General features: G+C 51.3%; 1 protein-coding gene across 3 annotated transcripts; it reads right to left on the bottom strand.

Annotated features, from left to right (window-relative positions):
* Window positions 1–22,688: 22,688 nt before the first annotated feature.
* Cmklr1 (chemerin chemokine-like receptor 1) lies at window positions 22,689–60,820 on the bottom strand. 3 transcript variants are annotated; one of them, XM_038346082.1, is made up of 4 exons: window positions 60,612–60,820; window positions 51,413–51,561; window positions 29,319–29,406; window positions 22,689–28,006 (listed from the first exon to the last, which is right to left on the bottom strand). In XM_038346082.1, exon 4 carries the CDS (start codon window positions 27,942–27,944, stop codon window positions 26,844–26,846), a length of 1,101 nt encoding a protein of 366 aa, XP_038202010.1. In that variant the 5' UTR covers window positions 27,945–28,006; window positions 29,319–29,406; window positions 51,413–51,561; window positions 60,612–60,820; the 3' UTR covers window positions 22,689–26,843. The 3 variants fall into 3 exon arrangements, with proteins under 3 accessions (XP_038202010.1, XP_038202009.1, XP_038202011.1); XM_038346081.1 differs by lacking the exon at window positions 51,413–51,561; XM_038346083.1 differs by lacking the exons at window positions 51,413–51,561; window positions 60,612–60,820 and adding an exon at window positions 35,009–35,054.
* Window positions 60,821–71,127: the final 10,307 nt, after the last annotated feature.

Below are 71,127 nucleotides of genomic sequence, written 5' to 3'. Positions count from 1 at the left end.
CAAACATGTCCACTTCTTTCCAAAAAGCATGGCACGCAGGGTGAGGTGCACACAGCAGCGCATCTATCTATTCCTCTTTGCCAGTTTAGCGCTTCCTTCAGATGTGAGCCTGTTATCTGCCAGCATTCAGGGGAGATGCCTGAGGAGGAGGGAATAGTGAGGTGTTTCCCCACCCCCACCTTGGCTTTCATCTCAGAAGTGGTCACAATGCTCCAGCAGACCAGCAGCACGGTGTCTGATTGAAACGAGCAGACCCTGAGGCAGGCAGGCAGGCTGCTCATTGATGCAAATGACTTGGGGCATTAGGAGGCATTAGGCTTCTAGACTGCATGGAATGAAGAATCGGCAGAGCCGCAGAGCAGAATCTGACTGGTGACCTTCGTGAGTCCCCAAGTGAAAGGCTGGAGGGAGAAGTCTCTGGTGAGGTCTGAGGTGGGCACTCATCCCAGGCTTCCTGAACACGACATGACCGCTGATCTCAGATCTTCTGAACCTGATTTTCCCACAGATCGGGCCGAATGTTCTGAGCTTCCTGCTATAAGGACCACAGTAATGAGAGCTGGTGGTGGGGGCGGTATGGAAGTCCTCCAAGCTTGCCTATGTCGCGTATGAAAGAACACTCACACATCATCCCAAGGGCATGGCACTGACAACTATGGCCGTCTCCCCACCTGGCACCCAGCACACAGTAGGTTCCCAGGGACCCCTGAAGGAGTGGTGTTTCAGTAAAACTCCTGAGAGAAGCCACAGTTGGCAACCAGGACAGGCCTGAGATAGATAGCCCTTGGCTGACTGGGATCCATCCCACAGCAGGCCTGAGATAGCCCTTGCTGCCTGGGATCTGTCTCCCATAAACTCTGAGATCTCTTTTGCTCGCACCACCCAACTCCCAAAGCTAACAGTGTAGTGTAGCCCTCATCCTGGTCCCCAAGAGCCAGCTGTGCACAAATAGTGATGTCACATAGGAACTGGTCAGTGCTACAGAACAGATGTGGGGGGGAGGCACCTCCCACTCCTCCCAGGAAGTGGCTGATGGCTAACTGTCTATGGGGCTCTATTCAGGCTTCTTCTCCCAGGCAACCTGACCACACAGACCGTAATCAGCTTCTCCTCAGCCACCCTGAACTTGCCTTTGGATGTGACAGTATGTAGTCATGTTAGGACCCCAAGACATGTGTTTGTGTGTGTTGTGCACGAGACTAAAGCTGTGTTGTCAAAGTCCGGTTGATTCACCAGAATGGCAGCTCTGTGGGGAGCTGGGAATGTTGCAGGTCCAGCGCCTGATCAGTTCACTTTGGGCTAGATCCAGCTCCCTGATTAGCCGTTCCTTAACTGCCTGTGTTGGCCCTAACATGCTATGACTAACAGGTAAATCCTGAGATGTTTTAACTCAGCAGACCCCCCCACCCAGCTCCCACCAACCTGGAAGCTGAGTGTCATCAGAACATAACTGAGGCCGTCAGCCAAGGTTCATCCAGCAGTGAGTTTACTAAGTGTCTTCATCTGTGGCTGAGTTTTTTCTGTTCCTATAAAAACTTCATGAAACGGCTTCCTAGTTGGGACATGGAATTTGGGAAGGACCTAAACCTGTGTTCCCAGCCACAGTCACTCTGTCTGCAGATTAAACTCACTCTGCTTTTCAGGCGAGAGCTGTGTTTTTGTGTTGATGATGTGTATATGTGTGTATGTGTGTCTGCCTATGTGTGTGCACACGGAGGTATGTTCATGTGTGCTCATACATTACATAGGACTGTCTGTATGTTTGTGTGTGGATGTACATGCACGTGTCACACACCTCCCCAAGCTGTGAACTCTCCAGTCTTCCCCCTTCATTTACAGATAGCTCCTGATGCAGACAGTGACAAGCACTCACCTGACGGAGAATGATGTGCCCATCCTGTCACATCCAGCACCCACAGAGCTAGATCCATCTTCTGGACATTGGCCAGAGAAGGGGAACAATGAGAAATAATGGTTCCCATGGTAATGGTAACTGCTAGTTACTAAGCACCGATGTGTAACCCCGCCGGCAGGGTCAGCTATTCAGGGTCCTCTGAAGGGACGCTAACCTGCAAGACATGGGCTGAAGAAGAGGAAGGAGACCAAGCAAGATTCTATTGTCAAGGTCTCCTTTTATTGGGGTGAAAGTTACAGCTTATATGCCCTTGAATGGGGTGGAGGTAGGGGTAGGCAGGAACTCTGCCGGGGTAACTGAAGGTCATCAGCCAGCACCTGGTATAAGCCGAAGCATGTGATTCATTAACATTGGAGTAAGGGGCAGATTCCATTAACAGATGTGATCCATTAGCATTGGAGTAAGGGTTGGGTTCCATTAAGGGATAGCTCTCAAGATAGTGGGATGAGGGGTGGTTCTCTGTAAACATCCTTAGGGCAATGACCTCTGCCATCCCTGCAAGGACGATGGTCCCTGACAAATCTATCCTTAGGAAAATGGTGCGCTGACAGATGCTAGCATCTCAAAATCACTCCCAGGTCCCTGTAAGGAAGGAACTCTTATCCTCCCCATTTTACTTCAGGATATGAAGGCTAAGAGAGGGAAGGGAATTTGGCTAAGGTTGCACAGCTTAAGGTGGAAGAGGACTTTGAACCCAGGAAGTCTGGTGTGGTGGTTAGAATGAGAACAGCCCCCATAGGTTCATCTATTTGAATGCTTAGTCATGGGGGCGTGACACCATTTTAAAAGATTAGAAGGATTAGGAGGTGTGGTCTTGTTGGAAGAAGTATGTTACTGGGGGTGGGCATTGAGGTTTCAAAATCCCAAGCCAGTCCCAGTGTCCCTTTATGTTGTGGATGTGGCTCTTTGCCTGCCACCATGCCTGCCACGATGGTCATGGACTGAAACTGAAACTGTAAGCAAACTCCTGTTTAACTGGATGTTTCTCTCCCATCCGCCAGTTCCCAAATAACCACTCTGGGGCTTAATATTAATTACAAACTGTCTGGCCTATTAGCTAAGGCTTATTATTAACTAGCTCTTACAACTTAAATCAACCCATTTCTATTAGTCTATATTTTACCATGAGGCTCGTGGCTTGTTACCCTATATCTTGCTTTTCTGGTGGCTGCTGGCATCTCCCTCCTTCTTCTTCCCTGTATTCAATTTGACTTTCCCACCTAGCTATATTCTGCCCTGCCATAGACCAAAGCAGCTTCTTTATTAACCATGGTCATAAAAATATATTCACAGCATAAAGAGGGGCATCCCACATCACTCCTGGCTAAATGTTTTCTTTTGTACAAGTTGCCTTGGTTGTGGTGTCTCTTCAAGGCAACAGAATACTAAGACATCTGACCCGAGAACCTACTGTGTAATCACGTGCTGGATGGTAGGCATGGGGTAGACATGAGGTCAGGAGGAAGAAGGAAACCATGGGTCCAACAAGACACTGGGGAGGGGTGCTGAGGCTGACTTTCTACCAAGGAGGAGAGAAGGAGAAGTGGGGCACACAGCTGGGCTTTCCGACGTTACCTAGAACTCAGATTGGGAAATAAGAAGCCTCTCAAAGCTGCGGTTTCCGGATTCACACAATGAAACCCCAACTTCCCACACAGGCGTTTAGCAATGTCTGGAGGCGTTGTTGGCTTCTTCCACAGCGGCAGTTTTGCTGGCACGTTAGTGGGCAGGGGCAGGGACTTCACTCCTCACCACAGTGTACAGAACGTACGGGTGAGGTTAAATGGACACAAGACACTCCAAGTGCAGTGGCTCGTGTGGCCATGCAGATGCCCCCCAGTTCTTAGCTGCACAGATCGCCTACAGGTTTCCATGACAACTGCCAGGCAAGGAAGGATTTTTTGATTCATAGGTTTTCTGCAACATTTTCTCCTGCTGGAACTACCCACACCCCTCCCCATAGTCCATAGAAAAGAATGTGCCAGAGAGAGAAGAAGGTGTGGTCCTCTTCCTGATGATAAATGAGGGTACAGGACTAATTTAGGGTGGAGTGTAAAAAAGGAAGAGTGTAAAACCACAAACACCCAACTAGCACATGTGGAAGAGACTGAGAAGGGAAGTGTTGGGCCAAAGCCATGAATTGTCTTTTCAAGAAAACATTGTTTGTGGTCCTCCAATCCACTAAGGGGCTGAGGATGTAGCTCAGGTGGTGGAGTGTCTGAGTCCATCCTCAGCACCACATAATCCAGGTGTGGTGGTGCACATCTGTAATCCCAGGATCCAGGAGATGGAGGTGGGAGGATCAGGAGTTCAAGGTCATCCTGAGCTGTAGTGGTCTTAAGGTTAGCCTGAGCTACATGACACCCTGTCTCAGTAAACCAAAAATGAATAAATTCATCCCTTGGGGCCTGAATTAGGAAATTAGACTCTCTGAGTTAAAGCAGTAGGACCCTGTTTTCAGTGTTGACCGTGGCCTCTATTATAGAGCTCCCCACCCAGGAGATGTTTGAGCAGATGAAGGGCCTGGCATCTAGTGGGTTTGTATAAAACTCCACCTTAGCCGGGCGGTGGTGGTGCACGCCTTTAATCCCAGCACTCGGGAGGCAGAGGCAGGTGGATCTCTGAGTTCGAGGCCAGCCTGGTCTACAAGAGCTAGCTCCAGGACAGGCTCTAGCAACTTCAGGGAAACCCTGTCTCGAAAAACCAAAAAAAAAAAAAAAAAAAAAAAAAAAAAAAAAACCTCCACCTTACAAATTTAAAATTTGTAGCTTTATTTCCTATCTGTCCTAGCTAGTTTTATGTCAACTTGACACAAGCTAGAATTATCTGAAAGGAGGAAGCCTCTGTTAAGAAAATGCCTCCAAAAGATCCAGGGCATTTTCTTAATTAGTGATTTATGGGGAGGGCCCAGCCCTTTGTGGACGGTGGTCCTTGATTCTATTAGAAAGCAGACTGAGCAAGTCACAGGGAAGAAGCCAGTAAGCAGTACCCTTTCATGACTTCTGCTTCTGCCTCCAGTTCTTGCCCTGCTTGAGTTCCTATCCTGACTTCCTTTGATGATAAACTGTGATGTGGAACTGTATGCTGGATTAACCCTTTCTTTCCCTAGTTGCTTTTGGTCATGCTGTTTATCACAGCAATAGAAACCTTAGATGATTGGCTTTGAGATTAAAAACCCGACTCACGTCCAGCTTGGTTGGTCTGCTTTGTGCTTTGTGGTTGAGGATGTGAGCTCTTGGCTTCCTGCTCTGGTTGCCGTGTCTGCCCCCTGCGGCCATGCTTCCATGCAATGATGGCCTCTTATCCTCTGGAACCATAAGCCCAAATATGCTCATCTGTAGGTTTCATGGTGTTTATGACAGCGGCAGAAAAGTGACTGATACAGGGCTGGACACATTTGTAGAGTGCACTGGGCAAATGAAGCTCCCTGGTGAGGAGTGGGCAGGATGGAGACAATGAATGCACACAGATGGACCAGAAAATGGTGGAGAAGAGGGTGAACCAGCAAATGAAGAAAGCCTGAGATGGATGGATGAGAGTGTGAATGAGTCACGGATGGATGAATGAATGGGTGGGAGGATGATTGGACGGATGAAGGACTGGACGGCTTCTTCCCCTCTGAATGTGCTGTCTTCTCCTGCCCCTTTTCACAGGCTATGGAGGCAGGTGTTTTGCACATGGTAGCATGCAAGCCTGGATTTCCCACATTTGCTGGATTTTCCATTGTTGGCTTCTGAGGGTTGCAGCTGTTGAATGATTTTTTTTCAAACTGTCATTGCAAGTATCCTGTTCTTTGTCATGGTCACACTGAATGAAGTCCCTGCCCCTAGTCAGTGTGGCATATACTGTCCATTGGGCATCACCATCTTAACCAGAGCAGCTGTGACTACCCATTAGCAATGCAAGGGTTGAGGGGTCATTATACCGTCATCAGACTCCAGCTCCCTACTCAGATTCTTAAATCAGGATTCATCTCAAAGATGAATGGTCAGGTCTGAGTCGGTGAAGAGTGTGTCTTAGTTAGGGTTTCTATCGCGGAGGCCCAAAAATGTGAGCCTACTTGCTCAAAGTTGTTGACAACTGTGGCTACACACCCTGAACTAGGATGTGGTTACTTAGTGTTTAGGACATTCAGATGGCCCACGGAGGTAGATCCACTCTACCCTGACCAAAGGTCAGAGAGTTGGAACTTACTTCTGTTCCTTCAAGGTTACTCTCTGTTGCTACCTCAAAGGTCCCACCTTGATTTAGATCAGAGTTCTTTCTCAAGGCTATTGTCAACAAGTGTGGCTAATACCTAGACCTGGTATTTCAGGAATCGAGAAGTAGATCTGTTTCTACCTCAAACAAAATTCTCAGGACCCAACTAAGTTCCTACTCCTTTAGGGAGATAACAGTGGATTCCACACAGGGAGTGGTTTGCCTACCACATGTTTTGGTCTAGGGTGTGAGCATGACTTATCTTGTTCTAGCAACAGAATGTTTAACTAAGAATGTAGCCCACAATCTTCAACTGGTCTGTTCATTTCCTTGTATCGTGTTAATGCAGTTTTTTATCTTACTCCTACTTTTGGGGGTTAGGGTATGTAAGCAAATGGAAATTACACGCGGGTGATTTCAGTGTTCACTGGAACTTCCTCGCAGTACTATCCTGTTTCTGTTTTATTACTTTTACTTGCATCTTCATTCTCTTTACTTATTTTCTAGTCCCCATGCCCCAACCCTGGTAAGTAGTATCCTCGTCAAAGCTGGTCTCCTACATTCTATTGCTGTGACACAAGGCCATGACCAAAGCAAGTTGGGGAGGGAGGGCTTATTTGGCTTGCACTTCTACACCATAGTCCATCACTGAAGAACATCAGGACAGGAGCTCGACCAGGGCAGGAACCTGGAAGCAGGAACTGATGCACAAGCCAAGGATGGGTGCTTGAAATGGTAAATAAATAAATAAATAAATAAATAAATAAATAAATAAATAAAACACTGCAGGTTCCCGAGGGGCAAGGGCCGCAGCAGGCAATGTGCCACTAGGGGCAGTGGGTCCCAGGCAGGGAGCTGTGAGAACCCTCACCCCATGAGGAGCCACTGCAGGTGAGAGACAGAGACTGATAGGCATGCCATGCAGAGAAAGTGGATATTCATTTAGTGGGTTATGGAGGAGAAAGGGGGAAAGGGAGAAGGGAGGCAGAGAGAGAGAGAGAAGAGTAACGGAGGAGGGGAGAGGTGTAGCGGCGGTCGGAGGAATTTAGAAATAACCAAAAATAGTCCTTTTAGAATAAATCAGTTTTAATAAAAGGAGAATAAGGGAACTTACAAAGCCAAGGCTCCAGCGAAGCAGAGGGTGATGCGGGGGGGGGGGGGGGGGGGGGGGGGGGAGGGAACAGGGGCGACTATCCTCCACCCGGTTCTTTTTAAAGGTACCTTTCTCCCCTGGGGCAGCCACGCCCCTGAACGCAGGGATTGGGCCAGCTGCCCCAACAGAGAGGAGAAGCTACCTTTTTGTGAGAGAGAAGGAAAAGAAGAAAGTACTCACAGGCTGGAGGCAGAAGGAAGATCCACTTAAGGAATGGGGGAGTGGGCGGGGCTTGTCTCTTAAAGGGACAGGACAGACCATTACAGTGCTGCTCCCCAGCTTGCTCTTCATGGCTTGCTCAGCCTACTTTCTTATAGAACACAGGACCACCAGCCCAGGAATGGCCCCATCCACCATAGGCTGGGCCCTCCCCCATCAATCACTAATTAAGAAAATACCCTGAACTGATGGTAAGCATTTTCTTATTAAGATTCCTTCCCAGGTTTTTCTATTATATTTTTGTCTAGTTGACAAAAAGAAGAAAAAAAAACCCACCATACCTGCCCCCCCCACCTTGTGCCACCCACCACCACCTCGTGACTACTTCCTCTGGCAGGACTGCATCACCTAAATCTCCCAAATGGCACCACCTCCTGGAACTAAGGCTTCAAATGCCCGAGATTATGGGGGGCATTTCTCATTCAAACCACCAGACACTACCTGCTCAAGCCCTGTAGAAAATGAATCCCTATTTTTCCATCTCTTCTTCCTTCACCCTCAATTCATTTCTCCCACTCTCATCAGGATTGCTGTGGTTCAGAAATGTCACAAGGCCCTGACGTCTCCTGAGCTCAGTACTCTCTGCAAATCCATGGCGCTGAACTAGGTGAGCCCCTAAGGATCCGGTGGATTCATGGACAAAGAAGGGGTTGTGCGTAGACCCGGAGTCACAAAACCAGAAAATGGCTGAAGCACTAAGGAGAGGGAAGAGGCTGGTCACACCTGCTTCCCCTGCACCCTCAGCCCCACCTCACCCCTTCTCCTCACCCCCCTTCTCCGCAAGTCTCTGAGTGACCGGAGGCTGGAGAAGCCCGACTCTTGGAAACCCACACCCACTGCCTGGCCTTCCTAGGCCTGCCTGGAGCAATAACCAGCCCATCCCTTGTCTCTGTGGGCTATGGAAAGTGTCTAATTAATAAACACGCCTTTAATGCAAGTTGATGTTAAAGAGCGACATTTAAATGCTAATTATTGTTATCAGGGGCTGTTTTCTGCCTAATTAAATGCATGGATTCTGTAATTATTAGCTAATTCCCAAAGAGAAGCCAGGCCCTCAGGTGTTAGAACTTTCTCTCAGCCATTAACCCAATTCTCAAGTCCTAAGATGCTAAGTCTGATGGTCTCGGGGCTTGAAAGGGGGTGAAATACAGTCCTTGGGGAAGAAAGTGGACTCCAAAGTTGCTTTGTTGTCAGTTCCTGTGGCTCAGCCTTAGGAATGTGACCCCCACCCCATGCCTAGAAGGTGAGAGGCACTAAGGGACCTGACCATGGCCGTGGCCGTGGTGGGACTGCCGGCCTCCACCCTGGGTTATGTTTTCTGCCAGCTGTTTTAAAAGGTGTTTTACACACAACTTGTCTTAGTTGGCTTCATGTTGCTCCAGTAAGCCCCTGAGCTGGTTAATTTATACATTTAAAGGGTTTCTTTAGCTCTGGGTTCTAGAGGTTCCAGCCAGGATAGGGCAGCCCCTGAGCGTTGGACTTCTGGCCAAGCAGGAGAGCTTGCCCGGAGAAACCCGTTTTTGTCTTTTCTAGACTTTCACATCGACAGAACCGTTCGCAGAGCCTGGCTCCTCCACCATGAGCGCTAGCTTTCCGTTCCCTTATCACGGGTGACAAGTGGTGCCCCCGCCCACGTGTAAGGGATGTTTTATTTCTGTTTCTGCGGGAGGTAGCTGGCAGTCAAGGTTAATATTTCACGTGTCTTCCCACCTGCAAAACTTTAATGCGTATCTTTTCATATTTCCTCCGGGGTCAAACTCTTCTTCAAGCAAAGTCCCTCCTCCCTGCACCCCCAGAACTTCGTGGCCGAGAGCAGCTGGCCACTCCCCCTTTCCTTCACTTTCTTTGTGCTTATTCTTTTAAAACTAGCCAGTAATGGGGTTGGAGAGATGACTGAGTGGTTCAGAGCACTTGCTGTTCTTGCAGAGAACCCAGGCTCAGTTCCCAGCCCCCATGTGGTGGCTCACAGCCATCTGTAATTCTGGATTCAGGGGATCTGCTCCCCTCTTCTGACCTCATCACTGCAGGCACATGGTGCACACACATACAGGCAAAGCACAGAGCAACATAAAATAAATCTTAAAAAAAAAAAAAAAACCTAGCCAATCACAAAACACTGTGAGGTGGGATTCCAGGAAATGGGGGAAAGACCCTGTTACCACCTGCATTAGAATAAAACCTCAGGAACCGCACACGACTGTGTAGATCTCTAATCCCAGCACTCAGGAGGCTGAGGCAGGTGGATCTTTGTGAGCTGAGCTGGCCCTGGCCGCATAGTGAGACTGCCTCAAAAACAGAGAGAGAGAGAGAGAGAGAGAGAGAGAGAGAGAGAGAGAGAGAGAGAGAGAGAGAGAGAGAGAGAGAGAGAGAGAGAGAGGCATAGCATACATTTTACAGGAGAGCAAACTCACCACCCCAACTCCATCCCAAAGGTGTCCTGTGCTTTGGTCCAGTGTGAAATCACCCAGAGGTTTCCTTGTTGGATGCTTAGCCCCACCACCCACCCCAGGAATGACACTTTTGGAGGCTCTGGAAACCCTCTGGAGGTGGTACCTGTTGAAGGTCCCTAGGGACTATGGAGCATCTTTTCCCTGCTCCTCTCTCTCTCCCTCCCTCCCCCTCTCTTTTCCCCTCCCTCCCTCCCTCCCCCTCTCTTTTCCCCTCCCTCCCTCCCTCCCTCTCTCTTCTCCCCTCCCCCCCATTTTCTGCTCACCATGAGAAGTACAGCCTTCTCTACCACACGCTCCCATCTCCCTGTTGCTCTGCCCAGGCACATGTGGTCAAACAACAAAAGCTGAACCCTTGGAAACTGAAAAACAGAACAAAGCTCCCCACTTCATGCTGTTTCGGTCACACTGGCCATGTGACAACCACCTGCTGCAGATCCTGCTGGGGGTTTGTGAACAGGGCACAGAAAAGAGGGCAGATGCCTGGCCTCAAGTCAGCCCCAGGTCAACAACATGGCTTGGTAGGTAAAGGTGCTCGCCGCCAAGCCTGACAACCCGAGTTCAGTTCTCAGCCACAGGCAGGAGGAGAGAGCTAACTCCTGCAAACTGTCCTCTCACTCACACACTGTGACACGGCCCAAGCCCGCCACGAGCTCATCCCACCCACCAGCTCACCAGCTTCTACCTCCCCAAGGTGTGGCTTTGTGTCAGCCCTGTCAGCGCCCCCTAGGAGGTGACAGCGGACTCCATCTCAGGCCCTGCTCCAGACCCTGACCAGAGTCTGGGGTCTGTGTCACCATCACACCTCACCCAAGCGTTCACTCTGAAAACAAGAGAGCCTTGACTTGAGAGAGACAGAGAGATGAAGAGCAGAGTCACAGTGCATTGTTGTTGCTGTCCTTTTTGTTCTGCTGTTGATCTCTTCTATGCTAATCTACAAATGCTATCGTAGGTGTGTCTGCGTACGGAAGGGGAAGCACCATGGATATAGGGTTCGCCACTATCTGTAGTTCTAGGCAGGGGGGTTCGGGGACAAGAGGGGTCACTGCCAGCTATGGGAGCACACCCTGTAATCCCGGTGTCTGAAAAGTGGGGGAAGGAGCCTTTGCTACATAGTGAATTCAAGGCCTTCCTGGGCTCTCAAACAATCGCCACTGTCCTCCTGTGTTGAAAAACATGAGGGGGGCTGGAGAGATGGCTCAGAGGTTAAGAGCGCTGATTGTTCTTCCAGAGGTCCTGAGTTCAATTCCTAGCAACCACATGGTGGCTCACAACCATCTATAATGAGATCTGGTGCCCTCTTCTGGCCTGTAGGCATACACACAGACAGAATACTATATACAAAATAAATAAATAAGTGTTAAAAGAAAAAACGTGAGGGGATTGGGGCTCAGTGGTGAAGCGCTGGTGTAGCCCTGAGTTTGATCCTGGCACTGGGAAGGGAAGAAAGAGGGAGGGAAGGAGGGAGGGAGGGAGGGAGGGAGGGAGGGAGGACCTCTTCAGATTATACTTAAGGAGGAGCAGCTGTGGCCCCTCTTATTCAAACTCCAAGGCCCATCCCGTTGAAGAACCAACCTGCCTCCATCTCAGGTTTAAAAGCCATCTTGTAGTAAAGACAAGCTACAAGATGTTTGTGATTGTATCTGTTTCCTGAGGATTGGGCTATCCCCACTTAGAGAACCTTAACTACAAATGGTTCTGTGCTGCCTGTACCAGGAATGGCCCCCGTGTCTTTTTCTCATCAAGTTGCTTAGACCCATCTTGCAAGCCTACCTTTGTTTGAAAAGGTTACATGAGCCCCTATGACTACCTTGTCATGACTACCTTCTGTGATGACCTTGTTTTGACCGCCTGTTATGTTCTGCTCCTGTAAGCCCGCCCATTTCCCCCATTTGGAAACTCCCTACCCCTGAGCTATAAAAGCCTTGTCTTCTTCACACCCAATGCTGACCTCTCCAACCCCGTCTTGGGGGAGGCAGCCCATGTACACGAATAAAAAATCTTGCACTAAAGCCGGGCAGTGGTGGTGTACGACTTTAATCCCAGCACTTGGGAGGCAGAGGCAGGCAGATCTCTGTGAGTTCAAGGCCAGTCTGGTCTACAAGAGCTAGTTCCAGGACAGGCTCTAAAATTTCAGCAAAACCTTGTCTTGGAAAAAAAATAAAACAAAAAATGTTTGCTCTAATTAATTGCTTGCTTTAAATGAATTTGGCCATGATGATCTGGACTTTTCCTTCCATCTTTGGGATTAACACCATCAACTCCAAAATTCCATCCCTGGTCCTTTATACTGGAGGCTGGACTAGGTGACACCTCCCCCGCCATGAAAGAGAGTGTAGGTCACACCTGCTGGGGTCAGCCACTTCAGTTCACTGGGTCTCCCTCCAGCTAGCATTTCACATCCAACTCTCTCCATCTGCCCTCCCTCCATCTGCCCTCCCTCTACCTGCCCTCCCTCCATCTGCCTTCCCTCCATATGCCCTCCCTCCATTGTCCTAAGGCCACCGCTGTGGCAAACCTGTGAAGTGGAGGGTGATTTGCCAACAGGCATTCCCACACAGACCCTACTGGGCAGAAGCCACTGTCACCTCCTTCCGCCACAAAGGGCACTGAAGTACAGCGGCTGGAGTAGATTTTATGAGAGCTGGAAGGAGGTGGGGCCGGGACACAGACCTTCAGTCTGAGTCCAAAGCCAATGGTTGAGCCATTTATCAAGTGGCAGAGAATGAAGCAACTGGGGAAGGGAATGTTTGAGGGAAACTGCTAGTTCACATCCTTCCAAGACTCCAAGGGAACACAGCCTATAATGTGCTCAGCAGGAAGCTGATGCTGGGTGCAGGAGGATGAGATCAAGGTGCACACGGAAAGGCCGGAGTCTCCAGCAGCCCTTCCTTCTTCGGACCCTTTGTGCTTTAAAGTCCACATGTCAACCCACCCCTTAATCCCATTAAAATGGGCTTGTTTGTGCATATCAGTTCTTTATTTTGGTTTGTTATTTTATATTTGCTTTATATTTGGTTTGGTGGAATGGAACAGATTGAGGGGAGGGAGGTTAGGACTAGAGGACTATGCCCGGGACCCCACAAGGGCTGACCAAGGGGCCTTAGTGTAGTGCGATTTTGTTTTGTTTTGTTTTGTTTTGTGATAGGGTCTCTCGTATCCCAGGCTGGGCTAGCCCAAGACTCTCTCATCTCCCAAGCTCTAGGATTGAAGGCATGCATGGCCACCCCTGTTTGTGTGTGCGAGGCATGGAACCCGGGGCTGAGCATGCCAGCAAGCACTCTGACCTCTCAGACACCCCAGCCCCACATTGTTGGCTCCACCAGGCTGCACTAAGGCTCTGTGAGGGGAAGCAGTTGCCTGAAACCTTGCAGTGTCAGAGTGGAAAGGAGGTTGGTAAGACAACGTGAGCCGGGGGCGAGACTCTGGTTCCTTCCTGTCAGGTTCTGCCTCCCAGCATCAGGAGATGTGTCTCCAGTCTCCGTGCACAGTAGGCCTGCATAAGTTTGTCTCCCCTTTTCCACGCCAGAAGGTGGAGGCCAGAGAGGAGCCGGCCATCTCGCAGAGGTGGCAGTGATCCTTGTCTGTGCTGTTCGGCATGAGGCTGGCCCCCTCTGAGCACTTGACTTCATCAAGCTGGGGCTCAGTGCTCTCCGTAAGGCACTTGGCTTCCGTTTCACCACTGAAGCCTGGAGTGGACTAAGGGTAGGCCTGTGAGGCCCAGTTGGTCCAGGAAGCAGCATGGAGAGACACTAGTCAGTGTCCACACCCACTCCCACCCCCCACTCCCTGCCCAGGAGCCCTGCAGTGGATGCCAGCCAGAGCATCTTGCTCAACACTCCAAAGGCCCAGAGGATGGGTTCCTAATTTCTGGCAACCCTCAGGCAAAGCTCCCAGGAATGGCAGCAGGAGCGCAGATTCCAGGCAGCGTTAATCCCATTCGACGTGCATTAAGAACCCACCACACCACTCCACCCTTTCTGTCCATCTTTGCCAGCCATCGGCCCATCCCCAGGTTTCTAGAAATCTGTGGAGTTCCCTGTGAATAGCAGAAAATCGAGTTTGACTGCACACAGGAGCCTGAGAGCAGCGGCAAAGAAAGCCTCTAGGGAGGAGACCTCTCTCCCCTTTGTTGCTGCCGTCTGCAGTTGGCCCTGAATTAAACTGCATGTCACAGACACCTTGTTCGGGCTGGTTGTTCCGTTTGTGGTCTGTGGAGAATGTATGGATGATGACAGAAGACCTGTCCTAAGGACCACTAAGGCTCTCATTCGGCTTTTAGGACCCCTGGGGCTGTGGCTGAAGTGTTTGTGTCTCCTACATGGTTCATGATCAATCTTAACTTCAAATGCGACAGCATTAAGAGGTGCGACCTGCCGCGGGTATGTTTGTTATTTTAGCATCTCTGTGGCCACAGTACCTGGTGGGCACAGTTGAGGGTCAAAAGGATTGCTTCAGGCTCACAGTCTGAGGGCTGTGTCCTTCAAAGTGGGGAGGGAGGTGAGATTATTGCCAAGGAGCACATGTGCATGGCAGGGGCCAGGAAGCAGAGAGGGTTTGAGAGACATCAGCAGCGATGACCCTCAGGAGTCCACCCTAGGCACACACACACACACCCCCAACCCAAACAGCGCTGACAGCTGGGAGCCAGATGCTCACGGGGAACATGCCACATTATTTGCTACATTTGAAGTGCAGCAATGCTCCTGCCTTGAAGGATTTCCCAACTTCTGTTTTTATTCACCTGTTTTACGGTGCTGGGGTAAAACCCAGGACCTCGTGGCAGCTAGCCAAGTGCTCTACCACTGAGCTGCAGCCCAGACATCTTTTATTACTTTCAACACACGAAGGATAAGCCTAGAAAAACCCAGCCCCAGATTCTTCCGGATCAGGGACACCACCTTGGCTCTGTTTCTCCAGGCTCATCTGGGTGTATTAGAAGCGTGTTGCTTTTCCTTTTTACTATGGCATAAAAAACACCATAAGGACGGGTTTGGTTTATTCTGCTTCACAGTTTTAGGGTACAGTCCGTCGTGGTGAAGAAATTACAGTGCCAAGAACCTGTCTCGCTGTATCTACAGAGTCAGGAATCGGAAAGCGAGCAAGGAAGGCGGGAGCTCGGCTCAGTTGTTCATTTTTTACTCGGCCGGAACTTCAGCCCGTGGAGTGGTGCTGCCCACAGTCAGGGTGTGTCTTCCTCTCCAGTTCAACCTTTCTGGAAACAATCTTTAGACTGGTACCCAGAAGTAAGTCTCCATGGTGCCTGACTCTAGATCCCACCAAGCTGTCAATGTCGACTAAGCATCACAACAGGAGAACTGAAAGGGGAAGGAGAGAAGGAGAGGCAGGAGAGGGAGAGGAGAGCAGGAGAGAGCCCTCAAGCCTGGGCTGGGTTCCTCCAAGAGCCGGAAGGTTCTCTGGAATTCAGCCCACCTCTCACCAGGGATGCATGTCACCTGAAGGTGCGCTGGAAGCCAGCAAGACAGCCCTGGGGAAGGCTGGGGAAATCCCAGCAGACCTGTGAACAGTAGTCTAACAAAAGCTACACGGGGTGTGAAGCTGAGGTGCTAAAACTCACATCTGGGGGACCCCAGGACCCCAGTCTGCCACGTCAGAACAGGCTCCTGCTACGAACTCTCATGTACCAACAGGCAATGTGCAACACACCCAGGAGAGAAAATGCTCAACGCGCATGCTTCCCTAGAAGTCACACTGTCCCCACCACACCCTCTCTGCCCACAGAAAACAGGGAGGGGACGTGACAACCCAGAGGGAAGGACTGAGTGTGATCATCCAGAGGAAGCACTTGAGGGACATCAGATGTCACTCAAACTGGAATTTTACAACTGGGCAGGATTCCTTGCTGGGTCTGATGACAGAGCTCCAGAAGATACCATGAACCATGGGCAATGCGGGCTGTGCTCATAGTGCAGGAGGCCAGAAGAATGATTTTTTTTCCTTCTTCGGAATGTGAAGTGTCTCTTCTCTCCCCACCTGCAGGTAAATGGCCGGTGGTTTCCTCTGCCTCATCTTCCCTTTGGACCTGTGTTAGTCCCTTCGCATAGGGCGTTAGTCACACTGGATTAGGCCACCCCTAAGGACTTCCTTTAGCTTGCCGATTTCTATAAAAAATGATCTGCAGAGAGATGCCAAGCTTCTGGGACTAAGGATGTTAACATATATGTTTGGGGTAGGACCCCACTGAACCTGTGACGGGCCTGAAGTTTCCTCACGATACTCCGGGTCAACCACAGACAGAGACATTACATTTTCTTCTCTTACCACACTGACAAAGCTTAACACTCCTGTAAGCTTAGCACCGATGTAAGCAGATGCACACAGCTTCCCAAATCAATGGCTTGGATTAGGAGTGGCCCCAGAGACATCACAGCAGAAGCTATTATAACAACGAGAACAAGTGTTGAGAGCATTGCGCGAAGATCCTTGCGGTCACAGATCTCCAGAGAAACCTGGAATGTGAAAAACACATTTTCCAATGGGAAAGATGAAAAACCTGTTCTTCCATCTAGAAAGCTGAGATTTGGAAGTGATTGACAGCCTGGTGATCTGCATTATCTTTAAGTCAAGCCACACCAAGCTCTTACAACCAGGACAGAGGTGGCTCGTAATAATCTAAATGACCAGAGGTGACTAATAGCACAAATGACCTCTGCGCTATCTGTATGACCTAGACCAGGCCAGACCCTTAGGCCCTTAATCAGGTACAGGTAGCTCAACTCTAGGACCCATCTTTTTTTAGAAGAAATGACTGTACCCTGAGTTGAATTTCAACGTAATTACGATTCCTTGTGCAATAGGGATTGTATCACACCAGGAAGCTTTTTTTTCAAATTATAGTGGGCTTAAATACATTGAGAATAAACTGCCTGTTATTAGACTCCCCAAAGTCTGACCAGGCTTTCATTCTCATCTCTTTTTGTGGTCTGCTTCCCTATATGACACCTGCAGGGATTCCCTCAAGCAGGCAAGCTCCCAAGCACACAATCCAGCAGGTGCTGCCCATGGCTTGTTTTTGCTGAATGTGCACACATCCTACAAGGCATTTTGGCTCCCAGTCTTACAGGTAGAGCTGGGCTTGGACAGTTGCTTGGCGTATCCAATGGACCAGATTCCAGACACTGTGCTCAGTTCCTCCTTGGCAGCCCTCCCCCTCCCCCATTTCCAAGTCGCTTACCTATGAAAGCTTCCAAAGAGCTCTTCAGCCTGCCCCCTCCCGAGAGTGGTGCTGGGCCCCAGAGACAAGACTGGCAGCCTAAAGCTAGGTGACCTGGACCTACCCGTGTCTTTGTTTCCCACTTGACTGGATTTGGAATCTCCTGGGGGATTCTGGGTGTGTCTGTGAGGAAGTTCCAAGAGAGCCTTAACCTTGGGGAAACCCATGCTGAATGTGGGCAGCAGGGACCTCATGGGATGGGGGCTCAGTGAGAAGCAGGGGAAGTGAACTAAGCATCAGAGTTTCCCCTCTGCTTCCTGGTCACAGGATGCAGCCAGATCAGCTGCCTCAGTCAGGCCCCCACTGCTGTGCCTTCCCACCATAATGGACCATACCCTGCAACTGTGAACCAAAATGAACCCCTCCTTCCTGAAGCTGCCTTTTCAGGTACTCCGAATCGTCTAGAAAACAAAAGGCCTAAATATTCACCAATAGGATGCTGCTTAATTAAACTAATAATTCCGTTATGTCTGCTAGGACATAATCAGTGGTGGGCAGAGGAACATTTGGAGGTCAGATTAAAAGATAACTACAAATGTCCTGCAGAATCTATATGCATTTTTTTAAACCAGAGAGATACTGAAATGTTATAGATGGGTAGACTGGACTGTAAAGCATCAGGGAAAATGGTAACAGGGATCATTTATGGGATGATGGGAGATCTTGCTTTGAGTTTTTTGCTTATTCATACATTTAAATTTTTAAAGATTCATTTATCTTTATTATGTATGGTGAGTGTTCTCTCTCTCTCTCTCTCTCTCTCTCTCTCTCTCTCTCGTGTGTGTGTGTGTGTGTGTGTGTGTGTGTGTGTACCATGTGTGTGTACCATGTGTGTGTACCATGTGTGTGCAGTGGAGGCCAGAAGAGAGCCCCAGATCCCTTGGAACTGGAGTTACAAATGGTTGTGTGTGCTGGGAACCTCACCCGTCTCTAGGAAAGCAGGAAGTGCTCTTAACTGCTGAGCATCTCTCCAGTCCGGCATAAATTCTTAATATTTTGACAAAGATCATACATTATTTAATGTAAAGAAGGAGAACCATTACTGTCAGGGATCAAAGCATTCTGAGAAGCAAATGATTTTTAGGAGCTGGGTCTCCCTCGCTGGCATCTGAGAGCTGTGTCCTCGAAGGGCTGGTCACTGTTTTCAGAGCCCTGCTCCCTTCTCTAAAGGACATCACTGGGTGATGGGGGCTGACTTACTTCCCTTCTTCCCTGTGAATGGGAAGCCTGGTCTTGTCTGAATGGTCAACCTTTCACATGTGACCCCTCATATGGATCCTGATTGGTCAAAGCTATCCCTGACAGTGATTGGTTTAGCATCAGCCACGTGGACTGGCTCTAATTAGTAATATGTTAGGAGGGGTCTACCGAAAGCTTCCTCAAGGGCCCTTTTCTCTTCTCTGTGGTGGGAGTCAGCTTGTGACCAGTACAGCCACACTTTGGCGACAAAGCCTTGTCCCCTGGAAGCGAGCGACAGTGTGGCGGAAAGGAAGCACTCCTGGGCTCACTAGGCGTTCTGAGTGTGGAAGTGAATGTCTGTCCATGTGTCCTAGTGTGCTCTAGCGGCGACAGTCTTAGTCCTCAGTGCACTGCAGACTGTGACTCCAAAGATAGAAGCTAGGGAGAGGGAGGTTATCAGGGCATGTCCTCACTCCACCCATCCTCCTTTTGAGACCAGCACTCAGGAGGCAGAGACAGGAGATCTCTGAGTTCAAGGCCAGCCTGGTCTACGGAGTGAGTTCCACAACAACCAAGGCTACACAGGAAAACACTGTCTCCAAAAATCAGAAAGTTTTTATAGCAAAAAAACTGATATTCTTTGTCTGCTTCTCAAGTTTACATGAGTGTGTGATGGTAAATCTTTGGTTGTCAACGTGATAGGGTCTAGAATCAGCTTGGAGACAAAGCCACAGGCTTCATAAAAGGGAGAAATGGACCTGGATTGAGCACCAGCACTTCCTGACTAGAAGGCAGCGTGACTTGATGCCCAGTGGAGCACACTGGGCAACTGTGAACCAAAGAAGACCTTCCTTCCTTGTCAGGGATTTGCTCACAGCAGACACATCTATCACAGCCAAAATACGAGGAAACGGCTGAGCTACTGGAAGAATGAGCTGGCACGGCTCATCTCAGTACTGATGGGTTGTGGGCCCATTGAGTATAGAGGACGCAGGCAGGGCTGGCCCAGACTGGCCATAAAAGCCTCCACATAGCTGACAATTGTTGCAAAACAAACTATTTGAAGAAATCTGTTTACACCCAGGAAGAGACCAGGGAAATAAAATGAGATTTATAACAAGGCCACTGGTGGAGAAGAAACCAGAGATGTTTTTTTAATCCTATGTGCATGAATGTTTTTGCTCACACGTATGTCTGTGCACCCCATGTGCCTGGTGCTTGTAGAGGTCAAAAGAGAGCAGGGGGCTACTCTTTACAGAGAGGGTGGGTCCTAAATGGGAGGTAGCATGAGATGAGAAGATAAAATGTGGGATCGAGACCTTTCACACACGCTGATGGCTCAAGCAAGCAATTTTATTAAGGAGAACAGCACCTCAAATGCTATTTTCAGGGGAGAGGTGGGACAGAGTCCTCAGCAATTGCCATACAATGGGACGAAGTCAGCAGGAAGCTAACCCAGCAATATTGCACACAGAGAACATGGGATCTCAGGAATATTATAGACCGAACACACAGCGGCAACCTCAGGACTGATACCGTAGCCCCATATGCCAGCAAGAGTTAAATTCCCAGGGTCAAGCTGAAGCCCCTGCAAGGCTCTAGCCCCAGAGGGTTATCAACTCTGCCTCTACAGGGGCCTTGAGGAAAAACTCGGATTTCCCTAACTCTCGGCAGGACTCCCTGGAACTGGAGTGATGAACAGTTGTGAGCCACCATGTGGATGCCTGGGATTGAACCTGGGTCCTCTGCTTGGACAAGTGCTCTTAACCACTGAGCCCTCTCTCTAGAGAATAGAAACCAGAGACATCTGATTCCAGCAGGTGGGGAAGCTGGTGGTCCCTGTGGTGAGAGTGGACTAAGACCGGGGGCTCACAGTTGTTTTCTTTCAGGCTGCCTCAGTTCCTGCCTCTAGCCTTCATGTCCTTCACCGGGCTTGAGGAGGGAAGAGCCATCAGGTCAAACCCGTTCCTATTCCGAGATTCAGGGCCAGAGGGCAGTTGCCGGCAGGTGTGTGCTGGATTCCAGAACCAGTCTCGGCTCCACTCCCCTCTAAGGACTGAGTCTTCTCTCTCCAACTCATCACCAAGCCTTTCTCCCCTCTCCTTGGAATCTGGTTTATTTAACAGGAAGCAGAATGTGTGGTGACCGGGAAAGCCGTGGCTCTGCACAGATAGCAGCTTGGATTCCAGCTACAGCATAGCCAGCACACGGTGCGACTGACTTACGAAACTAGGAATGGTCTGAGTCCCCAGACCCTAGCAAGCACTCAATGCAAACCAGTGGATGGGCGTCCAATGGATCTGTCATTTCCCTCATCCCCAAAGTAGAGCCTTCTAAGGACAGTGACCTAGGATGGCTGATGTGCCATTGTCTCTGGCCTCTTCTCACAGTGCCTGAAAGCCCACCCCCAGTCAGCCCTCTCCAGTGAGGCATCCGGGACTAGCGAGAGCCTTCTATTGTAAACACCTGCTACCACCAAGAGCCAGCCATTCGTGCTTTCAGCCAAACACTTAGGCCTCGAGTCCCCTTTCGTGTCTGCTTCAACTTCTGGAATCAAATCAGAAATTCATTCGGCTATCCAGATGCTATAGGATGCCAAACATCTGTGCAGCAGAAACCAGGTCACAGAGAAACCTATGCCTGTCTCTCCTAGAACATCTGGGCTGCAGAGCCTCAGGGCGCCAGGGGACCCCATCCACAGCCAACACAGACTCCATGCCCGATTTCCAAGCGGAAGGGTAAACACAGGAAGTCTGTGGTCACAGCCATGCCTGCCAAACCTTTAATAGAATCCTGGTCTGGAAAACAATGGGGAGGGTGCGGGGCTGGAGGTATCTGGTTCTTTTACTCCCAAGCTGCAATAAACCAGACAACCAGGAAAGAAGGCCATTAATGAAAACCTCTTCTGCCCCCCATGGTTCCCAGTGGCTTCAGGAAGAGCCACAGCTCCTCCAATTCATACAATGATCTGGTCCACCCTTTCCACACAAAGGGGAAGCCTTTGGGGGGTGTTGTGAGGTTACAATAGGGAACCAAGGGGGAAGGAACCACGTCAAGGGGAAAGGACTTTCATCCCACCCAGTGATGGCAAAATGCAGGCAGCTTTTCCAAGCTGAGCTCTGTTGTGGGTGCTGGGAACACGGTTAGTGGGGCACATGGGCTCCTGCCCCAGTGAAGTTCCACTTCCATTAGGGGACAGACAGGAGACAACTACATACATAATAAGTAAAGTGATTTTGATGCCCATGCTACTGAGAAGTGAGATCTCCTCTGTGACCCTGAGCAGGGGTCAGACTACCTCAGAGGAAGTTGCTGAGGGAGTGACTTTCTTTTTGAGGTCAGATCCCTGTAGTCCAACTAGCTTCAAATTCCTGCCTCAGCTTTTTGATTTCTGGATTACAAGTGAGCCATCGTCCCCAAGAGGAGGTGACATTTGAGGGGAGTTGGGAAGTACATAGGTAAAGCCAGCACCAGAAGCAGGATAGTCCCAAAAGAACATCCTGGGAGTGGTTATGGTAGGTACCTGTTTGCCCTGGCTAGGTTCCGAGGGCCAGTGAAGACAGCAGGATGAGTAGCAATTGATGTCATGGGGAAGGAGTTGGTGGCTGGCTCCCCAAGCTTCTGTGAGTCATGGCAGCAAAGGCTGGGTGTGTTCTACAATGGAAAATTGTGAGTGGATGGTCCGGGTCAGTGAGGGGCTTGATGTTGGCCCAAGTGAATGATGGCCAAGTACTTGTTCTCCTAAAGCCTTGCAGCACCTCAGAGCTACAAACCATCCATACGGGAAAGGAAGAGTTTCAGAGGTGTTTCAAGTCCCTGCCCGCCAAGGCCCCTGATAGCTGTGCACAGTGCAGGTAGGATTCCAGCCCATGCAGGCAGAGAAAGGAGCCTCTCTTGCCAAGGCATTGCCATCACAGAGGCCTTTAAGCCTGGCTATCTGTGAGAGCTCATTCGCTGGGTGGATTCTGCCAGGACCATTCCCAGCTGCCCACAAAGCTCCATGCCTGCTTTCCCCCTGCCGTCTGCAGGGGTGTGGAGGGAAGATCACTCCTTTGGGCACCATCTACAAGATCTTTCATTCTCTTCATAAGACATTCATCTCAGATACACAGACTGAGATTTTATTACATGGAGGTGTCCCTGCCATTACAGCCCAGGTTCAGAGACACCCTCACCCACAACCAGGGCAACAGTGAAGATGTCTTAGAAATATCTTGTTTCTGCTCCAATGTGGGTTTTGCCAAGACTCAGTTTCAGCCAGGATTCTGATGGGCCCTGGGCAGATGGCTGCCAAAGCTGGTATTCAAAGTTTAGCCACAAAGAGGGCAGCTTGGTGAGGCCCGCTTGGTGAGGCCCAGGTATCCAAGCTGACATTTTAAAAGTGACTCTCAGGACCATGCTCTTGTTGAAGTGTGTGTGGGGGATCCCCGACTATTTGTATCCTGTTCATTTTCACAATCTGGGCAATAGGGGCCTGAGAAGGGATGAGCTTGAAGTAGTGTCTCTTCCGAACTCCTAAGCCCAGAGGCTGAGAGGAACTGACGAGCCCTGCGCATGTCACGTCCTCCCCTCCAAGGGCAAGGCAGTCCCTCAGGCTCATCACCACCCCACCTTGAAAGCTGATGGGTGTAGGCAGAGACTGACCAAGTAACTTCTAGAGAAAGCAAGAGCTTTCAGGCAGACAGACAGACAGACAGACAGACAGACAGGGCTTGGCTCTGGGTTCTCACTAGACCAGTTCACTTCACCTATCTGAATCTCTCTACTTCATCCATCTGCGGACATGGCACTAGGTCTTAGCACAAAGTCTTCCATGGTCTTTCCTATGACTGTGAGACAGAAATGCTTGCCCCAAGCTTGAGCATGCCCAAGTAATCACATGATTACTACAGCCACTATTGAGCCTCCCAGGCCAGTTGGGCACGCTCTGACCTGTGTGTCTTCCTTCCCTGCCAGCTCTGTGTCCCCACCTGGCCAGTGACCAGGCTGGCATGCCTAAAGTTGTGCCCATCCTCTGAGAGAGACAGAGCTGGTTGTCCAAGGCTAGCCTCCAGCGCAGATGCTCTGAGTGACTCCCACAGCCGCCACGGCAGCAGCTTCAGTGTGCCTCTGTGCGCCAGGGCTAATGTATGTATTATTTACAGAGTTTCCCCATGTACTCAGAATCCCCTGAGAAGTATAATTGTGCACTGGGAGGTACATTTGAATAATATTTACAATTAATTTCCATCAACAAACTGATGCAGCAGGACCTCTGTGCTGCACAGATGGGCCCAGGGTTGGCTTCCCGCTAACCACTCCCCTGAGAGAGCTCAGAGCTTTTAAATACCTCCCACAACTCTCCACTCTCTCCAACGTTCCCAGTCCAGAGACCTCTGCTGTGCAGCCAGCCTCCCAGCTTCCTTTCTCCAGTGCTTTCTAGAGCAGAGAGGGGAGGGATTCAACATGCAGGTCTAAGCAGGTCAGTCCCCACCGGAGCCTCCCCAGCTCTGGTCCTCTGCCTGCCTCCTGCTTACTGTACCCAGACCCCTGCATGGCTCTCTCTCGGCATTGATACTCCTCCAGTTCCGCCTGGAGCATCAGGCGCCCTGCACCATCTCAACACTGACCTGCTCTCCCCAGGTCAACACAATCCCTTCCCAAGGACAAGTCTCTGACCCCCTGGGACAAGGATCACACCTCGCAGTGGCTCTCTCCACAAGAATAGAGAGCTCCCTCTGTCTGAACCTCAGAACCACAGACTCCAGAGTCCCTCTCTGAACAGAGAACCCCAGGGGATGAGCTAGAGGCGGTCCAGGAGAGCCCCCAGGGGATGAGCTAGAGGCGTTCCAGGAGAGCCAGGCAAGTGGGAAGGAGGTGGAGGTTCCGTTGTCTCCTTTCCCCTCCTCTTTTCTCCCTCCTTCCCCTTCCTGTCCTCCCATGGTGCTTTCATGGGCTAACAAAGGTGGGATCTCAGGCAGCAGAGCTGGTTCCAAGTGCCCCTTCATACACACCCCAGACCACTTCCTAGCTATGTGGCCCTGACTTCACCTTCCGCATGGCCCAAAGGGACACAGTGTGGTCCTCCGTCCTCTACCAGATCCAGGCAGAGACTGGAAGGCTCATTGGCACCTGGATGCTCAGAAGCATGGGTCCTCTCTGCCTCAGCAAGCCTTGCTCTCCTCTTCCACACTCCAGTGATCTTCCTTTCTTGTCCCCCCACATCTTGTCTTGTTCCTGTTCCCTCAGCCCATCCTCCACCCAGGAGGCATCAGTGAGGCACTTTGCTGGGTCCCAGCTGCAGAGAAAGTGCTGCCCTGGTAAGTCTTTGCAGGGAGGCATGGAGCCACTGCAGTTTGCCAGCTGCAAGGATTACGCATGTGTCCTGAGAGATAGGGGTTGCCGTGGGAAGCCACCAGGACAAGACTGAAGGTTCCACTTAGCACTTTGCAGGAACAGGCTGATGTGACAGTCAGGAGGAAGAGGGTTTGGCCAGTGTCACTCTCCTGTTTGTCAGCTTTTCCAATGGTCCCCTGCCTGGCCTGGCAACCCTGATGTCTGTGGAGTGATGAATCCCATACCGTGGCATGCCTTAGTTCACATCTGTGGCCCTGGGAAGGACAATGGGAACCCAAGGCTATTTTTAAACCTCCCTCTTTGTTCTCAATCCCTGTAAGTTCAGGCAATCTGAAGCAATCAGAAGTTCCAGCTTGGATCAGTTCAGAACTGCTCATCTCAAGACCCCCACAAGGGAGGAGCAGTCTGTCTGTCCCCTGATGGAGTGCGAGTCCTAGCAGCCTAAAGTTCAGGAACTGGCCAGGCCAGAGGGCACACATCTGCATATTACATCCTGGCGGAGAAGGGGCTTGGACGGTGGACACCCTGGGCCAGGAGGCCATGGACCCAGAAGGGGCTACCCCTGCCAGGCTCCTCCCTCTGCTTGCTCAGATTTCAGCATGTGTGTGTGACAGGAACCAGGAGGAGTGGAGGTTGGAGATCAAGCGCATTTTCTTTGCATGTTGGGTTACTCTGAAATCAACATGCAAAGCTTCGTAAAGACTATTAAAATGTTCATATGGATCCACTAAAGAATCAATATTTATGGCTAAAACCCCAAACCACCAGTTCCTTCCTGACTCCACCTCTCCTTTGAGACAGGAAACTGAGGTTCAAATCCAGCCTGCCAGCATCTCATGTGGTCCCACTGCCCAGCTACTTAACCTCTTTGAGTCTCTGCCTCTTCATATGTATAAGGACCTAAATCAGGGTTTCTGTGAAGAATAAATGAGAAGATACATGTGAAACACTTTAAATGCATGGTAAATGGTTTAAGTTTAAATATGTTTAAATAATGCAGGCTACCAAATCCTCAGTGGAGGGATGAAGGCAGCCAGGCAGAGCTGGGCTTAGGTCTTTGTCACTGACTAAGAGTGTGTGGTGTTTGGTGAGTCATTTCCCTTCCTCAAGTCTTGGCTTCCCTGCCAAGAGAAAGTGTCTGAGTTGGGGAAGAAAGTCCATCCATAGGCTACCCACAAGGCTGTGCTGCCTCACCTGGGAAGCGTGATTCAAGGAGGAGTCAATTAGCTCATCAGCTTCACAGCCCAGCCCCCAGAGACAGCTTTGGGAGATGCTCTGAGCCTGGAGTCTCAAAACTCCACTCTCCAGTCTCCAGGAGGCTTAAAGGGAATGGATTGGGGAGATGACACTCCCACCTTCCTCCTTCCACCCCCACCTTCCTCCCTGCACCCCCACGTTCCACCCAGGGAGGTGTATTCTAAGACCTTCCAGCCAGATCTGAGAGGATTAGGGAAGAAGAGAAGAGACCCTAGGATGGAGTGGAAGCTTTGGTGAGGATGTCCTCCTCCCCAGCCTCAGGTTACAATAGGCACAGAAGCAAAGGGCTGCCACCACCTGAACCCACAACCTAGAGCACCATTTCCCTGTGGCATGCTGATGTTCTGTGCCTCCAACCTTTGGGTTTCTGTTCTCCTCCATTTCTTTACCACCACCACCACCCACAGCCGGCCTCGCCCTTGCAGGGTTCCATGCAGCCCCTCGGATGCTGGTCTTCCCAGCTCATCTGAAATCCAAAGTCAAGTTCTTGTAGGATGATGGCAGTGGCAGGGGAGGCTTGCTGGGTTGACTGCCCTGTGGCTCTCACAGGTCTGTCTGCAATGGGTTTGTGCTGACTTCCTCACCCACACTAGAGACTCTGCAGCATACACAGGATATTATGTGCCCGGATGGAGAACCCTGCCCTCTTCTGAGTCAGTCAAAGCTGGTCCCCTACTCCTCCTGCTCCAGAGGCTCAGATTGATGTGAATTCCATTTTGCTGGAAGAGTGTCTGTGTCCACACTCTGGAATCTTACTCAAAACATGAGCACATGTACAAAATGTAGTGGGCATTGGAGCATACCAGAAAGCTTCCCATCATGTCTCCCACTTCAAGAGACAAGTCCTGGCTATCCCCGGGTGTCCCTGGGCTGCGGCACCCATGGGGGCATTGCCAATAGGGCTCAAAGTGCGCTGGTCTCCTTCTCATTCACTGAAGGCTTCTCATTCAATGAGGACATCTTGGTGAAGCTCCTGTGACTGGGGTAGGAGGAGTGTCCTGTGTCTTCACTCAGGGCATTGACCAAGCGGGAGAAAAGAGCCACCTTGAATTTCTTGAAGTCGTGGCCCATGAAGACATAGAGAATGGGGTTCATGCAGCTGTTGGCGATGGCAATGGCAGTGGCCAGAGGCAGTCCCAGGCTGAAGACAGAGCCCGGTACAGCCGTGTGGTGGAGCTCCAGCAGGTAGAGTGTGTGGTAGGGGCACCAACAGAGGAAGAAGGTGACGATGATGGTGATGATGATCTTGAAGGGCTTCTTGTTCTTGGCCAGGCGATTGCGCTGCAGCTTGAAAACAATGGTTAGGTAACAGGCGGTGATGATAAAGACGGGGATCAGGAAGCCACAAAGGAAGCGGGTGACGGTGACCACCACGTGTCTGCTGAACCCTACGTGATCCACCCGGGAGTTAGTGGAGTGTGGGAAAGACAAGCTGAAGTTGTTGAAGCAGGTTATTTTCCCATGCGTATTGTTTATGTCCCGGAAGACAAGAGATGGGGAACTCAAGAAGAAAGACAGAACCCAGACAACCACACAGGTCATGTAGGCCAGTCGGACACTGCGGTGGTTTTGGGACCAGACAGGAAGCAGCACAGAGATGCAGCGGTCAAAGCTGATAACCGTGAGCAGGAAGACGCTGGTGTACATGTTGTGGCTGAGCAAAAAGCTGCTGATCTTGCACATGGCCTTCCCAAACACCCAGTGGTAGTCCATAGCGGCGTAGGTGATGTGGATGGGCAGGAAGATGTTGAACAGGAAATCAGCCACTGCCAGGTTGACGAACCACACAGTGTTCACCGTCTTCTTCATCTTGAATGTGGCAATGGCGATCACCAGGCCATTGCCCAGGATCCCAAGAAAGCATACCACGCTGTAGATCACCACCAGGAAGACACGGGCCACCTTGGCCTCTAGTGGATTCTCCTCTTCAAAAACCACAATGGGGTCGAAGGTGTCTATGTACTCGTAATTGTAAATGGAATCGTTGTAAGCATCGTACTCCATCTCCGCAAGAGATGACAGGGTCACAGGCTAAAGACCTCGAAGGACAGGTGCTGAGGCGTTGCCTGGCAACAGAGAGACCGTCATTCGAGAGAGGCCAGGGCCGTAAGTCAGCCATCACCCCTCTGTCATTTCATTTCTTTGCTTTGTATGCATTGCCTGTCATATGTGCACGTACATATAGTAGGTGTATGTGAAGGGCAGAGGGTAATGGCAGAGGAGACACAGAACATGAAGTTCCTCAATTTATTTAATACTCATAACCATCTCCCCGGCCTTCTTCTATCCCCACTGCTATCACCACTTCCCTCCTCCTCTCCTCTTCCTCCCCCTAGTCCTCCTCCCCCTAGTCCTCCTCCCCCTAGTCCTCCTCCCCCTAGTCCTCCTCCCCCTAGTCCTCCTTCTACTCACTCTCTTTCTCTTTACCTCCTCCTCCTTTCCCTAGCCCTACTCCTCTTCTTCATCCTCCTCCTGCCCTCCACTTCTGAGACAAGGTCTCACTATGCAGTCCTGGAACTCACTTTGTAGACAAGTTTGGCCTTGAACTCACTCACAGAGATCTACCTGCCTCTACCCTTAGGTACTGGAATTAAAGGTGTGTGCCACCACACCTGGCCTACTTTATTTCTTTCACAAACATCTGCAAGCCTGGCACTACTATAATCATTAACATATGCAGACAATAACAGCTGGACCCCACAAGTCCAAGTAAGAGTGTGATACCAGATGGAGCCGAGCCCCCAAACAAGCTGAAGATGCAGAGGTGGGATGCATTAGGAACCCATGTGGTGTTTTGAATAAGAATGGACACCCTAGGCTTACATGCTTGAATACTCAGCCCCATTTGATGGAACTGTTTGGGAAAGATTAGGAGGTATGTCACTGGGGTGCAGTGCTCTCTCTGTCTCCTCCTTGTGGTATGGACACTCAGCTGCCTGCAGCCTCTTTGCTCCACCATTTTAAACCCGATCCCTCTGAAACAGTGAGCACAATTAAGTGCTTTCTTTTGTAGATCACCTCAGCTGTGGTGTGTTTTATCACAGCTGTATAAAATAATAACTAATGCAAATCTCAACAAGGCCAATGATGAAACCCTCCACCCCCCACCACAGAAAAAGACTGGGCTCCTAAACTAAGTCTCACTGGCCTCCTAAGGACTCTTCCTCCCTCTGTAGTCTGTGTGAGGCAATTAGTCATTCAAAGACCCCTGGGGTATAGACTATCACACCAGCTCTGATACAGTGGAGAAGGGAGCCTGTTGCTGTGACCATGGTTCCACTCACACCTCCAAAGCCTCGGGGACAGCCATCCCAGCATCCTCCCCTGTCCCCACCCTGCTGATGGTCAGTAGTCCCCTTTGGAGACATGGGTCCCTACCTTTGGAGACCTTCACTCTTTGCTGCTGCAGAACAGAAGTCCAGTGTGAGTTCCCAGCCAGGTGGTCACTATGCACAGCTGGAAATACCTGTAGGGGGTAGGGAGGGTGGAGAAGAGGCAGCAGGTAAGCCCAGAGCCCGATAAGGAGGAAACAGCTACTCAGAGAGGTGGGAATCACTCAGCCAAGGCTCTCCTGCTGGAAAGAATGGAGCCCTTGAACCTAGAACCAAGTGGCTCTACCCACAACAGCTGCCATACCGTGTGGGCACCAGCATAAGGGGCTAAACACAGGTGAGTTCATGCAGATGCCACACAGGCTGTGGGGGTGGCTCCCTGGACACTCACCCACATGGGAGGGCCCAGAAAACACCCGCCCACAAGGCAATGTGGGGAGAGAGGATGGAAGGATGCGTCCCCTCAGATCATTTAGTCTTCCCAGGGCCTCTTCCCAGCAGGCATTGCTGCTCTTGCTTTACAGATTATAGAAACTAGGCCAGTGAGATGGCTCAGCCGGCAAAGACACTCGCTGGCCATGTCTGACAACCAGAGTGTCGTCCTGGGGACCCACACAGTGGAAGAGAATCGAGTCCCCCAAAACTGTCCTTTGACCACGCATGAACATGGACACATTCAGGCCTCCACGCATGTGTCAAATAAATAAGTAAATGATTTTTTTTTTAAATTAGAAACGTGGAGAATGAAATGACTCATGCTTATAATTCAGGCACTTGGGGAGGCTGAAACAAGAGGATCATGAGTTTGAGGCTAGCCTGGGCTACATAGTAAGCCTGCCTCCAAAATGCGTGGAAACAGAGCTCAGAAAGCCTTCTCTGGGCCTGGTGGTCCAGAGAGTTAGATATAGACCTTCCTGCCCTGGTGGTCAGCATTAATTAGACACAAACTTCCTGACCTGGGAACTTTGTATGGGGACAGTGACCCAGGCAGCCTCTGAGCACTGTCAGGGCAGGCTGCCAGCTAGTCCTGCATCAGCCCCTAGCAACCCAGTTAGGCTTCTAGGAGAGTTTGTGAACAAAAAAAAGTCAGAACAAATCTGACTTTTGTCACCTCCTAGCTGTGCTCTTCTAGCATATGGCTTCTGTCTAAACTTCAGGCTCCCCATCAATAAAACAGGGACATCCAGATCCGAGAACATGCCAGTGTGTTAGAAAGCAGTGGACATCGGGATATGGGCAATTAGCTCCGCAAAGGGACACAGAAAACCATCAGTACTTAGAAGTGAAGCATCCCCGCCCAGCAATGCACAGGATTTGAACTGAAGGCTCTGACCTCCACTGTGGGAGTCCTCCAGTCTTGACAAATGGACTCTAACCCCAGTGAGACTGTCAATCAAAGTCTCCCTTTTTACCAACCAGCCAACTCCCTTGGGATTGCATTCAGGGCTGCTCCTCTGGGCTTGAGTGCGCCTCTCATTACAGAAAAACACTTTTGTTAAATGAAAGCCTCTTGGAAAATTTCACTGGGGCTCTGAGCCCAAGGGACCTGGATATGAGCTTGATTGTCACCATACTTGGTAGATTGGGAGCCTATCCAAGGAATGCAGCAGTTAGAATGAGCACTGGGAACAGGGATGCCACGTGGTGGAAGAGCACTCACCTAGCACCTGGGGGCTCATCATCCCTAGTGCTAGAGGGGGAGGGAGAAGGAGAGAAAGAGGGAGGGAGGAAGAGAGGGAGGGAGTAAGGGAGGGAGGGAGGGAGGGAGGGAGGGAGGGAGGGAGAGAGGCCCATTGTCAGGGGAAGACTTACTGTCAATGACAGTATGAGGTGCCACTTGAAACTCTTACGTGTTGAGAGCCTGAACTAGGCACTCAGTCCCAGTGATCACGCTGGCGTGTGCACGTGTGTTTTTATGTGTGCATGAGTGAGCGTGCATGTATGTAAGCATGCTTGCGAGGACACAGGTAGGTATTAAGTGTTGTCCTCCATCTCTTTTTTTGTCAGGGTCTCTCACTGTATCTGGAGTTCAGATTCCACTGGTTTGGTTGGCCGGCAAGGCCCTTGCATGGCTCTGCCCCTGCCTCCTCGGTACAGACATTTCAGATGGCTGCTGCGACCGTTTTTTTTGTTTTGTTTTGTTTTCTTTTTGTTTGCTGGGTTTGAACTTAAGCCCTATGGCCGCAGAGCAAGCTCTTCCCTGAGAGAGCCACCTCCCCTAGCCATGATCCTGCCTTAACCCTGGAGACGCTACTGTGTAACTTGGGGAGCAGAAGGCCCCGACCTAGCACACAGATGGGTGAGAAAACCGTCTGAAGCCTGCAGAAGCCAGGCTAACTGCCAGGCCACAGTGCCCGGACAACCGCTACCATGTGTCTGTCTACTCTCCCTGTGCTGGGCCTCTCAGGCACCAGGGATGGGAAGCAACTCCCTTTTAGGGTCTCTTCCCACGGTTGACTCGCAGATATGACAGAGGGCCCCGGGCAGACCCCCAATATTCCAAGAAGTAAGAAGAGCTGCATTCAGCCGGGGAGCTGTACGCTTTCTGGGACAAGGGGCCTCTGAGTGGGGGTAAAGGGTGAGCAGGGGTGAGGATGTGAGGCTGAGAGAGGAGGGAGAAGGCTCCACCCAGCACCCTCTATCATGGCACAGGGGACTCAGACGCTGCCTGCCGGCCATAGAAAGATGACCTCGATGACGTCATGTCTGGTTCTTAGGCTGGGCTGGGAGCAGCTGGGGTCAGAGGCTGTGTCATTTGGTCTCTGAGCCAGGGCCACAGGGATGGCTCCAGATATATATATATATATATAGCTTTGCCAAGTCTGTCATAGCTCATCCTATTAGAAGCAGGTCAGCTGTTGGGGTAGCCTATACCTCCCTGCCCCTAGCCCTCCTAAGTGGAGGAAGGCCCTCAGCCTCTGTCTGTCTCCCCATAACTTGAGCTGCATGGATTTCCTGGGGACCTGGAGGGAGTCGGTGGCCTCGGCACCTCAGTTGTGTGTCTATAAAGGGGATGTGAAGGGGATAGGTGATAGGTACTTTCACGGTAGGGGGTCCCAAGGACTGACTCCTATGTGAAGCAGGGGCTGGCTCCCACATGCCTCTTGGATACCCAAATCCTCACATCCATTTCTAAAACAGCACATTTGCATATAAAACCACATGCATTTTGACAGATGCTTTAAGTTTCCTGGGGATTGAGTTCAGTGTCTAACGTCACAGATATGCTGTGCCCATGGCCTTTGTATCTCAGCATTCTGTGACAAGAAATGAGAAGAAAAGGCCACACATGCTTATAACACCAGCAATTTCAACCTAAATCATCTTCCTTCCTTCCTTCCTTTCTTCCTTCCTTCAATTTCTTTTTTTTTGTTGTTGTTGTTCTTTTCCTTTTTCTATTTTGATTTTTTTCTTGGTTTGTTTTTGGTGTTTTGTTTGGTTTTTGTTTTTTGAGAAAGAAAGCATCTTGTTGTGTAGGCCAGGCAACATTTAAACTAGTAATCCTCCTGCCTCTTAGTACTAGGATTATGGGTATATGCCACTGAAAGGTTTTTATGCTACCACATCTGGCTTTCCAAAACACTTTTCATCTATGGCTGGTCAAATCCGGGGACAGAAAGTCCATAAAGAAGGAGGGGTGGCTGTGCTGAGAACTGGCCTGGCACACTGTCTCCTAGCACTTTATGCCCCCTCTGGTGGCCTTTGTCAAGGCAGATGGGAAAAGGACAGCCAGAGAGGCCTGAGGAAGGGCTCTTCCATCTGTCTTTCCTGCTTGGGTTCAGAGCCAGGACATAGTCACAGGGTTGGGCATCCTGGTTCCTAAGCTCTGTCATAGAGTGCCTTCCATCCACTGCCCAGAACACTGTGTGCAGTGACAACGGGAGCTTAGCCTCTGCCAACTGGAAAGATGCAAAGAGCTACAGCACTCCTGCTACTCACACTCCTTACACACACACACACACACACACACACACACACACACTGCCAGGAAGCTCGTAGAATAAAGACGTGGGACCTCTATGTGCACCCCATGTCCCATAAATAGCTAACACAGACCGGAGCCCTGGCCACATGCCAACACCCTGCAGTGCTCAGATGGCCCCATGGGGAAGACTTCGCCTTGTGGATGAGGAAGCAGGTTCAGAGAGGTGAAGCCTCTTGTCTGTAGCCACACAGCTGGGAGTGTGAGCAGAACCTGAGCCCCAGGATGCTCTACTTCTTTACTGCTCTGGAGAGAGGGCAGCCCCAGTCCCATCTGCTCCAAGCTTCCAAGCTTTAGCCTTGAGTCCTCAGAGCTCAGGCCCTCCCTGTGTCTTTCTCCCACCAATATGCCTTCTCTAAGCCTCCTCCCCTCCTTGCTCTCTGTAAGCAAAAATCTCGTGGAAGTCACCCCACAGAGCTATAGAGTTCTTGCCCTGTGCTACTGCTCTCCCCCAGGTGCCCCGGAGAAATACTCTGGAGGAAACTGTGGTAAAGAACAAGGCTTCCCTTGAAGACGTGCTACTTCCTCTAACTTGATAATCTATGATCTGTAATGATCCATATCACCCCTTTTCATGTGGCCACGAGGAAGCTCGAGGTCATGTTTGCAGATCCTGGCAGTAACTCCCTCAACTCAGTGGGTCTGTAGCAAGCCTCTCTGGCCTCAGCCCATTCTCGTGCATCTAACCTACTCCATACTGATTCAGTTATCAGTATACAGCTGTCCAGACACTGGGCTAGGCACCTTTAACTTCATTAGCTGGAAGGCCTCCACCCATCCCCAGGGCCCTACTACTGTTACCCCACTATAAAGGTGAGAGGGTGCAGCTAACATCATACTCAGCCAGACTGCTTTGTGACCATCACTCCAACCTCCACCCTTGCTTCTAGAACACAGAACACTTTATTTCGAGTCTGCCCACACCCTTCCTGATGCCCCAGAGTACCCCCCCCCTTAACAAGACAACCTCCCTGTGGTGGTTTGAATAAGAATGGTCCCCGTAGGCTCATATATTTGAATGCTTGGCTACCAGGGAGTGGTACTACTTGAAAGAATTAAAAGGATTAGGAGGTGTGGCCTTGTTGGAGGAAGTGTGTCATTGGAGATGGGCTTTGCGGTTTCAGAAGCCAATGCCAAGCCCAGAATCTCAATGTGGATCAGGACAGCTCTCAGTTACTGCTGCAGCACCTGCCTGCATGCTGCCATGCTCACGGCATGCTGCCATGCTCACGGCATGCTGCCATGCTCACTGCCACAATATTAATGGACTAAACCTCTGAAACCGTAAACAAACGTCCAATAACTGTTTTCTAAGAGTTGCCGTGGTCGTGGTGTCTCCTCGCAGCGGTAGAATAGTGACTAAGACTTCCTCTTGTCCTAGTTTTCTAAGCTCTGACCCTCCTAGCCAAGGAGTGCAACCTCCCCGATTTCCAGAACCATCTGGCTGAGGTCAGGAATACATAGGGTCACAGATGAAGCAAGCACATCTGGCCTCCCTCTCCTGTCCTCAGCTCCCCCCAGAGACCAGGGACAGACTCTGAGCCCCTATCCATCTGACACAGGAGCCTAGAGTGGCCCTGCCTGATCCATAAAACCTTAGGCCTGTCTTGTCCTTTCCCTGGGACAGTCCTGCACCCTAGGAAGACGTGCAGACACAAGGAGGAGGTGGCAGCAGAGGGCCTCTGAAATCAATTCCTCTTCCTGGGCCTCTGGGAGTTGGAAAGATGACAACACCCACACCCGCTGGAACTTACCAGGACCTGAACCTTCTAAAGCTAAAGAGCTGCTGCGGTAGGGATGGAGCAGCAGTCTGGAGAAATCTCGGAGGCCCCAGATGCCCTGCACGCATCTGATCAAGGTCCCAGCTCAGCATCTGATCAAGGTCCCAGCTCATCCCAGTCCCGGTGGATTTAATATAGGAACTGCAGAAAAGCCAAGTCAAGGCGTCAGCAGGGCGGCTCTGGACCAGCGCCAGGGCAGGCAGCAGCACTAGTACAGGCAGCAGCGCCCCCACAATGCAAAACGACATTTCCCTCTCCAAAGTCATCCTTGAAAAACCAGGTTCAAGCATCCTTACAGAGGGATCTTCCCTTGGAGGTCTCTACCCCAGGAGTATGATGTCCATTCTCTCAGAGAAGTGTGTCCACTTGAGTCTGTGAATCTGGAGTTACTTGGAGGAAGGATCTTTGCAAAAGTAACTATGGTAAACACTTGTTCTGAATAGAATCGGTTCTAAATGAGGAGACAGGAATAAAACAGAAGGTACGGTTGCATAGGCCTGCAATCCTCACACCCAGGAGGGCGGCAGGAACATTATTAATTCCAAACCAGCCAGAGTTACATTAAGAGAACTTGAGAGAGAAAGAGAGACAGAGACAGAGAGAGGAGGAGAAGGAGGAAGAGGAGGAGGAGGAAGAGAAAGAGAAGGAGGAGGAAGAGGAAGAGGAGAAGGAGAAGAAGGAGGGGGAGAAGAAGAAGAAGAAGAAGAAGAAGAAGAAGAAGAAGAAGAAGAAGAAGAAGAAGAAGAAGAAGAAGAAGAAGAGAGGAGGAGGAGGAGGAGGAGGAGGAGGAGGAGGAGGAGGAGGAGGAGGAGGAAGAAGAGGAAGAGGAAGAGGAAAAGAGAGAGATCGAGGGGTCGGGGAAGGAGGAAGGAGGAAGAGAGGGAGGGAGGGCAGGAGAGAGAGAGGAAGAGAGAGAAAAGAAATGACTGACAGAGAAACTTGACATTAGAAAATGAGACGACAAGAAGATGAAACCAAGATCTGGAGCCACCAGACATGGAGAACCTGCAGGGGGCCCCTGGGTGATCCCACCTGACCCCTTGGATCCAGCTTCCGCCCTCCCATAGCTGTGAAGAAACAATTTCCTATTATTTCTCTCTCAGTCTCAGGAGATAAACACCAGGATTCCATGCCAGCTCCCACCATAGCCTGCTCACACGGGGAAGGGCTTGTTGTCCAGTAGAAACAGAAGACTATGGCTCCTTATAGAAATGTGCAGACGGCTGGCTCCCCCAGGACAATGGGATCTGGTTCTACTTCGCCCCCTCATGTCAGTGAGAGCAAACTGGGACACCAACTGTTGCTCCTTCTGCTCCGCTCTATTCTATCTTCCCGATGCAGTCAAGCAAAACATTGCCTGGATACACAGGAGCGTCCTCTAGTCCTCTCGGTATGGTGACCTTGGAGCGGTGGGTTCTGCGTCACAGCCCTGGGATCTGGGAATGAACTAATCCTAGAATCACTTCTGCCTTCCCGCCTTTCATCTGTCTGTTTAAATTATTACAGACTCTCAGTCAAAAGGCACCCCATGCAGCTCTCTCCCATCTCCCCCAGGGTGCATCCCACATAGCTCTGGTGCAGGAATTGCAGGTCATCTAGTGAAAGGACGGCCACGTGAACAATCAGGTGGATGAACAAGCGTGCCTCTGAGGCTTTAGGTAGGTCTGGAAATGTAGCGTGACACATTGATACCACAACTACCAGCCGTGAACTGTTGTGTCCTGCTCAATCCTTTAGTGTCTGCTGCAGATCTGGGGTTCAACCTGGGGGTGAGGGGGCTGGTGTGAAAACTGGTGTCCTACTAAAGCTTTAACTGTGAACTTGACACAACCTAGTCACCTGAGAAGGGAGTCTCACAGGGATTGCTCAGATCAGATTGACCGAGAACGCATTTGTGTGTGTGTGTGTGTGTGTGTGTGTGTATGTACGGGGGTCTTAATTGATTCAGGAGGGTTCAGCCCACTGGGGGTAGCACCATTCCCTTGGCAGGTGGTCCTGGGCTCTATAATAAAGCCAGCTAGCTGAGCATGAGCCTGTGAGCAAGCCAACAAGCAGGGTCCTCCGTGGTTTCTTCTTTTAAGATCCTACTTGAGTCCCTGCCCTGACTGCTGTCAATGATGGAACATGACCTGTTAGGCTAAATAATCCCTTGTAAATGAAACTACAAATACTAACTAACCGTGTCTGTTGACCCAGGAGCCACCCAGCTCGGTGACACTACACACAGCACTTTGCAGCCCTCACAGTCCTAAGGTTCCCAGCGTGGTTGCACCCACTCCCAGTTTCGGACAGAGGTTCTGGACGGCTCGATGGGACATTCTGCCCACTCCCCAGAGTAAAGCTCTTGGCTGTTGCTGCTGGGGTCCACAGGTCCCCACCTCTTACCCCTTTCAAGTCACTGTCTCCCATCCCCAGGCCTTTCCTATTGCCAACCACATCCACCACTGCTCACCCAAGGCCACCACTCAACATAGGTCGACTGCCTAACGTAGGCCCCTTCCCAACAGCCCTCCTCTGGTCCAGCACACTGCGGGTACTCAGTCAATGTGCCCCATCCTTTTATGACATGAGAATCTGTTGCACGCCCTCTACATGTGTGCCCACACCATCGCCAGACAGCTCTGCAGTGAGTGTGGTACGTACCACCCACTTCTTAAAAAGATGAGGAAACAAGCCAGGCGATGGGGTGCTTGTCTCTAATCCCAGCACTTGGGAGGCAAAGACAGACAGATCTCTGTGAGTTCGAGGCCAGCCTGGCCTACAGAGAGAGTTCCAGGACAACTAGGGCTGTTACACAGAGAAACCCTGTCTTGAAAAACCAAAATAGATAGATATAGATAGATAGATAGATAGATAGATAGATAGATAGATTAATAGACAGACAGATAGAGGATAGACAGATAAATGATAGATAGACAGATAGACAGACAGATAAAAGATAGATAGATAGATAGATAGATAGATAGATAGATAGATAGATAGATGATAGACAGATCAATCTGAGGAAACCGAGGCTTTAAGATGCCAGGGCCTACTGCCCACGTGGCCACCCTCCTGTGCCTAACATGTGATGCTTTTGCAACTCTCTGTGCAAGATTGCAGAAGCAACATTGTTCAGTAGTGACCAGGCTTCCAATTTTGAGTTCGGATCCTTTCCCAGGTCACATGCCAAGAACTGAGATGTTCCATGGGTCCAGGTTCTGCCTCAAGCCTCTGCTGCCTCCAATGGAGCCCTGGACACCATGTCTCCCCTGCCAACAAGGACTATATCCCCTCAAATCATAAACTGAAGTGGATCTTCCATTGCTTAAGTTGCTTCTAGGGGTGAGAAGTTACCAGTGACAAGAAGTGTCTACATCAGGGCATGTATGCGCGCGCGCGCGCGCACACGCACACACACACACACACACACACACGCACAATCAGAAGAGCCCTACCTCCAAAGAGGAATGACTGTTCAGAATAGCCAAGGAACCTTGGGACGGATAACCCTGACAGGAAAACAACCAAGGAATGGGAACAGGCGACATTTAGACAAGGAGGTCCCTAGATCAAACACACACCAAGCTGAAGAGCAACAAAGAGAACATGACAGGCATGCTGTGGTGAGCCCTGGAGAGCTGCGGGCGCCTCAGGCCTCTAGGAGCTGAGGTGACTGGTGACAGCTCCCAAGGAAACTCCCAGGCAGCCTCCATGGCCTGACACAGAGTCCACAAACAAACGCTTCAGCGAGGATTCCTATAAACAGGGGTGGCTGCCACGCAGTCCAGGAAAATTGGGTTGGGGAGTGGGGCAGAGGACTGGGAGACAGAGGAAGCCGGGCACCTCACCATACAGTGTGAACCACCACATTGTGGGAACGAGGCAGGCCATGTTCCATGCTCCAGAAGGTTGCATATGTTCACCTCCTGTCCTCCCCCCAGCCTCCCAGGTGCTTCCCACCTGTCAGTCAACAGAGCCCCAGGTCCTAGGTGCTGGGAGCAGGAGTCCACCTGGAGACTAAGGCCTGGAAACAGTCAAGGTTCTGGGGACATGGGTGGACACAGGTGCCTCTGCCAAAGGCTGGGTGCTGGAGGTCCTAAGTGCCCATGGGAGAGGGGGCAGGAGAAAGGGGGGCCAGTGAGCTTGCTGTAAGGAGCTATGATGCTCTTAGCCCCACAGAGCAGGGGAGCTCCATGGAAAATTCATGCAAAGAAGCGGCACACAGCAGGGACCCTGTGACCTTCAGACCCACACTGGACCAGCTACATGGGAGGAGCACTCAGGGAAAGAACTCAGGAAGAAGCACTTGGAAGGGAAGGACTCTGGGAAGTGCACTCAAGGGGAGCACTCCTGGGGTGCCAGGCCCAGAGACCTGACGGAGCACACACCGGCCAGAACAGAGGCTGCAGGCAGCAGGCATGGGTGTGAAGGCAAAGAATTTCACCTTCCTCACTTTTCTTGAGGGCCAGAAAAACATCCTAAGAACAAACACCCCAAACCCTTGTCTGGGGTTCACAGCTGGGCGATGCCCGGGTCACTGATCCTACAACCAAACTGCGCTAGCAGACAGAAAGCCAAAAAATTTGACTCAGGGCCCTGCCTGACAGTCTTCTCTGCTGGGCTGGGGTGATCCAATGGAAATAACAGCGACAGTTCAGTGGGAGGGAACTGATGGGTGTCCCCACATCAGAATGTCCTCAGCAAGCCAAGACTTGCAGGACCAGAGGGCCCCAGGCAGATGGCTGCTCCTGTCCACATCCACATCTGGTTTTACCAGCCACAGAGAACAAAGCCCTCAGGCAGATGTCATCACCTTCCTCCTCACTGAACTGACTTGTGCTACATTCTGGCCACCATCCTACACATGAATACAAAGAGGCAACCGAGGCACAGAGAAGCTAAGTCATGTGCCCAAGCTCACACAGCAAACTCGATCAGGAAAGACACATAAAATTAACCACTCGCCTTAGGAAGAAATACAGAGGTGAACGGGAGCTCTAACCCACAGCCTGCAAAATATCCGCTGCTCTTCTCCAAGACACACCAGGACCCTTTGTCCTTGGCCTCAGCAGAACCTCCTAAAACCCCCACAGGATCCATGGTGTCCAGTGTCCTGGGTTCCTCCAGTCGCTCTGCCTCTAGTGAGTGGCCATGTGAGGGACGCCTCTGGTCACATTGCCCTTTAGAAGGAGCTCATCGTCCGCCATCCTTCAAGGATGCATGTGGGGTTCATCCTGAAATTGGTGTAGACCCTGGGATATGCCTAGCCACAGCAGATGGTAACATGCCTCTTCCATCCTCGACCCATTTGGTGGTCCCCAGCTCACAAGAGAGGCACTTGAGGCCGGGGAAGAGCAGCTTGCTCGAAGTCACCCTCCCCCTCCTTACCTGGTGAGTGCCGTACAAGCCTGTGCTGCCTAAGAAGCTAGGGCGCCACTTCTGCTGTCCTTTGCTGGCCCGTGCTCCCCACCCCTGTGGAAGAAGGACCAAGAGACATCTGGGCAGCAGATGTCTGTCTGTCTTCCGCTCTGCTTCTATCCCTTCCTGTACCCCTGAGCCACATGGGGTCTTACTCTCTGTCTGTCCCTCCTGCTGGCTTCCGTGCCTCACTCCCCCTCTGCCTCTTTTGTTTCTTTCTCAGCAATCCCCTCGCCCCTGCCCTGTCCCAGCCACCCTTCCTTCTCCCTCCCTGGCCCTATCCCAGCCAACCAAAAGCCCTTCATCTACAGCCCTCTCTCACCTCTGCGTGCACCTGGCCCTCACCCTCCAGGCAGCTGGTTCTTTCTTTCTCTGTATTTCTCTCTTCCTTTCTCTCCGTTTCTCTCTTCCTTTCTCTCCCCCTCCCTCTCTCTTTCTCCTCCCCTTTCTGCTTCTCTCCCCTCCTCTACCTCTGAATAGCAGCCCCAGGACAAACACAAGGGCCTTATCAGGGCAGTGGGCGTGGGCGTGAGAGCCCAGAAGGAAACTGGAAACCCTTCCCCAGCTCCAAATGGCCAGTATGTTTGGTCTGGCTTCTGTTCCCATCTCCCACCACCGCAGCTGACAGTCCAGCTGGGTAATGGCTCAGACACATCTCTAGGTCTCTCTGCCTCTAAAGGCCTTTTAGGAACTGAGAAGTCCCTCAGAGGTTGTCCGGGGGTAGAAACTGAAGTCCGGGGAGGGTAACTGACCCTCTCTAAGCCACAGGACGGGAGAGTTGGGCTGTCATGTGTACCATATACCCAGAGCCTAGGAACTAGAACCTTATACATCGTATACTTTAGTGGGAAGGCTTACCCTTGCAGCATAGATTTGCACACACAGGTTCAGAGAGGTCACATGACCAGCACAGGCTCACACAGCATTTCCTTCCCCGGCTCCCCAGCCTGAACACCTCCAGACTGTGATGTCTTTGATGGCTAGTCCCATTTACTCACAGCTCTCAGAGAAGGGGGCCTCCCAGCTCTTGTGGATAGTTTTAGAATCACTTAGGGGCTACAGTGCATGGGGCCCCAGGTGTCTGGAAATTACACAGATGTTCCAGTCACAGGCCTGGCTCCCAGCGCTGGACAGAATTAGCTCTGTCAAGGAGAGTTTCCTCCCTGATCCCACACCCCCGCACTAGGTCTCTGAGTCAGCACACCAGAGCCTGCAGGCAAGACTCTGAGAATTGGCAGAAATAAGAAGCCCACACGCTCAGAGGGCCGGCAGAGCCCAGAACACCTCTTGTGTCTGGTGGACACACGGATGAAGGCAGATCCCCCTAAACACCACACCACCTCCTGGTTTCTTCCACTAGAGCAGCCGTGACTGGCTCTATGAGCCCCAAAAGCCTTTCTTAAAGTGCAGGCCTTTGCCCATTGCCTTCCTGCACTTAAGGCCAGGGTGCCCTGCATGGATCCCAAGAGGTCTCTCTGCTAGGCATGAGATGACATGGGTAGCAGAGTCAAGAGGGTCACCACATGTTCAAGGCCAACCAGGGTTATAAGATGAGTGGTAGATTTGCCAAGGACTCCCTAGTGAGAGCCCTATCTAAATAAAAGCCTCCTTGAGTGGGGCGCACAGTGTGGCTGCAGGGCATTGGGCATGGGGCACGCATGGTGACAGGGAGGCTGCTCAGTCTAGGCTGGAGACAGAACTCCCCGACACTAGCAGGAAGCTTCGATAACCTGCCAGCTGGGGCAAGAGAGTGAGTCACTCTACTAGCTCCGTTTTATTGCATGCCTACTATGTGCCGGAATGCCAAGAGACATTATGTAAGCATCTAGCCCAGACTGGGATGGTGGCTGTGCTTGTAGCCGCTTTACAGTTGAAGCCAGGCACTTTCTCTTCTCTCTTGGCCTTACTTAGTAAACGTCCTTAGAAATAACTTAGCTGGGTGTGGTAGAGTGTGGGCTGCTTAACAAGACCCTGGCTCAAAAAAAAAAAAAAAAGCCACAAATATGCCCGACTTCTTGGAGTCTCAATGATTTCATAGGCTCTTGTCCAGCTTGACACTATATTTGGGCCAAGTGTCTATCCCCCGTTTAGTGCTATGACTCCTAAAAAGACAGCATGCTTTGGTTGCCCGCCTGCTATGTGGTCCTAGGCAAGTTACTTCGCCTCTCAGAAATGGAAGTCAATCATTCATGAGATAAATAATAAAACATTTGCGAGCAATGAAGCGTTCAGAGGAAAGGATTGTGGGGATCCTCTGAAGCTACAATGGCTTTAGGACAGTGAAGTTCAAAATTAATTTGCCAAATGCAAGACTGGGTTCTGGTTAACTAGAACCCGCATTCCTAGCTGCAGGAGTGGCCGGGGGTTTGCAGCTGGGAGCAGCCAAACCAGCTAGGTCAGAGGCTATCTGTAGACCTCAATGTGGATGAGCCACCTCGGTTCCCTGAGCTGGCTGTGTAAACCCTCTGAGGGTGCAGTGAGCCTGGCAGGAGAATGGAGAGCGCCTGCAGGAGGTGTTCAGCACACAGAGCTCAGACTGGACCATTGTGCTGGCAGCCAACTGCAAGTCTGTCCTCCGGAGAGTGACATGGGGAGGCTGACCAGCTACCCATCCTGAACCCGTGACTCAGTTTCCCCTTTTAGACATAGCTCAATTGGGGGAAAATAGCCGGGTAGCGGCTCGGCAAAGCAGGCAACTTCTGTGGGTCTCCAGCAACATTGCTAGCCCTCCATCCCCACTTCCCAGTTGGAAAACTAAGATTTACACAAACTGAGCTGCCTTGTGAGCTGCCAGCCATGGACAGAACGGATGCTCCCACACTGCGTTTCCCAGGAATCTGAAGTATTCCAGCCTCAGTGAGCAGGGCGGGCGCTTCACCTCTCTGGGTCTGGGTCTCGGTTTCTTCATCTCCATTGCTGCTCTCGACAGGCTGAGGACAGTGAGACCAGGGCAGCCATGTTTCAGCACTGCGCAGCTTTGACAGCAAAGGGTCGTCACCCATGGGGCAGCTGTCACACACTTCCTACCAGCTCCTAGGGAGCTCACTGCTTTAGGGTCCAGGGTTCTCACCCAGTCTTCTACAGCTGCCTGAGCACGCGCTAGGGACCCTTGATGGCTGCACAATGGTGGCCACCGTGTTCCAGAGACACCTGGCTCCTACACGGCAGGAAGTGGGCTTGGCAGGACCCCGGGTAGCAAAGGACAAATCTCTGCTCGGCACCTCTACCAGGGAGGGGTCAGGAGATAGAGGTCCTCCTGGGGGCCAGAGTGAGCCTCACTGGGACAAGCTCAAACCTCCAAAAGAGAGACACTTCCAAATGATGACACTGACCTTGGAGTGGGCTCTGAGGACCCACTGCACCTCTTGCCGCCCCCACCCTTCCAGAAAACACTCACTCACCAAGCACCTGTTGTGTGCCAGGCTGGACTGGGGTGGTGGGGTACAGCAGAGATCAGCATAGAACACGGCTATGCTTGGGAAGGGGTATAAGCGACAGTCACCAGAGGCGCTATATGAAAGGGCAAACACCTCAGAGGCACACTGCCTGGGGGCTGAGTCCCAGGTCAGCTGTGTCACCTGGGAAAGCCCCATACCTCTCAGAAATGCTGCCTATTTAAATAAGAACAACAGCAGCCGTTCTGAGAGAGGCATACAGGGCCTAATACTGGCTTCAGGGAAGCCTCCCTTAGGAACCAATATTTGAATGGAGATGTGAGCTCAGGGATGGGGAGTCAGTGTGGTAGAAGAACGTTCTGGGAAGTGAGGACAGGAAGTGCAAAGGTCTGAGGCAGGAGCGGGTCCAGCACCCATGGAAAAGCTGCAAGTAAGCACCTAGCTGCCACCCTGCCGAAGGCTGCGGGGTAAGACGACTCGGTCCTTATCCTCAGAGACAAGTGGCATGGCCAGGGTCACAAGATGTTGTCCCAAGTCCAGACCCCCAACCAACTACCATCCTTGGCCTCTACTGTCAGGGTGGAGCTGGTTGCAGCCCCCACTCCTTCATTTTGTTCCTCAATTCTGGGGCACTAAGTAAGCAGCAATTTGCCACGCCATCTGCCTTTCTACCACCACGGAAGGAAGAGCAAGGGAGGGTAAGAGAGGAGCAGAGTCCTGCCCGCATGCCTCTGTCCCAAGAAGGTGCAGGGCTCTGCAGGAGTGAAAAGTACATGCTGGTTCTCCGTGACTCCAGTCTGAACCTTCCGGTCACCGTGTCTGTGAGTCCTGGCCCTGACAAAGCAAGGGGTGGGAGGCTGGGGACAGGTGAAGCCTCTAGGGGAAGTGACATTGGAACTGATCTCTTAAGGGTGCCAGTCATTTGCCAGATGGATAGAGAAGATACCCCAGTGAAGGGTGCTAAGTACATGTGGGTCAAGAGGCCCTGATAAGGTGGTTGGGGGTGGGGGGGGCGACAGAGAGACTCACGGGACAATGCCGTACTAGACCTGACTGGATCATGCAGGCAGTAGGGAGCCATGGATACTCGCAAGTAGAGGGTGTCTGTCTTTCTAAAAAGGTATACCTGGGTGGATAGTAAGGTCCGCACTGGAAGAAAGGAGGCTGGAAGGGAAACTGAGGCACCAAGCAGAAATGGCTCTGGCCCGAGACCACAGAGCCAGGAAGGGCCAGGAATGGGGTTTGAATGAGGACAGCCTGACTCCTCAGACCTACACAACCGGTGACAGATGTCCACTGCCGTGTTCTGGGGCTCATCTTTTGAGGGCTGCCCTGTTCCCTGGCTGGCCTTGGTCTGTCTGCCATTGCAGCATGGCTCCAACATCTCAAGAACCTCCAGTGACCACAACTTGCCCGTCTCTTCGCGGGGCTGTCTTCAAACAGACTCCAGGGCAAGTGGAGGACTTCAAAAACCTAGACAGCCCAATGGGACCTGAGACAGCCCAAGGCTCTGACCTGCCCCAGGACCCCAGCTACAGCCCAGCTCAGAATTCCCTGGCCTGGGCCCAGGCAGTGATAAATGGGCTGTCACTGTTGCCAGGATGGTGGAGTGTGAGGTCCCGCCCTGTTCCTAGGCTCTGGGGAAGAGGGACATGGGCTGCCTGCCCCTGCCCCCCATCACCACTCCATTCCCTCTTCCAAGGCAAGCCCGCACTTTGACCTGGGAGGGAAATGGTCAGGGAAATGGCCCTCTCACCTGCCCTGACACCATCAGAGAACAAAATGCTGGCTGCCGACCAAAGGGAATTCAAAATTCCTAAGGTGAAAGCCTGTCTCCTTCTGGTGGAGAAGGGGTCACCAGGCCACTGTCATGAACTCTAGTATCATTTGATGGCAGTAGATCTGACACAGAGCTAGGCATGCAGTTCAGCTGGCAGGGTGCTTGCCAACTGTGCATGACTCCCCAGACCCAATCCTGAGCACCTCATAAACCAAGCATTGTCATCCAAGCCTCAAATCCTTGCATTCTGGGGAGGGATCATGTCTCAAAAAAGAATAATAAAAACAAAACACACACACACACACACAAACACACATTTATCTAGCTGCAAACTGGCCTTCAGTTGCCATGATTCTGTATTGCAGAACCCACCCCCACATCTGCAGAGTGGGTCTACTTCGGACCTCACGAAGCCTCACATGCAGAGAGTCCCTTGTAAGAACTGAAGGCTACCTCAGGACACAGGATTCAGTGTCCCTGCAGGTCACCCCACCTCTGGAACACACATGCCCTTTTGCCTGGTAGTTTCCAGAGAGGTGATTCGGGGGGGTCAGTTAACAGTTTGAGTCCTCAACCAGCAGAACTTCTAGTAAGACTGAGTCATTGAGAACGCTGGTCTGTTTACTAACTGAACTTGAATGGCCCGGTTCAAGTCCCGGGAGTCACCCAAACCACACCCGACACCTCCCCATCCTGGCACTGAGCATTTCCTCTCTTTGACCTTAGCTAGCACTTCCTCGGCACCCTTCTTAGGCCTCCCCAGGCCCCCTCCCCCATCCCAGGACATCCTGAGTCCTCCGGAGGAAGGGGTTCACAGCGGTGTTAGGGTGGTAGGCTGGCGTTTGCTTAGGTACCGGCTCAGACCAGAAGAGGCTGGGAGTTCGAAGGAGAAGTTTGTGTGTGAGGAACCTAAAGTAAAGGTGAAAGGAGGAAGGGACCTGGAAGGAACAGACCAGACAGCAACGCCGGAACTGCTCCCAGGGGCCTCCACCTCCGAGGCTCCTGGCCAGGGAAGAGATGCGAGCTTCCAGGTCACGTGGTCCTGGCCCTGAACAGCCCAAACCACAGTGAGGCGGATTCCTGGTGCTAAGATCAGAATGCTTTTGTCCAGGCTATGGGACAGGGCTCCTGGGAACCTATCCACAGCTAGCCTGGGGTATCGCAGGAGAGACTGACCATACAGCCGTTCAACAAAGTCATTTCCCTTGGATGTACCAGGGAAGGCTAACTGTTCGGTCCAGCAGGAATATATGATATGCGGCTGTCTTAAAACTGAAAAAATCAACTTCTAAGAATATTCCCAGGAACGTCAGAACAGTGCTGATGTCCTGATGATGTCAGCATCCACAAGTTGGATACTATTGACAGCCTGTATTGTAGGGGACTGTCTGGGTCAACTCTGTGGTCCCGACTCTTCTTGTTTATTAATATGGTTTACCACACAAGCTAAACTTGCTCACAGAGTTCCTGCTTGCCACGGACAGTCCCCCTTACACCTGTTACTCCTGCACCCACACTGTTAGAACACTTCATTCTCCTTCACAGTGCTCAGCCTTGGTCTACCTAGCTTCATTTTCCAGTCAAGCTCTCATCCTGAGTCACTGCGTTCCAGTAATGACCCAGGAGGCGGGCTCTGCGATGCACACCTGACAGGTCCGGAAACTAAGGCTTGGAGAGCTACTCACCAAGACAGCCACGTGCTGGGCACCTGGTGAGGAGACACCCTTGTGACAGCTGATTCTGCACAGAGTTCCTTCTCATCTCTGTGCTCACAGGCAAGCAGGTGACCTCACTGGCTCCTATGACCACTGAAGTAGCAGGTGCTGCTCAATCTCCTCCCTTCAGAATCGGTTTATTCCACCAGGCCCACAAGCTGTGTGCCCTTGGGCAAGTGGCTTGGCTTCTCTGGATCCACACTTATTTCATCTGTTTAATTGGGAGGAGTTCAGTAACCCCCTGCTGTGAGATGAACAAGAGTCTGCTCAGTGTGGCACTTCCTCTGTATCAAGTCAAAGGTCATGACCTCCACACAGCCACCTGAGTCATGAACAGGCCCAGTGCAATAAGAAAATGCAGCCCCTTGTCCCAAATAAGTCACGGCCCTCAGAACAAACAGTGGCAGAATCTCAAGTGTACCCCTACCAGGGCCTAATGACTGCACTGGTCACTGTCCTCAAGGCTGGCCTGCCCTTGGCTTCAAGAAAGCAGAGGACCAGTCCTCTCTCTTCAGATTCCTGCAGGTCAGGGCCTGGTGGAGCTGGAGACCACAGTCAGGAGCAAGCACCGAGGAGCTAAAAGAAGTGTGGACCAAGGTGGTGACTGGTGACACAGAGGTAGGGACAGAAAAACAAAGGGGGTGGGGGAGAAACTTAGGGGAAGAGACAAGACACCAAGACAAGAAAGATGTAGGCAGAGAAAGAGAGAGAAACCAGAAAGAGAGGGGCCAAGGGCGGGCTGCAAGATCAGAGAAGAGAACCAAGACCCACACCCAGGCAGAAGTGGCCAGGGCTTTGACCTGGGAGGTTCAAGCCAGCAGCAAAAGGGCAGCCCCTGTGCTGGGCCCAGGAGAAGGTCATCTGGGACTTTGGGTGATGTCACAGGAAAGCTGTGGCTTGTTTGCTATTCATGGCTTACACAACACTGGAGATGGACCCCAGGGCATTTTGCACACAAGGCCAGAGCTTTGCCCTGACCTGCAGTCTCTTTCAGAAGAGGCGTTACTTAATGCAAGTCGTTTGGTGACAGAGTGGCGGCGGGGGGCAGTGTTTGGGAAAGTTCTGGCAGAGACAAGCAAGATTAAGACATATCAGGCCTTTCTGGACTGAGCTTGGGGTCACTGACTTCTCTAGAAGCCTGCACGCGTTGGAAGTGAGCATTGAGGAAGGCCAGGAGGACACATCGCTCTCCTGAAAACACTTACCAAGGGTTTGAGTCTCAAGATTGCTGTGGGAAAAGGCAGCAGATCTGTGCCGAAATGTCAGCTTGGCCCACAGGAGACAACCAGACATCCATGGCAGCTACCAGGAGGATGGGGAGCTAGACAAAGGAGTGATTCTGACGTAAGCCCCACAAGGACCCTTCCCCTGTGACACCACTAAGAGCTAGAACCAAGTGGAGGTAATTTGAAATCCCAGGCTTGTCCTGGAAGGTCACAGAGACCATGGGCCTAGGAGTCTGCTACACATACTCAAAACAAACACAATGACTATCGAGAGGGTCTCCACTCAGAACTAAAAGTCTCAGCTCTTTTTATTACTAGATTTCTGACTAGGTGACACAGCTTTACCCAATTAGAGATGTTCAAACCATTTAAAACTCTAAAGAGTTAGAACAAAAAGCCCTACCCCTTCCACACTATGATCTATCTGTTGCCAGGGCACTCAGCTCCTGTACCAGGTTACCCTGTGAAGCCTCTGAGTAATTACAAAGGGAACTCACTCTCTCTCTCTCTCTCTCTCTCTCTCTCTCTCTCTCTCTCTCTCTCTCTCTCTCTCTCTCTCTCTCACACACACACACACACACACATACACACACACACACACATACCCTTTGTATAAAATAAAAGATATATGCACCTTCCTTCTTTATTCAATTTTGGAGATGGTAAATCATACCCCCTCCTTGCATAATATCTTACTGTTAGCTTCACCTGAAGCTTTTCAGTAACGGGCCTGGGGACAGCTTCATACCCATTGCTTACTGTTGGGCGGGACGGGCGCTGGATCTGTCTAGTCTCTTAATGTTACAGTGTTTAGGCAGTTTTGCCATGTGTGTTACAATGTTACAACTGAATCCTTAGCCCTCCACTCCCTCTTTCCAGAGTTTGTTGTTTTAAGTTTTCCTTTGAGTTATCCCCTTTTTTTCATCTTTGTTGACTTGTGGAGGCTGAGATGGAACTCTGGGCCTTGTGCCTATTAGGTAAGTCTTTGAGGAGCTTTTATAATGAGGAAACAGGGCTGGCCATACTTGGTAGAACCACGCTGTTCCAAAGCAAGTGAACTGCATCCTCCAAGGTCAAGAGGTCTTCACACAGCCGGGCCGCACCTGCAGCACCAGTGGCAGAAATACCTGCTCTCACTCTGGTCGGGAGAGCTAGTCCACTGCTGGCCCTCAGTTTCCACATTATCCATTGCATCATGGGCTACTGCAGGGAGCAGGAGAGCCGCAGTGCACTGGGCGGACGCGCTTCTGGGCCCTAGGTAACTCCATGGGTACAGCTGGGTGGCAGGGGTTTAGAGAGTAGTGCCAAGGCTAGAGGGGCAGCCTCTGCGGAGGGCAGGTGACCAGTGTCATCATAAGCCTGAGGGATGGTGACCTGGAGGTGACCTGGTGTAATGAGGACTCCTAGCATCTGCCAAAGTGAAGATGCGACCCATCTTTATTTGGTTCTAAAATAAAATAACAATAATCCTGGGTGGAGGGTGGAGGGAGGAAAAGCCACTTCCCAAGCCCTTCAAGAAGAGTCCAGAGGAATCTTTCAGCCTGGCCCAGGAGCAGTGCCTGGCAGGCCACAGTGCCAGCCCGCCTCTGGGCAGGAGTCTTGTTCTTTGGAACACTCATGGTTCTTCCATCAGGCCCCTCCAGGCCCTGAGTGGCTGACAGAGGAACCTTTGTCCCCCTCTCTGCTCCCTAGCACTCCTGCCAAGAGTCCTGGCTGTGACTTCTCTGTTGGCTCAGGTTTCCAAGGCCTCTTGTGTCTGGAGCCAGGAATGAAAACCCTTGAAACACTGAGACCCTCACTGCCTGTCCCTCACACTCCCCTCACTTCTCACTCATCCTCAGCCTCCCCAAAGCCCTGATGACCCCCCTCAGGAGAGAAAACTGAAGCTCTGGAGGGTCAAGCAAGCTGCCCAACAACACACAGCTAAAAGATGAAGAAGCCAGGAATGGATCCCCAAAGCTGGATTCAGCACGTAGCGATAACAGCCACGACTCGGAAGCCCAGCCTTCAGGCCAAAGGCCAGTTCTGCTGTGTAGCCCCCCGGAGGGCTTGGGTTCTGTGTCATTGTCCCCAAGTGAAGCAGTGACAGCACGTGCTTCACAGGGTGGGTACTAGGATGTAAGAGGAGGAAAACAGATCTCAGGACAACAGTGCACAGCCCATGGTGGAGGCCCAGAAAAGCCATTAGTATCTGTGCTATTGCACGTGTGGTGTGCACCCCTGCACATATGCATGAGGAGGCCTGAGCAGGACCCCTGGTTTCTTCTTCTATCACCTTCCACCTTTTTCCTTGTGAGGGGGGTCTCTCACCAAATCAGAGGGCCACTGGTTTGTATAGTCAGGGCCTGCCAGTGCACCCTCAGGACCCACCCGTCTATGTCCCCCAGTTCTGGACTCACAGGCACAGCAAGCACGCCCGGCTTTGTACATGGATGCAGGGTATGTGAACTCGGACTCTCATGTTTGCAGGAGGAGCATTCTTACCCATGGAGCCACTTCCCAGACCCATCACTGCCACCGTGGAACAGGGTTCTGGTCTCACTGCTCTGTGCCTGCTCTAAGGGTGAGCACCCAAAATATTCTCTCCTGCCATTCACCAACCTCAACGTGGAGTAATCAGCCACAGAAAATACCCAAAGACATCCTGAGCTAGGAGAGTGAGAGGCGAGCCCAGAGCACGAATTTAGGAGAGAGGGGTGCCACCAACTCGCTAATCAAGCATACTGATTTCCTGCACAGCTTTAAATTTTAAAGAAAAAAATTCACAATGGAAAAGGGACCCACTTTTAAATAAAAATGAGCTCCTCCCAACCAGGATCCTGAAACACACCCTCAACACATAGAGGCCATCCAAACCTCACCTCATCCAAGATGGTGTCTGAGCCACGGTCCTCGATAGAACTCCTAAGAACGTTCTTTTACTTATTTCTGTCCCTTATCAGGCTCCTGGCTCTTCAAGGAAGGATTCTTCGTTGTCCAGGAAACTGATCTCATCTGCCCTGCCAGAGACCTGAGGTGACAGATACAAACAGATCTTGCCAAAGTAACACCTTTGTGAGCATTGCGGTTAAGCACTGCGGCTTCGAACTCTGACTCAGGCCAATCACTCACTGTGTGTCTCGGGCAAGTCACTTAACCTCTCTATTGTGTCCCTATTTCCTTGGGGGGGGAGGAGCGGCAAGAGGAAGAAGGTTTGTTACCTGCTGGGGACTCCTTCAGACCACAGAACACAATTCTCCTTCAAGTTTCTCATCAGCCACATGACAGGGCCCAACCTCAGCCTCCACCTCCTTCTAGAGCTGGCCCAAAGGCTTATGGAGACCTCAAGTTATTTTCCATTTATTTTGCAAATGGGGGTTACTTGTTTGTTTTTGGAGGTGGGCTCTTACTGTCAAGCTCAGGTGACCTAAAACTCCCCCATCCTCCTGTGGCAGCCTCCTGAGTGCTGGGATGACATTATTGCATCATCATGTGCAGCCTAAAAGCTACATTTATGTTGTAAACTTACAGACTTGTATTGAAGAGTGCAAACTCCTCAAGCTGTCCAATGCATGCCTGCACACACACACACACACCCTTAATGTCACATATTTTCAAAATAAAACACCACAAGCCCTCACAAGAATTGTGGTTAAGGTTTATTCTTCCCTGAAGGAGAGAGGAGGCCTCAGGGATGTCCCAGATCCTATTCCCTGAGGGTCCCTCTGCTGTCAGGCTCACTTCCTTGTTCACCCTTTCGGTGTCTACAGAGCACCAGGATGTGGTGGACACAGGGTGAGACTGCTGGGCGTGTGGACTAGGCAGCAGGCACACTCCCTCCCACAGTGTGGTAGCTGGGTCTCACCACAGTCAGCTTCTGAGAGGAGGGACCACCCAGACCCCTTCCTCTGAGACCAGACATATGCCTGGGGTAAGGAAGGGAGGCAGAGGGAGAGCAAAGGTGATAGATAAGTGGCCATGGGGGTCACCAAGACAGATGACACACACACACTCCACACTTCTGTTTCCTGCTCTGGGGAAGCAACCCAGAACCTTAGCCTTAAGGCACTGGGATCTAGAGGAGTCCCTAGTTTCTGCACACAACAGCCCAAGGAAACAAACAGTTGCTACCCTCCCCAACGGTAGACCAGATGGCCATACTGGTGGTTGCAGAAGCATCTAGAGAGTCAGCAACCTGCTGTTTTACCAGTGTTTTTTAGTCACCTAATAGCACAGGGGTACTACCCCAGCTTCTAGAAAACTCTCCTTTTGAAAGGGGGTTCAGTTTGCCTACCACATCCTGTCTAACCAAACCCATGTGTCTAAGGATCAGCCAGTAACAAAGATGCAAACAACGTCAAGCTAGCACCAAGACTAAGCACTTCTGAGTAATCAGAGCAAACACTCAGGGGCAGCAGCCTGCATCCCTACCGATGTGATTAGCCTAATTCCACTGACCAGTTCCAACCTCTTTAAATGAGCTATATAAAGTAAACTTAACTCATTAGTTAATATTTTTAAAGGATTTTTTTTTTCCCTGCTAAATCATCCCAAACTATTGTCACAACGCGTTTCTCAGTGTCACTAGGACACTGCCTCCCTCCGTCCCATTCATCTTGTCACACACCGCACAGCGGGCTCCCTCCCATTTCCCATGAGTGTGTCTGAGGTGGTCAGTCCCAAAGTGTGACCTTGGGGGAAGTGGACTGGGTAGGCCTCGAGGCAGCCGTCCCTCCAGACAATCCTGGAGAGACTGACTCCCTCTTCTCCACGACCTAGGTCCTGGGAGTCTGCGCCTGTCATGAAGGAGACTGAAAGTACCCACATACCCTCAAGAGCGATTCCTCCTGTGGTTTGGTCTCTTTCCCTTCCACAGAACCCTGTGATGCCAGCCAGGCCCGCTGGCCACAGCGTGTGTGCAGAGCATTGCCCCTGCTGGGAAGGAATCCCCGAACACGACAGGCAGGCCAGGGCTCACATCGGGAAACCCCTCTCTAACACCATCTCAGCACCTCCCACCTCTGTGCCTGTGTCCCCCACACACATCCTGCAGTTCCCCTGCCCCCGGTCAGAGCTGATGATCTGGTTTACGGCCCAACAACCCAGCACATAAAGCCTCAGACTTCAAATTTTACATCAGTTAGTTCTGGTTGTCTGGAATCTTCCATTTCCGCAACTTCAAATGTAAGCACCGAGTTTGAAGAGGGTGGGTATACCATGCTGGTAAAATGGAGCATGTCAGGCCACCCAGAAAACTGGGTGGGACCTTCAAGGCCCTGCAGAGCCTGCAGCCTCTCTCTGCTCCCCCCGCCCACTTTACCACACACCCCAGAGCCATTTGTCTTCCACTCCCCATCCACGCTCCCCTCTCTCTCCTGTTCCTGCCAGCTTCCCTTCGGGCAACTTGAGGCCAGATTGTGCTTTGAACCCAGCTCAGAGACGGGCTTCCTGTCTGGGGACTGGTTTCCTGCCATTCCTGTGAAATCCATCTCCCCTTTGCTCCTACAACCCTTGGCCACCAAGTGCCTCCGGCCCACACCAGTGTGGATGCCGCTAACAATTTGTTCTTGGTCAAAAAAGCCTTGACAGACGGGCAGATGGTGTGCCCACCCCAGGAGTGGTGTGCTCCAAGCTTCCACTCTGTCTCTTCTCAGTTGTCTTCCTGAGAGGCTAGGAGCTCCTCAGGCAGGACGGGCTCCTCCCAAATTCCCTGTCATGGGCGGATAGCAAAGCAGGCACTTAATAGATGCCCAAGAATGAATGAAGGCTGCCTCTCGGCTCACCCACAGCCTCCCTGGCTCATTTTTCCCACCTGAGAAATGGGATGGTCCATGAGTTTGGGTGGTATAGTGGCCAACTGAGGTGGTGTCACCACCAACGGGTCTAGGATTTAAGTCTGTTAGTTAAAGCCTGGAAGTCGGTGCCTGACAGCATGTGCAAGCCATTCTTCCCACCAAGAGGCCTCTATTTGCCCTCCTTCTGAATCTGCACTGACCTGGGACCAGCCTTAGCCAACAGAGTACAGCAGGGGAGATGTGTCTAGAAGACCTGGCCTTGCAGCTCTGGTCTGTAATTCCAGCTACTGCGGAGGCTAAGGCAGGGGCATCTTAAGTTCCAGACCTATCTGGCCTAGAAAGTGAGTTCAAGGGCCACCCTGGGCAACTTAGTGAGACTTTCTGGGCCTCTCACCCGCCCTCCACCATCCCCTGGGGACGGGGAAAGAGAAAAAAGAAACCAGGGCTGAGGCTGAGGTCTGGCTCAGAGTTAGGGCAACTGCATTACATATGAGGCTCCCTGGGGTCCATTTCTTCGGGGGTGGGGTGTGCAGGGACAAAGAGGCAGCCTCACTGCCTGGCAGCCAATGCTCTTCTACTGAGGGGACAGAGATGGAGAATCTGAGATCTGGCAGAGGACAGCCTGATTGGGCAGCTGGTTACCGCCTCAGTTGGCACAGGTGGCCTCACTGACAAACCTACCAGCAAACTTGACTGTATCTTACCACCACCTCTTCCACAAGAGCACAGTCACCTGCTGTCAGCAGCTCCTACCCGCTAAAGCAGGGACCTGAACCCACCTCAGTGCCAGAGCCCAGAGCTGAGACCAGACCTGCCCTCTCCTTATACCTGCCTCAGCCCCACCCACACTGGCGCTCATTGCTCCCTGCTGTGCTCCTCAGAGAAATGGCCCAGAACTCTTACCATTTGGGTTGCCCTCAGGGTAGCCTGCAATGATAGGCAAAATCAACACACCTATTCTTAGATAGCAGAAAGTCACTTGACAGCTGTGACTTCGGGGTGGTGTTATAGAATCATCTTTTTGTACACTGTGAAGATGTTTCTTTGCCAAGGTGACTTCTGATTGGTTTAGCCGAAGAGCTGACTGACTGGTAGTGAGGCAGGAAGTATAGGCAGGACAGCCGGACAGAGGACACTGGGAGGGAGAAGCACGGAGTCTCAGGAGTTTCGAGAGATACAGAGAGTAGCAAGATGAATGTGTCACATTGAAAGACAGTATTACCATGTGGCCGATGGTAGATAAATAAATATGTAAGAGTTAGCTAGTAATAAGCCTGAACTATTGGTTGAGCATTTACAATTAATGTTAAGCCTTTGAGTGGTTATTTGGGAGCAGTTGCTGAGACACAGAGAAGTTCCACGTACAGGGTACTTTGGAACTGTGAATTGAATAAATCTTTTCTTCTCCTAAGTTGCTTTTGGCCAGGGTGTTTGTCACAGTAAGTAAGAAACTAGGACGGCACCCAAACCCATCCCTCTCTCATGGAGGGACTCGGACTCTGGAGACTGTTCTGACAAGTTCATGCAACAGGGGTGAGCGTCTGTCCTTAACCACGACCCTGGCCCACTCACTGAGCATGGACTACAGACCAAAGAGCAGGGCAACCTAAGCAACTCTGAGAGGAAGAGACTGAGGCCAGGGAGCTGAGCTAGAACACAGGCCTGCAATGCAGGGCCTGCTAGCACCATCCCTCAGCAGCCTCTCCTCGTGTGCTCACTGCCCCTGTCATCCATGAGCCCCAGAGGAACGCTGGGTGTGCCCAGCCGTTCTGTGCATTGATTTCCCTGACCACCCACCTCCTTGCACAAGAACTACCCCATCACCAGCCTGGGCTGAGAACTCAGAACCTGTACCCTCAAGAAAGAAGAAGTGATTCTGAGCCCTGCTGACTCAGCTATGGGTACTTCCAGCATTTCCACAGCATGTGGAGAGGACATCCAGGCACCCTCACCAGAGCCCAGGCAGAGGTCCCTGGCTGGAGCCAAAGGCTGCTCAGATCTGCCCAAGTGCATTTCCAAGTCCGGGCTTCCTCAGAGAGGCACACAATGTACTCTGCCCTCTGTGCGTATTGGAGTATCTGGTCCCACAATCGGGATGAGGAGGTCAAGGGGCAAGGCTGAGAGCTGAATCCTGCAGCAGCCTACTCTGGGATCTCTGGCCAACTGCTGACTTCAGTTGCAAGCATTTCTTTCTGTGACAGCTGCGCCGTGCAAACCCACTCCACCCTCGGCAGTACCGCTCTTTTCCAATCTCACTTGTGACCCTTGCTGCGAAAATGTTGAGACTCTGAGAGAAATAGATTGCCCGGTGTCCTACTATTGCCTGAGCCCAGAAACAGCACAGGGCCCTGAATCCGGAAGCAGCACAAAGAGGATGCCACAAACAGCCCTTTCCATGTATCCCAGGGCTGGCTCAGCGCCTCCCTCTTGGAGGTAGCATAGAAAGGGCCACCTGTGGGACACAGATTAACCCCATCAAGAGCCTCTGGAATGTCACCTAGCCAATCAGCACCTCACTTCAGTGGGAGCCGGGAGACTACCTCACAGAGGTTCCCAGGAGGAAGAATCTAGCCAGGCAGTCAGACACCTTCACACTTTCCCATCTACCACTGGGCCTACCAGAATGCCACCAATGGGAGCGTGGAGCTGCCAGTTGGGTCACTGACTCCCAGGACAGGGGATCCTCCACTCTAAAACATGTCCCTTAAGCCAGGCATTGTGCTGTGCACCTGCCATTCCAGGCACTTGGGTAACCGAGGCAGGAGAATTGCTTGAGCCCAGGAGTTTAGAAATGGCCTTGGAAACATGCTAAGACTCATGGGAAAGGGGAGATTAAAGAAAAAAAAGGTCTCAGGGAGAGAACCAGAAGATAAAAAGAACTGGCTGCCTTGTGCTGTCTCTTCCGTGTTTGGGGCAGTAAGTGTGCTTGGGTCTATTTGTTCCTGAAGCTCACACAAGCTTATACAGCACAGTCTCCTCCTGCCAGGAATGCAGTGGCGGCCAGACAATGGGAATGCCTCTCCTGTGATCACACAGGTCCAGCAAATGTCTGGAACACGCATCTCTTGATACCCGGGAGTTTGCAGGCCCCCCTGCAGAGTCATGGGGCCTCTCTAGTGGGCCACCCTTCTGTTTGTGGAGAAACCAGGTTTCTGTTGGTTTTCAGTTTGTTTCTTTCCACCTGCTTTACTTCAATAAGCGAATTCTGTCGCTTAAAGTAACTGCAAAGTCCCCACCCGGGGCCCGGGGGAGCGGGTCCGATCAGACACGCTGTGTCCCATAAGACAGTTTCACTTCTCCACACAGCCTCCTGGCCTCAGCTGCTGACACAGAATGTGTGGCTCCACGGAGGTCTGTGGAGATTTGCTTAGAAAGGGAAAAGAAACTCAAACACACAGCAAAGCGTCAGAAACCTGGGCAGAGGGCGAAACAGGAAAACATTCGAGTGTTCCTGTCAGCTGTGCTCAAGTACGAAGAGCATCGATGTCTCCGAGGCGCCTGTTTGACACATAGATGCCCTCGGGTCACCCTCGGAGAGCCTGGCTCACAGACGCTTGAGCTCTAAGAAACTTCCCTGAGGGCTGGGGAGGCGGCTCGGAGGGTGAGAAAGCTTGCTCTGCAAGCTTAAAAATCCAAGTTCAAATCTCTGGAACCCACGTTAATCCAGACGTGACTGTGTGTGTGTCTGTAACTTCAGTATTGGGGGGCAAAGGTATGTATATTCTGGGAGCTTGATGTCCAGCCCGTCTAGCAAAACAGTGAGCTGCCAGTTAAGTTACAGGCCCTGTCTCACGGCAGGACAGTGGACAGTGATAGGAGGACATTCAGCATTTGCACTGCCCCCCACCTCACACACACACACAGTCATGTGCGTGTGTGTGTGCACACACTCCATACTGGCCTCTGTATGGCTCAGATAGATGACACAGGCATGGTCAAGCGCCATGGTCATATGAAGTAATAATATTCAGAGCCTAGAGGATCATCATCTGCTAAGCATTGTCGGTCCTGTCATTTAACCTTTGTGACAATCCTACAGGGTAGCTCCTGTTCGGAACATCATTTTACAGAAGTGGAATCTGAGGCATAAACCCACCTCTGTAGTGTGGAGCCCTATGAAATCTGTGGCAGTCTGTGCTTGGACCTTCTGAGGCCTCGGATTTCTAATTGGCAAACTGGGGGTGTTACTAGAACCCTCATCATGTGGCTATGGTTGAGTGCAGAAAGCCAACTCAAGCTGTCATTCCTACTCAAACATCTAAGAGACGGGACTACAGTCCATTCTCCCAGCCCCCTCTGCAGATGGTGAAACTTCTCCATGGACCCAGGGGATTCTGTCTTGTGCATAAACTCCTATGCAGAGGATGGAGGACCCAGAAGACATAAAACTGAGCTGTGGTCTAGGAACTCCCAGGTTGCTAGGAGACAGACAAGATGACAAGTGGGGGAGGAGTTGTGATGGGGGAGGTGGATCAGTGGGGGAGAGGTGTAGAGACTTCTCCACCAGCAAAAGAGTTGAGTTTTATAGAAAGGGGCCCGTGTGGGGTTCGTCTACTCCTCAAAGAGTTGGGGGAGTCCAGAGTCACCACCTCTGGCTCTCAGAGATAGCACCCACCTCCCACGTGACTGGCCCCTCATAGGTTTAAACCAAACCTTTCAAAAGAGAATGCTGAGTCAACCCTTTCCACAGTCTGACCCGACCAGGCACACCACAGCAGCAAGGCACAGAGCCCATCTTGCCTTTCTTTTGACAGAAGCAAGAACCACAGATCCCCTTGGAAAGGGGAAGGAGAGGGAAGCAAAGGGGAATTGGGGCTTTCTTAAGACACTGAGCAAACACAAGGGCTCCTCCACCACTTCCTCACTGTGTGACCTCAGACCTGAAACCTGCCCTCTCTGAGCCACATACATACATGGGACATCAAACTCTCCAGGTGGCTGTAGGCAGTGATTTCTGTACTAGAGCTCCCTCGCTGTAAATGCCTTAGGATGGGAGCAGAGGGAGTGTGATGCTTTCAGGCAGAATTGGCCAAACAGCTCCTGTCTTCCATATGCAAAGAACTTTTAGATATCAATAAGAAAATATGAACATGGTGGGGAGGAGGGAGGCTCACACAAGCGAGTCAGAGATAACAAGTCTATTTTCTACAGACCCACTATAGAAAATCAGGGAGACGCCTCAGTGGTTGAGAGATGGCCTGTTCTGCCTGCACAGAATCCACATAAATAGCTAGATGTGGTGGTCCACACGTGGAAGGCAGAAGCAGGAAGGCTTCCAGGCCGGCCAGCCTAGCCTAACCAACAAGCCCAGGATCCCAGTGAGAGACCCCCCATCAAAGAGGAAAGAGGCACAAGTAGAGGCATCTCAGGCAGGAGGCAGATAGCCATGGGGGCCTCCCAGGCTACCGAACCCCAAACCACACCATAGGGAGTGTCTGCAGGTAGAAACTGTCTCGGTCAGACAGTCACATATCTCAAAACGGGTAGTGAGGGGCCGGAGAGATGGCTCAGCAGTTAAGAGCTCTGTCTGCTCTCGCAGAGGACCCGGGTTCAATTCCCAGCCACCCACACGGCAGCTCACAACTGTCTGTAACTCCAGTTCCAGGGGAAGCTGATGCCCCCCTGGTCTCCTCAGGTACCTGCACCTATACACACAAACCCACATAGAGACTGCCACATGTAGACATCAATAGAAATAAAACGAATCTTTTTTTTTGAGTCGGGGTGTCACTAGGTATCTCTGGCTATCTAAACCGGCCAGCCTCTGAATCTGTAAGAGACATCGCCTCAAGGACCCCATGTTCTCCTCCATCTGCATGCACATCTGGATAGGGGGAGAGAGACAGAGAGAAAGAGATGACAGAGAGACAGAGTGGCATCTCCATCTATGGAGTTGTATCCACAGGACAAGTACACAAAGCACAACTATTCCATAAAGCGTCCATTGCGAAGCTGCTCTCTCGTCTTGCTCGTAATAATAAAAACAAAATGAGAAGTAGACCCGACAGCAGTTACATGCGCCCCAGGACAACCTTTTCTTCCCCTGGAGAACACGGAGAGCCTGTAGGAGATTGCCTCTAGTTAGGCACAAGTTGGCTTCCAGCGGGTTTCGGGATAGGATGGACCCGCGACAGCTACGCTGGTTTTCACAAGCACCAGCGTCGCTCTTCAGATCTGACTCAACCCTGGGAACCTTGACAGGCACCTCTTTAGGAGAAGCGCTCCAGTCCCCGCCGGTGCGCCCCTTCCCGCCCTCTGCAGGTCTGAACACCAAGCGCCGCGGTACCTTCTCCCCAGTCTCCCCTGTGGTTCCTGTGGCTTCAGGCTTCCTTCTCCTGGTCACACAGCTGTGCTGGTAAGGGCTGTTTGCTTGGAACCGTTTCTCCTATTCACGCAAAATTTCCTCCGAGCCCCGCGGAGCATAGTCCCCAGGCACATCCTAAGAGTCCCACTCTGTCCAGAGTTCTGTGCCGGACAGGGACAGAACTCAGCTAGACAAACAGCTGGAGCCGGGAGAGGAGGGAGGAGCAGGAAACGGCGAGCAGAGGGCGGGGGCGCCAGCTGTGTGGCGTGGGGGCGCTAAAGGAGACCGAGCCTGCCAGCCAAGCTGCGCTCCTGGATGGTAGCAGCCCACTAGGGATGACCCGCCCCTTGGCTGGGAGCTGCAAATGGAGCCTTGAAACCAGGTTGCTGGCGTTGGGAGTAAGTCCTGAAGACCTGCCCCCCTCTAAGATCTGTCTCAAACTCCAGGCCCTCCCATCTGCTGTTCCTAGTTCGAGTGCTATTCCTGTCGCTGTTGTGACCAGATGACCTCCAGGTCTTCTTCGAGGCTGATTCCTCACCCAAGGAAGCCTCCACGGGCTAACTACAGAATGCCCTGGATTTCCACATCACAGCAGGCACTGACCATGCTGGGCCACCCGCTAGGTGTCTCATGTTCAGACTGAGAACTCCCTGAGCAACTTTCGTCCCTAGTCTGTCCCCAGCACCTAATATTGCCTAGTTTATTGGTTACATCATCACCACCACCAGCAGCATTATTGAAGCAGCCAAGAACCAGGCACGGTACTGGGCATTCAGTGAATGGCCTTCACAGTGCTAGACACTCAATACTTGATCCTCCTCACAGCACCGCTGGCAGACAGGTATCTTTATTATTCTTGTTTATTATACTTGTTTCTTGATGAGTCTTTTACTTGACACCCCCCAGCCAGCGGACAGCAGAGCTGCAGTCCCACCAGGCTGATCCCAGTCCTTGGTCTCCAGATGACATAGCAGTCCTTGGTGTGTGTGACCCATAGTAAGTGCTTCCACTAAGAATGTGGCTAGAACGGCTCACCCATGGCCGACGAGGATGCTAAGACCATAGACAGGAAGTTGTGCCCAGGCAGCCAGCTTGGGGCTGACAGCTGGGACCGAGCTGAAGTTCCTTGGGGTCTGAAGTCATGCTGCCTAAAACTGCTTAGAGATGAGGAGAGAGAGGGGACAGAAAGGAAAGGGGAAGAAAACAGGGAAAGGAAATAGAGAAAGAGGAGGAGGGGAGGAAAGAGATGAAGAGAAGGAATAAGATAGGAAGAAAGGGGAGAAGAATGGAGGGAGGGGACTGAGGGGAGATTGAAGGAGAGAGAGATGTGGGGAAAAAGAATAGAGGGAGGGAGGAGAGGAGAAAGGAGATGGGAGGACAAAGGCCGGGGCGGGGAGCCCAGCCTCACAGTTTTGGACAATTGGACACATCTGTCATTACCTGTAACAGTGGACTGTGGACGCGTCTGTCATCACCTGTGACCGTGGGCGTGATGTCATCACCTGTGATAGTGGACATGTCTGTCATCACCTGTGATAGTGGACATGTCTGTCATCACCTGTGACCGTGGGTGTGATGTCATCACCTGTGACTGTGGGCGTGATGTCATCACCTGTGATAGTGGACATGTCTGTCATCACCTGTGACCGTGGGCGTGATGTCATCACCTGTGATAGTGGACATGTCTGTCATCACCTGTGACAGTGGGCGTGATGTCATCACCTGTGATAGTGGACATGTCTGTCATCACCTGTGACAGTGGGCGTGATGTCATCACCTGTGATAGTGGACATGTCTGTCATCACCTGTGATAGTGGACATGTCTGTCATCACCTGTGACCGTGGGTGTGATGTCATCACCTGTGACTGTGGGCGTGATGTCATCACCTGTGACCGTGGGTGTGTCTGTCATCACCTGTGACCGTGGACGTGTCTGTCATCACCTGTGACAGTGGATGTCTGTCATCACCTGTGACCATGGACATGTCTGTCATCACCTGTGACACTGGACATGTCTGTCATAACCTGTGACCATGGACATGTCTGTCATCACCTGTGACAGTGGACGTGTCTGTCATCACCTGTGACCATGGACATGTCTGTCATCACCTGTGACAGTGGACATGTCTGTCATCACCTGTGACCGTGGACGTGTCTGTCATCACCTGTGACAGTGGACGTATCTGTCATCACCTGTGACACTGGACGTGTCTGTCATCACCTGTGACAGTGGACGTGTCTGTCATCACCTGTGACCGTGAGCGTGTCTGTCATCACCTGTGACCGTGGGCGTGTCTGTCATCACCTGTGACCGTGGGCGTGTCTGTCATCACCTGTGACCGTGGACGTGTCTGTCATCACCTGTGACCGTGGACGGTGGACATGTCTGTCATCACCTGTGACCGTGGGCGTGTCTGTCATCACCTGTGACGATGGACATGTCTGTCATCACCTGTGACAGTGGATGTCTGTCATCACCTGTGACAGTGGACATGTCTGTCATCACCTGTGACCGTGGACATGTCTGTCATCACCTGTGACCGTGGACATGTCTGTCATCACCTGTGACTGTGGACGTGTCTGTCATCACCTGTGGCCGTGGACGTGTCTGTCATCACCTGTGGCAGTCATGTCTGTCACTGCCTATCTTTGTCTATACTCATAATCAGAAGTGTATGCGGCCCTGGGGTCCAGAGGCAGGAAGTGGTCCGGAACCGTGGTGTCTGGTGGGCTTCCTGCTTCTCGTGGTGGGAAACGGAGATGAAGCCACAGAAGGGCTAGGAGGAGGGGGCCGAGCTCTGCCTGTCAGCAATGATGGCATTAGTCGTCCCGAACAGGGAACACTTCAGACAGAATTATCCCTTGAAAGCCCCACCCTTCCTCCCTCACTCTAACCCTGGGACGAGCTTCCCAGTGCTTCTCCACAACAGGGACACTGCAAACCGCAGCACAGCCTGACCCTTCAGAATGCCGCCTGTCATTCATGATCGCAGGCTGTTCTAACCTTTCTATTTCACAGCACCAGAGTGGTCAAGTTATTTTCCCAAGGTCACACAGTATCCTAGAGGACCAACCTGTCTGACAGCAAGTCTCTCTTCTCCCCTCTGCTCGGCCTCCGTTCAAACCCTTCCCTTACAGAAAGTAACTGGACCCAGGGAGGCAACGGACTGGTCCTTCTCATTCAAACAGCACACTCGACTCCCCGGCCCCACAGGCTTGGCACCTTATCATTATGCAGAACACATCCATTCCAACCTCAAAAGTCCCCATAGTCGTTCAGTCTTAACACTATTTAAAAACCCAGCACTCGGAGGTAGAGGCAGGTGGATGTCTGTGAGTTTGAGGCAAGCTTGATCTACAGAGCTAGTTCCAGGACAGCCACAGCTACACAGAGAGACCCTGTCTCAAATAAATAAATAAATAAATAAATGAACAAACAAACAAACAAGTCTAAAGTCTCTTCTGAGATGCAAGACAATCTCTTAACTGTAACCTGTAAATTCAAAAAGCAGATCATATACTTCCAATGTATACAATTGTATAAGTGGCACAGAATATGCCTGTTCCAAAACGCAGGGAACAGAGCAGTCTGAGGAAATACTGGACCAAAGCAAGACTGAAACCCAAACTCTAAACCCTGTAGCTCCGTGTCCAGCGTCAAAGAGCTTAGATGGCTCCTCCCTTAAACTTCTGCTGACTGCACACACTTCTTTCTCTTATGCTTGTTCCACTCCCAGTTAGCAGCTTTCCTCAGCAGGTATCCCATGGCTCTCGAATATCCAACATCTTGGGGTCTCCACGGTAATCCAGCTTCACCTTCCCAGCTTTGCGGAATGGCCTCTCTGAGCCTCCGTGCAGGGACAGCCCTGACACGTATCCTTTACACAAATGCCTTCACTCCTGTACCCTTCATGACTCTAAAATCAGAACCACATGCTCAGTGCTGCCACGTTCTGCTGCCTGCTTCGGATGGAGCCTGGGCCCCTCCTTAAATTACATTCAATAAGCTTTGATTTATTGATAATTTCCTTCGTTGAATAAGTTTTCCTTTGCTTTTTTGTTCTCCTTAGGAGCCTAAGATTCCTTAGGAATTGCTGGTTTACATGTTGGAAGCTTAGCTGGGTGGGGTGACCTCTGCCCTGAGGTCTCCTCTCCCTTTAGTCCGTTTAGCATCAGGCCAATCTTTAAACTTCTCAAGGACTTGGCTCCAATATTACACTCTCTGCTGTTCTTTTTCTCATCAAACTGTACATTTCATATTTCTTTTCTCTTTCTTTCTTTCTTTTTTTTTTTTTTTCTTTTCGGACAGGGTTTCTCTGTAGCTTTGGAGCCTGTCCTTGAACTAGCTCTTGTAGTCCAGGATGGCCTCGAACTCACAGGGATCCACCCGCGTCTGCTGGGATTAAAGGCATGCGCCACCACCGCCAACCTCATATTTCTTTTTACCCTGCTTGCTTGTTTTAATTGTAGTCTGTGTAAGAGTGCTCACTAATGACCAAATAACACAGTCAAAACTAGGTTGTCTTGAGAGCTCCTCTGCCAACAAAAATTACTCCAGAACTCTTCAATTTAGCCTCAAATTCTTAGAATAAGAGAGAGAGGGAGAGAAACAACCGCCACATATTCTTTGTCAAGTATCACAAGAATATTCTCTCGCCCAGCTGCTAATACTGCTTCCCTCTGAAACCTCTGAGAGGTGCCTCCACGTCAGCACGGTCATTGTCCGTGTTTCTCCTGAGGTCCATCGAGCTCAGCTTACAGCTCTCGACCACTTTCCTAGTCCGAAGTCCCGAATGTGTCCACACACCTCCAGAAGCCCACACTGTCAGGTAATCCTTCATTCCCTGGTATCACCTCATGTCTTAACGACTTTTCTATTGCTACAAAGACACCATGACCAAGGCAAGTTATCAAAGAAAGCCTTTCATTTGGGGCTCACAGTTCCAAAGGGTTGGGGCCCAGACATCGTGGTGGGGAACATGGCAGCAGGCTCTGGTGCGGCACTAAGCAGTGGCTGAGAGCTTAGGCATTGAGATAACTATGAGGTAGAGGGAGGGAGGTAGGGAGGGAGGGAGGGAGGGAGTGCACGCTCACTAATCAGGAATGGTGTGGATTTTTGAAACCTCAAAAGTCATCCCCCAATGATCTTCTCCAAGGCCACACCTCTTAATCCTTCCCAAGTGGTTCCACCAACTGGGGACCAAATATACAAACATGTGAGCCCAGGGCATTCTCATTCAAACTAACATGGATGCTTTGGGAGTTTGATTTTGCTCTTGTTTTAAGGGGGAATTTGAAGTCTAAGGCCTGGCAGATGGCAAAAGCCAGCAACCCACTGGGGCCAGCTGGGCAGACAGGGCCTGGACCTGGGGGTGGAGTCTGGAACCTAGGGCGGAGTCTGGAATGATCCGGGTGTGGGCTCAGGTAAGCTTCTGGGTGTTCAGTTTCCCCATATGCAAAACAGGAGTTGGTTTGGGAAAAATTTGCAGAGGTGGGTAAAGAGGGTGATCAGAGTGGGAATAGCCCAGTGAGGACCAATGGGGAGGTGGAAGTCTCCTGATATCTAGAATGAAGTTGTTATAGGGAGGCCATGTCCCACCATGCCCAAGGGAACAATGGCATTTGCAGGTGACAGCAGGGCACTTTGGGCCACGTTTCATGGAGCCCAAAGGGGTACCTGAGGAACAGCCCCGTTCTGTGTCCTTTTTCACACCAGTCTGTCCTCACAGCCCCAAGCCCAGGTGTTCTTCAATTAAGGATAGTTGCTCCATGGAGAGGCTGAGCCTTTGCGGGGCCCTCACTCTGGGAGCCTGGGAAGGCAACACCTTCCCTGAGGAAGAGGAGGTCCGGCAGTAGCTGGTAGAAGCTGGTAGCAGTTGGAGCCCCTGAGACAGTGTTTCTGTCCAGTATTGCAGACTCCGCCTAGCAGATGCCACGTCTTATCCCATGTCAGAAGCTCAGAGAGCTGAAGTCAGTTCCCCAGTGGCACACAGCCACATGGGCAGAGCGACCAGAGCGGCCTCTGCTTCCTCTGCATGGATGTTTCTGCAAAGGCCCAGACCATCCCAGGCCCCGCGCCCAGGAGCCCAGAACAGAGTCCACAGACTGGACCTGGACCCTACAAAGCTACTTAAAAACAGAAATCATGCGCGAACTGAGGGCAGAACCCAAGACGAAATGGCAAAACCAAATTAATCAAAGTCCGTTTGGGTATCTACTTGTGCGTCAACAGCTCCTCAGAAACAGAATAGCGCAAAATTACGGGGCCACGGTGGACAATGTAGCCCTCAGAGCACCGGGGCACAGCTGCTTTTAAGTCCTCTCCCATACTTGTGCACGAATACACCTTTGCTGCAGACGTAGCAGACCTTTGGAGGATTGCCTGTGACGCAGGATGGGTTCCCGAATGCCAGCCCCTCCAGCCTTCAAAGGCTACAGACAGGTTGTCCCGGCCCCTGGCCCTCTGGTACAGGCTTCCATGTGTCTACAAAGAGGCTGTGTGCCTTTTATGTGAGTCACTAAAAGAAAACATTTAAACTCTGAAAACACGAAGTTTGTTCATAGCAACAGGGAGGCTACTTCTGTTTTGAAAACACAAGCAGCGTCCTCCTTCCCTCGATTCAGGGCTTATTTTCTTACCTTGGGCAAACCCAGAGCTCATGAGAGATGGGGCTGTTAGCACACTGGCTCCAGCCAGGGAGAGCATGCCCCAGGACCCTCAACAGTTTCACCTCTGCAAAGCTGAGCCTTTAGCATCCCTGGCCTCCCCACCCCACCCAGGTGGCCCTGCCTGTGGGCTGCAGGGAGAACTCATGAAAAGACGGTCCAGTCATTGAGAAAACCCACTCCCCGTACCTCTTTCCTCTGGTGGAAACCTGGGAGCTGAAGGGGCAAAGCTAACAATTGGAAACCCAGAATCCTAACGCAGAGCTATATTCTAATTCGTCAAGGCCCAGAATGTCACTACAGTCTCAAGACAGTGAGTGGGGAAGGTACTGGGTAGAGCACAGGTTCAAATCCTGCCCCACCGCTTTGTTAGCTGTGTGACTTAGGCAAATGGCTTCACCTCTTTGGGCCTGAGTTCCTTTGTAGAGATAACAATAAAAGTAGGGGAGTTGTGAGCTGACGGGCTTACACGCTGTGCACATCCCTTGTGACAGTCCTGGGAGCCAAGAGGCCCCAGATGCTGTGTCCTCTGAGGACCGCCGCCTACCCATGCATGTCTAGTTTCTCTCTGTGGCTTCATGCGACAGTGTTAAAAGCGTCTGGTGGGGGATCCTTTATACCATCACTAATCCCAGTTTTCAGGACTCCAACTCTATGACCTACTCACCCACTAAAGTCCCCCTTATGGGCAATACTAATTTAGATTTGCTTCATAAGAACCCCAGCCATCCATGACTGGGCTGTGTGACCTTCCACAAATTGAAGGCCACAAGGAGCATCCACTGGCTTCCCTGGACCTGTGGGAGAGCCAGAACACTGAGAATTTGGATAGGTGAGGAGCCAGTCCCTGTCAAAATCAACGCATCCACTGGGGAATGGTGGCACATACCTGTAAACCACACTCTGGAGGCCAAGCCAGAAGGATCGGGAGACCGTTGGTTAGTCTGGGCTGCCTGCCTAGTGAGGCTCTGTCTCGACACAATCAACCGTACACTCGGATTTCCCAGGTACTCTTGTTTCCAGACAGAACCACTCAAAGAATCTAGGTTCCTCTGCCTCTACCTCTCAGTGCTGGGTTCTCACGGCCGGCTGCCATGTCCAGCCTTTTATGTAGGTGCTGGGGATCTGAACTTGGGTCACCAAGCTCACACACCAAGCACTTCACCTGCTGAACCATCTTCCAGCCCTTCATATTTTTCATTTACTGGAATAACAATGATTCCAGACACGCTAATCTAGTAATGATCCCCTGGAGAGCTATGGCTGGTCTGAAGGGGAGTCATACACACAAAATTGTGTTTGTTTGTGCCTGTGGGCTGCAAGACTTTCTGGGAAGAAGATCCAACAGTTTCAACTGATTTTCTAAAGGGCTCTAGAATTTCAAACGACTTTAAGTATGAAACCATGAATCAGATTCATATCTGAGCAGCCAACCCTTAGTAATACAGCTGGCACATGATATATATTTGTGGGATCTTTGCTGTATGTAGGAATAGTTGTTTGATTGGTTGGGGGTTTTTGTTTGTTTGTTTGTTTGGTTGGTTGGTTGGTTGGTTGGTTGGTTGGTTGGTTTGATGGTTGGATAGATGGGTGAATGGATGAATGGCTTCGTGGATAGGTGGATGGATGGTGGGATGAATGGATGGCTGGGTTAATAGACGGATGATGGATTGTGGGTGGATGGATGGATGGATGGGTGGATGGATGGACGGACGGACGGACGGATGGATGGATGAATGGATGGATGGGTGGGTGGGTGGATGGATGGATGGATGGATAGATAGATGATGGATGATGGATGGATGGATGGATGGATGGATGGATGGATGGATGGACGGATGGATGGATGGGTGGGTGGATGGATGGATTGATGGATAGATAGATGAGGATGGATGGGTTAATAGACGGATGATGGATTGTGGGTGGATGGATGGGTGAGTGTGTGCATGTATGGGTAGATAAGTGGACGTATAGAGAGATGGGTGGGTGATAAATGAGTGGGTGCTTAGATGGTTGGTTGGGTAGAGGATGAGTAGATGAACAGATGGGTAGATAGTTGGGTAGGTAGAGTGGATGAAAAGGTAAAGGATGGGTAGATGAACAGTAAGTGGTCACATCAATGACAGCATTAGACATTAGCCTATGTGATGATCAAGACGTTTTCTGTATGGCTATCTCCCACTAATCTTGTGTTTATGAGTAAGCTTTTGTCGAAACACTTCTTGACACCAGACTGGAAAAACAAACAACTGCTGCAGACCAGAGTGAGGCCTGGTGCTGAAGGCGCCACTGTCAGCAGGAGCGAGCCTGTAGCACCAGCACCCATGGCTACTGTCAGCAGGAGCGAGCCTGCAGCACCAGCACCCATGGCTACTGTCAGCAGGAGCGAGCCTGCAGCACCAGCACCCATGACACGGTCAGCAGGAGCGAGCCTGCAGCACCAGCACCCATGACACGGTCAGCAGGAGCGAGCCTGCAGCACCAGCACCCATGACACTGTCAGCAGGAGCGAGCCTGCAGCACCAGCACCCATGACACGGTCAGCAGGAGCGAGCCTGCAGCACCAGCACCCATGGCTACTGTCAGCAGGAGCGAGCCTGCAGCACCAGCACCCATGGCTACTGTCAGCAGGAGCGAGCCTGCAGCACCAGCACCCATGACACGGTCAGCAGGAGCGAGCCTGCAGCACCAGCACCCATGACACGGTCAGCAGGAGCGAGCCTGCAGCACCAGCACCCATGACACTGTCAGCAGGAGTGAGCCTGTAGCACCAGCACCCATGACACGGTCAGCAGGAGCGAGCCTGTAGCACCAGCACCCATGACACGGTCAGCAGGAGCGAGCCTGCAGCACCAGCACCCATGACACGGTCAGCAGGAGCGAGCCTGCAGCACCAGCACCCATGACACGGTCAGCAGGAGCGAGCCTGCAGCATCAGCACCTGTGGGATGAGCAGGCTCCCTGAGTGACAACGTGACACAGCTCACTCCTGAGGATTGCTATCTGAACAGAAAAGAATAAAACTGTTATCAAAAGGAATTCCGAGACTTAAATTGGCAAGCTCCTCTGCCCAGAGGTGCCTTGATTAGCCTGCTTTATCTCCTTCACGCCCTACTGTATCACAGCTGGGCCTAGCCCAAGCAGGAACAACAACAACAACAAAAAAAAAAGCTGTGATGGAAGCATCATCGAAGAAGTTTTCTTTGGTAAACAGCAGCACCAACAGAGGCAGCCACACGTCCCTAGTGAAGCCATGGTGGGTGATGGAGGAGGCTCCAAGGCTGGGAGTCTTCCAGCACTGGCTTAGGCTGTGTGCATTCACTTCCTGTACTCTGAGAAACCCACCAGACTGATGCATCAAGATTTATTTGTGGAAGGCTGGAATGTCGCTTAGTAACAGAATGCTCGCCCAGTGTATACAGACCCTGGGTTTAATCCTCACTGTGTCTTCCATTCGACCAAAAAGATTGACTCATGGGGATGTATTCAGAATAGAACTCTGTTATCATAGTAGGAAAGATTACTAATCTATTATCCAATATACTGACAATAGCAAAGATGCCAGAAACCATGTGGTAAACGGCAGATGTTAGTAAAACCTTGATTGCGTTGTTATCTGTGTCCCAACTGCATTCCTATGGGAAATGTAAAATCAGATCTCAAAATCATGCCCTGAAATACTCTGGAGAATTCACAGAAAATGATTAAAAGCTCACAAGAAGCATCCAAAAAATGGAAAGGACCACCCATAGAGTTGAAGGATGTATTTGCAGTTTGTATGTCCATTAAGGGGCTCACATGGAGACTGTGTGAAGGCCTCCTATAACTCAAT

Source organism: Arvicola amphibius, chromosome 10 (assembly GCF_903992535.2).
Source record: "Arvicola amphibius chromosome 10, mArvAmp1.2, whole genome shotgun sequence".
NCBI classification, from domain to species: Eukaryota; Metazoa; Chordata; class Mammalia; order Rodentia; family Cricetidae; genus Arvicola; species Arvicola amphibius.
This window is presented reverse-complemented; position numbering and strand designations above follow the sequence as displayed.

Excerpts from the sequence above, each read along its gene's own strand:
- Cmklr1 (XM_038346082.1), bottom strand. The coding sequence starts at position 27,944 with ATGGAGTACGATGCTTACAACGATTCCATTTACAATTACGAGTACATA.